Source organism: Salvelinus sp. IW2-2015, linkage group LG13 (genome assembly GCF_002910315.2).
Source record: "Salvelinus sp. IW2-2015 linkage group LG13, ASM291031v2, whole genome shotgun sequence".
Classification (NCBI taxonomy): Eukaryota; Metazoa; Chordata; class Actinopteri; order Salmoniformes; family Salmonidae; genus Salvelinus; species Salvelinus sp. IW2-2015.
This window is the reverse complement of record NC_036853.1, coordinates 380,212-452,300: the sequence shown is the minus strand read 5'-3', so window position 1 is coordinate 452,300 and position 72,089 is coordinate 380,212. Positions and strand designations below refer to the sequence as shown.

At 41.1% G+C, this 72,089-nt stretch overlaps 1 protein-coding gene and 2 long non-coding RNA genes across 3 annotated transcripts; 2 read left to right on the top strand and 1 right to left on the bottom strand.

Moving 5' to 3' along the window:
- Positions 1-26,603: 26,603 nt before the first annotated feature.
- LOC139028485 (uncharacterized) lies at positions 26,604-27,102 on the top strand. The gene is made up of 2 exons (XR_011480689.1): positions 26,604-26,831; positions 26,934-27,102. It is a non-coding gene; the product is annotated as an uncharacterized lncRNA (long non-coding RNA).
- Positions 27,103-41,409: 14,307 nt separating this feature from the next.
- On the top strand, positions 41,410-43,988 carry LOC111971900 (zona pellucida sperm-binding protein 3). The gene is made up of 8 exons (XM_023998684.2): positions 41,410-42,011; positions 42,099-42,217; positions 42,331-42,434; positions 42,659-42,836; positions 43,029-43,146; positions 43,349-43,431; positions 43,503-43,582; positions 43,847-43,988. The coding sequence occupies exons 1-8, from the start codon at positions 41,499-41,501 to the stop codon at positions 43,909-43,911; spliced, it is 1,260 nt and encodes a 419-aa protein (XP_023854452.1). The 5' UTR covers positions 41,410-41,498; the 3' UTR covers positions 43,912-43,988.
- Positions 43,989-49,533: 5,545 nt separating this feature from the next.
- LOC111971693 (uncharacterized) lies at positions 49,534-50,113 on the bottom strand. Its single transcript, XR_002878302.3, has 3 exons — positions 50,072-50,113; positions 49,725-49,789; positions 49,534-49,619 (listed from the first exon to the last, which is right to left on the bottom strand). It is a non-coding gene; the product is annotated as an uncharacterized lncRNA (long non-coding RNA).
- Positions 50,114-72,089: the final 21,976 nt, after the last annotated feature.

Below are 72,089 nucleotides of genomic sequence, written 5' to 3'. Positions count from 1 at the left end.
GGGTTAGACCCACAGAGAGAGAACTGCTCCTTAAGGTTGACTAACTTTGGCCTTCCGAATAGCCTGAGTGCACTTATTTCTCATTTGCCTGAATGAGAGCCAGTCAGCCTGAGTATGCTTGTGCCTTTCGCCAAATGCAATTCTTGAGGTGGAGTAACTCTGTAAGATCACGGTCGAACCAGAGGCTGAACATGTTTTTAATTCTCATTTACTTTATGGGGGCGTGTTTGTTAACAATACCATTGAAAATATAAAAAAAGAAGGTCCAAGCGTCTTTGACAGAGGGGATTGAGCTGATTCTATTCCATTTTACAGAGGCCAGTTCATGAAGGCTGTATCACATCCGGCCGTGATTGGGAGTCCCCTAGGGCGGCCCACAATTGGCCCCGCGTCATCCGGGTTTGGCCAGGGTAGGCCGTCATTGTAAATAAGAATCTGTTCTTAACTGACTTGTCTAGTTAAATAAAGGTTCAATTAAAAATTAAAAATTAAAATAAACAAAAAATAAATGAAGGAAGGCTTGGTCATGAAAGTTTTTTAGCAAATCAGTACAGGTCGTTTCACTGAGCAGCCATTATGAACACAGGCTGTAAAACAGTGATCACTAAGGTCATTACAGAAAACACCAGACTGATATCTGTCAGGATTATTTGTGAAGATAACATGAGTAGCCTTTTCTGGGTGTTTGGAGTAATACCTTGTGGGATTGGTAATAATCTGAGAAAGATTTAGGGAGTCCCATTGCTTTAGGACTTAGGTTTAAGCATGTCCCAGTTTAGGTCACCTAGCAGGACAAATTCAGACTTAGTGTAAGGGGCCAGGAGAGAGCTAAGGGCAGGTAGGGTACAGGCTGGTGCTGACAGAGGATGATAGCACCCAGCAACAGTCAACAAAGAGCTATTTGAAAGTTTAATGCTTAAAACCAGCAAATCAAATTGTTTGGGGACAGACTTGGTGGAGACAATCGAGCACTGAAGGTGATCCTTGGTAAAGATTGCCACTCCCCCACCTCCCCCATGAGCTAGTTACTGTTCTTAAACATGTGTACAACTGCTAAATACTCTCCATTGTTGTTTTCCTTCAAGTTGTGTATTTATGACAACTGTTCAGTGCTTAATTTGGTTATTTTGTGTTAGTTCCCGCCACTCGGAGCTCAGCTCATCCACACAATTAATTATTTTCTTTAATGATATCTGTCCTATTGAAAATGTAAACCGGTTTAATTGAGAAATGCCTGTGAATGTTATGTGACATTTGTGTTCTTCGGCTGAGTTTACACAGGCAGCCCAATTCTGATCTGATCTGATTGGTCAAAAATACCAATTAGTGAACAAATGATCAGAATTGGGCAGCCTTATTTGCACATACCACCCTGCATACCACTGCTGGCTTGCTTCTGAAGCTAAGCAGGGTTGGTCCTGGTCAGTCCCTGGATGGGAGACCAGGTGCTGCTGGAAGTGGTGTTGGAGGGCCAGTAGGAGGCACTCTTTCCTCTGGTCTAAACAAAGATCCCAATGCCCCAGGGCAGTGATTGGGGACACTGCTCTGTGTAGGGTGCCGTCTTTCGGATGGGACGTTAAACGGGTGTCCTGACTCTCTGAGGTCATTAAAGATCCCATGGCACTTATCGTAAGAGTAGGGGTGTTAACCCCGGTGTCCTGGCTAAATTCCCAATCTGGCCCTCAACCATCACGGTCACCTAATAATCCCCAGTTTACAATTGGCTCTTTCATCCCCCTCCTCTCCCCTGTAACTATTCCCCAGGTCGTTGCTGCAAATGAGAACGTGTTCTCAGTCAACTTACCTGGTAAAATAACGGTAAAAAAAATAAAAATAAAAATAAAAATATATCTGATACCTATCTGCTATTTTCCCTAATGTGCAAACAGCAGCAAAAAAACAATGGAATCTGATCTTTTGACTTTTGACTGGTTTATTCCACCTACATATGGCTCCATTTACACAGGCTGCCAAAATCTGATATTTTCTTCCACTATTCGGTATTTTCACATCAGATCTTTATCAKAGATGATCTGACTGGTCAAAATACCAATTAGTGAAAAAAAGATGAGAATTGGGCTACCGCACAGCTTTAGTTGATCTGAATCCTGATACAAACCCGATCCTCCATATTTTCTTAATTTTTTTATTTCACCTTTATTTAACCAGGTAGGCTAGTTGAGAACAAGTTCTCATTTGCAACTGCGACCTGGCCAAGATAAAGCATAGCAGTGTGAACAGACAACAACACAGAGTTACACATGGAGTAAACAATAAACAAGTCTGCGACCTCTGTCTGGACATTCAGATTAGATTTTTTTCCTCTGAAGTGGTTTTGTTGCATATGACCTGCCATTACCATTAGAACTACTCCAAAATGTAAAGAAACTGTGAAGGGAAATGAGCATTGCATCTGTGAGCTACTTCAGTGGCTACATCAGTGTGAATGTGCATTTCTGATATGGTTCACATGTAAAACTATATGTGGACAGTTAGAAAAAAAKATCAGATATAGAATTTAAATCAGATTTGAGTTCTTAGGGTGGCTGTGTTTAGACATTTAGCCTTCAGCTTGTAAAGAAGGTTTCAACCATTGTTTAGGTGCACCCCTTCTTGTTGAGGCAATGGATTTGCCCAGGACACAAGGTATTTGTATTTGACCAAAGAGTATCTATTATATTGACAAGATAGTCGAGTGACCACTCTAACATAAGAAATACATGTCCTCAAAGTTGGAAGGCAGGTGGAAGGAGGCGAGAGATACAGTATTTTTGGCACCGACCGACACGTGGTGATGGCGGCGAGTAGTGACAATGTCACGATGGAGGATACGGAGAGAAGTTTGGAGAAGCAACAGCTGCGCTGGAATGCAATCAATATGGTTGATAGTTCTGATGATATGGGTCTGGAGGATGATGGTCAAGGACCTGAATGGCCTGTAGTAGAAAGTAACACGAAAAAGAGAGACCATGCTACTGAAAGCAGTGGCGATTCTAGTGCAGAGAGAGTGTAGAGGGTGAAGGTAGGGAACAAGAACAATGATGTGTCGTTGTGGAAATTTCCACTCTAAAATGTGCCGTTTTGTCACACAAGACAATGCCACAGATTTGTCAAGTTTTGAGAGAGTGTGCAATTGGCATGCTGACTGCAGGAATGTCCACCGGAGCTGTTGCCAGAGAATATAATGTTCTCTATCATAAGCCTATGTTCTCTATCACATTGTCATTTTTGATAATTTGACAGTACGTCTAAACAGTCTCACAACCGCAGACCACGAGTAACCAYGTCACCCCAGGACCTCAAAATCCGGCTACTTCAGCTGCGGGATCGTCTGAGACCAGCCACACGGACAGCTGATGAAACTGTGGGTTTCCACAACCAAAGAATTTCTGCAAAGACTGTCAGAAACCATCTCAAGGAAGTTAATCTGCGTGCTCATCGTCCTCAACAGGGTCTTGACCTGACGGCAGTTAGGCTTCGTAAGCGGCTTCAGTGGGCAAATGCTCTCCTCCATGCTGGAGAAGTGTGCTCTTCACGGTTTTAACTTTACCCGGCAGACTGCACTGTATGGCGTTGTGTGGGCGAGCGGTTTGCTGATGTTAACATTGTGAACAGTGTGCCCCATGGTGGCGGTGGGGATATGGTATGGACAAGCATAAGCTACGGACAACGAACACAATTGCATTTTATCGATGGCAATTTGAATGCACAGAGATACTGTGATTAGATCCTGAGGCCCATTKTTGTGCCATTCATCCTCCGCCATCACCTCATGTTTCAGCATGATAATGCACGGCCCCATGTCACAAGGATCTGTACACATTTCCTGGAAGCTGAAAATGTCCCAGTTCTTCCATGGTCTGCATACTCACTAGAAATGTCACCCATTGAGCATGTTTGGGATGCTCTGGATTGACGATACTGCTCAAATTCCCGGCAATATCCAGCAACTTTGCACAGCTATTGAAGAGGAGTGGGACAACATTCCACAGGCCACAATCAACAGCCTGATCTACTCTATGCGAACGTGATGTGTCGCACTGCATGAGGCAAATGGTGGTCACACCAGATATTGACTGGTTTTCTGATCCACAACCCTACCTTTTTTAAGTATTTGTGACCAACATATGCATATAAACTCAGGGAAAAAAGAAATGTCCCTTTTTCAGGACCCTGTCGCTCAAAGATAATTTGTAACAATCTAAATAACTTCACAGATCTTCATTGTAAAGGGTTTAAACACTGTTTCCCATGCTTGTTCAATGAACCATAAACAATTAATGAACATGCACCTGTGGAACGGTCGTTAAGACACTAACAGCTTACAGATGGTAGGCAATTAAGGTCACAGTTATGAAAACTTAGGACACTAAAGAGGCCTTTCTACTGACTCTGAAAAACACCAAAAGAAAGATGCCCAGGGTCCCTGCTCGTCTGCGTAAACGTGCCTTAGGCATGCTGCAAGGAGGCATAAGGACTGCAGATGTGGCCAGGGCAATAAATGGCAATGTCCGTACTGTGAGATGCCTAAGACAGCACTACAGGGAGACAGGACGGACAGCTGATCGCCCTCCCAGTGGAAGACCACGTGTAACAACAACTGCACAGGATCGGTACATCCAAACATCACACCTGCGGGACAGGTACAGGATGGCAACAACAACTGCCCGAGTTACACCAGGAATGCACAATCCTTCCATCAGTGCTCAGACTGTCTGCATTAGGCTGAGAGAGGTTGGACTGAGGGCTTATAGGCCTGTTGTAAGGCAGGTCCTCACCAGACATCACCGGCATCAACGTCGCCTATGGGCACAAACTCACCGTCAATGGACCTGGCAAAAAGTGCTCTTCACTGACGAGTTGTGGTTTTGTCTCACCAGGGGTGATAGTCGGATTCACGTTTATCGTCAAAGGAATGAGTGTTACACCGAGGCCTGTTCTCTGGAGCGGGATCGATTTGGAGGTGGAGGTTCCGTCATGGTCTGGGGCGGTGTGTCACATCATCATCGGACTGAGCTTGTTGTCATTGAGGTAATCTCAACACTGTGCGTTACAGGGAAGACATCCTCCTCCCTTGTGTGGTACCCTTCTTGCAGGCTCATCCTGACATGACTCTCCAGCATGACAATGCCACCTGCCATACTGCTCGTTCTGAGCGTGATTTCCTGCAAGACAGGAATGTCAGTGTTCTGCCATGGCCAGCGAAGAGCCCAGATCTCAATCCCATTTAGCACGTCTGGGACCTGTTTGATCGGAGGTTGAGGGCTAGGGCCATTCCCCCAGAAATGTCTGGGAACTTGCAGGTGCCTTGGTGGAAGAGTGGGGTAACATCTCACAGCAAGAACTGGGAAATCTGGTGGAGTCAACGAGGAGGAGATGTACTGCAGTACTTAATGCAGCTGGTGRCCACACCAGATACTGTTACTTCTGATTATTTTTTTTACCCCCCTTTGTTCAGGGACACATTATTCCATTTATGTTAGTCACATGTCTGTGGAACTTGTTCAGTTTATGTCTCAGTTGTTGAATCTTGTTATGTTCATACAAATATTTACACATGTGAAGTTTGCTGAAAATCAGCGCAGTTGACAGTGAGAGGACATTTGTTTTTTTGCTGAGTTTATGTATTCCCAGTCATGTGAAATCCCTAGATTAGAGTCGAATGAATTTATTTCTCTTGACTGATTTCCTTGCATGAACTGGAACTCAGTAAAATCTTTGAAATTGTTGCATGTTGCGTTGATATTTTTGTTCAGTGTGTCAGAGTCCTTAAAGAACAGTGGGTTGGAGTCAGGCGCAGAGAGCAGAGGGTTCGAATAAATGTATATTTATTCCCGGGAAAAACGGTCACGCCATAAACACAAGGCGCATAAACTGACCGGCCCATACACAGGACCCAAAATAACCGGGAAAACAAAATACCATCGAACATCCACAAACTAACAGAATAACAATCCCACACAAACCTAGGCGGGCCTAACAGGCTTAAATAGACAAAAATCAAGAAACACAATAAGGAACAGGTGCAACTAATAAGACCAAACGAACAGAAAAGGACAAAAGGATCGGTGGCGGCTAGTAGACCGGCGACGACGACCGCCGAGCACCGCCCGAACAGGCAGGGGAGCCACCTTCGGTGGGAGTCGTGACACAGTGTACTAGGCTGATGGAGTTACCATGGCTTTAAGTGGACCTACTGTCAGAACTGGTGCTTCTACTAGTCTGATGGTTTATAGGCCTATTCAGAAATCTTACTCCCATAAATCTGCTGTGTCAAACTTTGATAGTAAATAAAATTGACTTCATTGCTTTCATTGGAAAGGATGTCAACATGACTTGAATTTTTGGAAGCAGAAATGCCAGGTTGACGATTATTGTTGATACAGCAACAGAGTTATTAGGGGTAACAGAGGTCACAATTTAACAATATTTATTTTTTTACTGCTGAATATTCCTAAAGATGTATTGTCTCTGCATGAAATAGATAACGTTTGAAGAATTTGTTAGAAGTTATTAGGGATTTGTTTGGTTTTTCTTAGTACTACAGAATTAGACACATCATAATTGATTGTGTAAAGGATGTCGCGCAGTTTGCATACCTTTTCACAGGGACTATAACCAACCTAAGAAGAAAATTGTTCACACACAGGACATAGAGATGGGATGGGTAGGCATACACATCATGTACTTTACCCTCAGATTAACTTGCTAAAACACTGGAAACCACATAATGTGTAAGTCCAAGTAGGCTGATTGGCACATGCAATGCCATAGCGGGACCACGGGAATGTTGCACAACAAGGTCCTTCCTGTCACCTGACACAGAAAGGGAAGCCATATGGCAGAAAACACAATGGTTCATTGCCATACAAATCAGATATATGTGGCTCAGTTGGTAGAGCATGGCACTTGCAACACCAGGTTTGTGGGTTTGATTCCCATGGGAGACCAGTATGAACAAATACAAAAATGTATGCACACACTACCGTAAGTCACTCTGGATAGGAGTGTATGTAAATAATACAAGTATAGTTTTCAGATCCTTATACACCTATTGACCAACTTTAGATTCTTTCCCCTGGCTCACCTCTTCAGGAGGTCGAACCATTCCACTAAGTGAAATACTGGCTAAATGCTCGATACTGATGCACAGGCCCTGGGCTCTTCCTCAGTGAAATTGCCATTGAATTTTGATTATGTGGCCCTAATAGAAAGTCATGAGAAAAGGGATTCATGCTCTACTGGCTATGCTTTGAGCAGCATGTGGACCAGTCCTTAGACACAAGCCCCAAGCGCAGAACACCTGATTGGGAGAGACACTTGGGTACAGAGCAGCCCATGCTCTTTCGTCATGGTCGTTCCCTCGCAGGCTCTCATTCTGATTGGCTGAAACCTCTGTGGCAGGAATGTGTATGCTAAATACTGCCATATTTTCTCTCCTTCTCCTTCTCTGCAGTTAGTAGATGAGGTAAAGAGGTCAATGGAACACAGGACGCTGTGAAGCCTTCATTGGCGTACATTCAACATATGTGATTTAACAAAGTGGATTTTCGTCAAATCCATAATGATTTGTGAGTTGTAACAGGCCCATAATGTTCTTACTAAAGTCTGATTTGGAGATATTGAGCTGTTTTTGCTGCATAATATTTAGAAGTTGTTCCTTTTCAGGTTTTGAAGAAGTGACTGCTAAATGCTAACTCCCATTTGTATGAGCTGGTAGCATAGCTAGCATAAAAAAAATCGGTGGTGGTAGTCTAAGCTGTTTTTAGCTGTAATGCAGTTGATTGGTGATGATGACATGAACATACAGTTGATGTCTGAAGTTTACATGCACTTATGTTGGAGTCATTAAAACTAGTTTTTCTTTTGTTTTGGCAAGTCGATTAGGACATCTACTGTGTGCATGACACAAGTCATTTTTCCAACAATTGTTTACAGACAGATTATTTCACTTATAATTCACTGTATCAGAATTCCAGTGGGTCAGAAGTTTACATACACTAAGTTGACTGTGCCTTTAAACAGCTTGGAAAATTCCAGAAAATTATGTCATGGCTTTTGAAGCTTATGATAGGCTAATTGACACCATTTGAGTAAATTAGAGGTGTACCTGTGGATGTATTTCAAGGCCTATCTTCAAACTCAGTGCCTCTTTGCTTGACATCATGGGAAAATCAAAAGAAATCAGCCAAGATCTCAGAAAAATTATTGTAGACCTTGTAGTCTGGTTCATCCTTGGGAACAATTTCCAAACGCCTGAAGGTACCACATTCTTCTGTACAAACAATTGTACATACCGCTCAGCCGTCATACCGCTCAGGAAGGAGACGCGTTCTGTCTCCTAGAGATGAACGTACTTATGTGCAAAAAGTGCAAATCAATCCCAGAACAACAGCAAAGGACCTTGTGAAGATGCTGGAGGAAACAGGTACATATATATATATTCATTACAGTAAAACAAGTCCTTTATCAACATAACCTGAAAGGCCGCACAGCAAAGAAGAAACCTGGTCTGATGAAACAAAAATAGAACTGTTTAGCCATAATGACCATCGTTATGTTTGGAGAAAAAGGGGGACGCTTGCAAGCCGAAGAACACCATCCCAACCGTGAAGCACGAGGGTGGCAGGATCATGTTGTGGGGGTGCTTTGCTGCAGGAGGGACTGGTGCACCTCACAAAATAGATGGCATCACAAGGAAGGAAAGTTATGTAGATCTATTGTAGCAACATCTCAAGACATCAGTCAGGAAGTTAAAGCTTGGTCACAAATGGGTCTTCCRAATGGACAATGACCCCAAGCATACTTCCAAAGTTGTGGCAAAATGGCTTAAGGACAACAAAGTGAAGGTATTGGAGCGGTCATCACAAAGCCCTGACCTCAATCCTATAGAAATTTGTGGGCAGAACTGAAAAAGCACTTGCGAGCAAGGAGGCCTAAAAACCTGACTCCGTTACATCAGCTCTGTCAGGAGCAACTTATTGTGGGAAGCTTGTAGAAGGCTACCCGAAACGTTTGACCCAAGTTAATCCATTTAAAGGCATTTTTACCAAATATGAATTGATTGTATGTAAACTTCTGACCCATTGGGACTGTGATGAAATAAATAAAAGCTGAAATAAATCATTCTCTCTACTATTATTCTGACATTTCACATTCTTAAAATATAGTGGTGATCCTGACCTAAGACGGGGAATTTTTCATAGGATTAAATGTCAGAAATTTTGAAAAACTGAGTTTATTAATTAAATGTATTTGTCTAAGGTGTATGTAAACTTCCAACTTCAACTGTATATTGGGGTTGACATCATATAAGCATTATACTCAGATTTTTTCCTCAACATAGTGTGAAATACACAAATAAACAATGGCCTAAATGTAGGCCATTTTTCCATTGTTTTGGTCGAGCTCCATTGACCTCTTTAGCTATACTAGTGATAGATCGGGCTAACCAGCTCCTTCCAGAGCCATTCCACTGTGCAAAAACTGGTTGAATAAACATTGTTTCCATGTAATTTCATCAAGAAAAAATCTATGTGATGTTGAATTGAACGTGGAAAACTGATTGGATTTACAAAAAGTCATCAATGTAAGTGAATTTCGTCTTGTTTTTCGTCTTGTTGGGTGTAAATGTTGTTTACACCCAACTTTGATCCTAAATCCAACGACATGGTCAATTTYTTTGTTGATTTCACATTGAATTCAAGTAAATTGACAAATATAAATCAAAAACTAGACACTGAAATGACATCTGAGCCCAGTGGGGTGGCTCACTGCAAAATATCACAGTCTTTAGAAAACTGAACAGAATGAGAGGAGAACAACTGGGAATTCAGAGCCTTGTTACAGTTCAACTTAAATGCCTTTGAGGTATGTGTTAATTCTAAACAATATGTCACTGTAACTATAGGAATTAGTATCTGTATATAATCAGCAATTAAGTCACACAGGACTTTACCTATTTAGGGAGTGGGAACTGAAAACGGGTTAAATGAATACGAAGGGTTTGGAACCGGTTCAGGGAACAGAACCAAAAAACGAAAAATAACAAAAATATTTGAGGAACAGAACCTAAACCGAAAACTACAGTAATCTATTCTGTTCTATAACAGAACTGTTATTTTAAAAGCATGGGAACTAATTAATAACATTATTTTACATTCTGGGCATTTTTTTCCAGTCCCACAAAAATCGCAACAAGCAAAGCCCTCACTCAGAAACTTATTGAAAAATACAATTTGCTCTTAACGACTTTCCTATACAGATGAAATCGCTTACCCACTCCACAGCAAGCTGCTCTATCCGCACTGATTGGTTCAGTCATTTAATGTCGTGTTAAGTAAAAAACGAAACAATCTGAGGATTTAAAAGGAACCGAAAGGAACGATATAAACCACAATTATTTTTGCTTCGGACTGGTTCAGAACTTTTTTTTGCTGGTCGTAACAGTGGAACATAATGAAAAAAATAATGGTTCTGTTTTGATTAAAAATTATTTTGGTTCCAACCCCTGATTAAGACCAGCAGCTACTCACTCCATCATAGATCGGTGGACAGGATCCAATGCAGTGACCCCCTAGCTGAAGACCAAACGGATTAAGGCGGCAGCCCTATTCGTTATATTAATCATGGGATCAACTGGGTTTTTCCATTGGCTGTGGCTATGCTGCTTTTTCTCTATCTGAATGCACTGTGATTTCCTGTGAAATCACTAAGCAGGGTCAGTCTTAAGCATACATTAAGCTAGCGTAATTACCTCTGCCTTATTAAAGGTCCCCCGGACTCAAAGCTTTTAATGAAGGCTCCAGCGGTAGATAGAGAAAGACGCTAAATCAGTGGAGGCCCTGAGGTGAGGTCTACGTTCACACACCCAAATGTCTGCAGACAGACAGAGAGATATTGATACACGCACACACGCACAAACACACACATGGACACGCACTCACACACACACACACACACAGAAATGCTCACATGAATTTGTTGGATAAAATGTGTCTGCTAAATGGCATATATTAAAGCATAAGCAGACCCACACACAGTCATAGTTTTTAGTAGAACCTCTTATCCAGAGCGACTTACAGAAGCCATTAGGGTTAAGTGCCTTGCTCAACAACAACTTTTTCACCTTGTCGGCTCTGGGATTTGAATCAGCAACCTGTCAGTTACCGACCCAAACAATCTTAGCCACTAGGCTACCTGCCACCCAGTCATACGAATGCATACACGACACAAACATTAACACGTTGACATACTTATACATAAGTCATGTGGCCATGTGCAGGCAAATATCTTGCTCTCACATATACCCCAGCTATCTATTGATGAGAAGGCATTTGCAAGGTTAAAACGTGTATGGCTCTGTTTGCAGCCCAGATGCTTATTAGCTGGGTCACTGGGGTGCATACCTCACCTTTACCCTACACTTTAAAAGTAGCATTGTAAAACTGGAGGGCTATCTGGACCCGGGGCACCAGTGAGACCACTAAAGAGACAACCAGGAAAGGCGGAGGCAAATAGAACCCCATGTCTCTGGTGAGAATCGATTCCACAACCTTCGAATCTCTTCACCAATCAAGTGTAGAAGTCCAATGTTATCCATTGCGCCACAGAGCCTATGAGCAGGAAAAGCCAAATAGATGTCCACTAGAGAGAAGATTGAGGGGGAGAGAACACTTCAATAGACAGCTGTAGTTAGGCTCAGTGCCTCTGGCTTCTCCTCATGGCTTCCCAGGGTTTCTGAGATTATACCTATCACTGGCAGGAGAGAGCGAGAGAAAGAGAGCATCTGACAAGATGAAAGAGAGCAACAGAAACACATTGTCAATATTGGCATGGTCCAAATGGTGTTCTCTAGACAGTCCCTGCCCTGCCAAGCCTTTTTACAGACGCAGGACAACACACGTGTACACGCACACACATACACACGCACGCACAGACACACACTCTCACATGGCCTGTAATAAACCCTCTCAAGCAAACAAAGCTCCACCTCCCACTGCCATGATAGCAGTAGACTGCTATCACACAGCCAGGGAATCCATTTTACCAGTCAATCATCTGTGGGATAAATACAATCCGAGACCCAGTAGTAAATTACACACTGAAAAAAAATACTGTTGTTTTTATGGTAAGCCAGTAAGTTACTGTAAAAAAAAAATACACGTTTTACAGTGCACGTACAGGTGAACTCCAATGAAGTTGGAGCCTGTGCTAGATGAGAGCAGAGAGCTAAGTAGTAGCGTTCGTGGCATAGTGAACATCTGTGTTTGCCTTTGTGGATGTACTGTGCATTCAGAAAGTATTCAGACCCCTTGAATTTTTCCACATTTTGTGACGTTACAGACGTATTCTAAAATGGATTTATTCCCTCATCAATCTACACACAATACCCCATAATGACACATTCGAAACAGGTTTTTAGACATTTTTGCAAATACCTTATTTACATAAATATTCAGGTCCTTTGCTATGAGACTCGAAATTGAGCTCAGGTGCATCCTGTTTCCATTGATCATCCTTGAGATGTTTCTACAACTTCATTGGAGTCCACCTGTGGTAAATTCAATTTATTGGACATGATTTGGAAATGCACACGTCTGTCTATATAAGGTCCCACAGTAGACCATGCATGTCAGAGCAAAAAAAAAGCAATGAGGTCGAACGAACCAACGTAGAACTCCTAACCAGGATTGTGTCGAGGCACAGATCTGGGGAAGGGTACCAAAAAATTTCTCCAGTATTGAAAGGTCCCCAAGAACACAGTGGCCTCCATCATTCTGAAATCAATGAAGTTTGGAAGCAGCATGACTCTTCCTAGAGCTGCCCCCCCGGCTAAACTGAGCAACGGGGGAAAAGGGGCTTAATCAGGGAGGTGACGAAGAACCTGATGATCACTCTGACAGCTCTAGAGTTCCTCTGTGGAGATGGGAGAACCTTCCAGAAGGACAACCATCTCTGCAGCACTCCACCAATCAGGCCTTTGTGGTAGAGTGGCCAGACGGAAGCCACTCCTCAGTAAAAGGCACATGACAGCCCACTTGGAGTTTGCCAAAAGTTCCCTAAAGACTCCCAGGCAATGAGAAACTGCACCTCAGATTGCAGCACAAATAAATGCTTCCCGGATTTCAAGTAACAGACACATCTCAACATCAACTGTTCAGAGGAGACTGTGTGAACCAGGTCTTCATGATCGAATTGCTGCAAAGAAATCACTACTAAAGGACACCAATAAGAAGAAGAGACTTGCTTGGGCCAAGAAACAAAAGCAATGGACATTAGAACGGTGGAAATCTGTCCTTTCGTCTGATGAGTCCATATCACACCTCCTCCAACCACCGTGTCTTTGTGAGACGCAGAGTAGGTGATGGATGATCTCCGCATGTGTGATTCCCACCGTGAAGCATGGAGGAGGTGTGATGGTGTGGGGGTGCTTTTCTGGTGACACTGTCTGTGATGTATTTAGAAATCAAGGCACACTTAACCAGCATGGCTACCACAGCATTCTGCAGTGATACGCCATCCCATCTGGTTTACGCTTAGTACGACAATCATTTGTTTTTCAACAGGACAATGACCGAAAACACACTTCTAGGCTGTGTAAGGGCTATTTGACCAAGAAGGAGAGTGATGGAGTGCTGCATCAGATGACCTGACCTCCACAATCACTCAACCRAGATGGTTTGAGATGAGTTGGATGCAGAGTGAAGGAAAGCAGCCAAAAAGTGCTCAGCATATGTGGGAACTGCTTCAAGACTGTTGGGAAAACATTCCAGGTAAAGCTGGTTGAGAGAATGCCAACAGTGTGCAAAGCTGTCATCAAGGAAAAGGGTGGCTACTTTGAGGAATTTAAAAATCTAAAATATACCCAACCATCACTACTGTGTTCCAATGGCACGTTGTGTTAGCTAATCCAAGTTTATCATAGAAGGCCAGCATCCCGGAGTCGTCTCTTCACTGTTGACGTTGAGACTGGTGTTTTGCGGGTACTATTTAATGAAGCTGCCAGTTGAGGACTTGTGAGGTTGTCTGTTTCTCAAACTAGACACTCTAGTGTACTTGTCCTCTTGCTCAGTTGTGCACCGGGGTCTCCCACTCCTCTTTCTTTTCTGGTTAGAGCCAGTTTGCGCTGTTTTGTGAAGGGAATAGTACACAGCGTTGTACGAGATCTTCAGTTTCTTGGCAATTTCTTGCATGGAATAGCCTTCATTTCTCAGATGAGTTTCAGAAGAAAGTTCTTTGTTTCTAGCCATTTTGAGCCTGTAATTGAACCCACAAATGCTGATGATTCAGATACTCAACTATTCTAAAGTAGGCCAGTTTTATTGCTTCTTTATCAGAACAACAGTTTTCAGCTGTGCTAACATAATTGCAAAAGGGTTTTCTAATGATCAATTAGCCTTTTAAAATGATAAACTTGGATCAGCTAATACAACATGTCATTGGAACACAGGATTGATGGTTGTGATAATGGGCATCTGTACACCTATAGTATGTAGATATTCTATTAAAAATCATCCGTTTACAGCTACAATAGTCATTTACAATATTAACAATGTCTACACTGTATTTCTGATCAATTTGATGCTATTTTAATGGACAAAAAAATTGCTTTTCTTTCAAAAATTAAAACATTTGTAAGTGACCCCAAACGTTTGAATGGTAGTGTATGTTGATTTGTTTACTATATGAATCCATATGTGTTATTTCATAGCTTTGAKGTCTTCACTATCATTCTACAATGTATAAAATAGTACAAATAAAGAAAAACCCCTGAATGAGTAGGTGTGTCCAGACTTGACTGATACAGTATTTCTGGCTGTGTTTGCCTGTACAGTATGCTTGTTAAAGTTAAAGTTTTTATTGTCACAATAAAATGTGTTATTGTTTAATTCTCAAGTACAGTGAAATGCTTAACTTGCATGCTGTACCTGCAAGCTACTACTTGCAAGCTCTATCATATCCACATGCCCATACTCTGACACAGACCTGTGGGTGGCAGCAACAATACCATATGGAGGTCGAAGCCTCCACCTCCATCCCCGTACTGTATACCCCAAGAGGTCAGGATGAGATGCCAATCAATACTATCCATGAAACAGATGCACCAACAGGTTTCCAGAAAAGTGTTAGAGCAGATCTCCATAAGTCATTAACACGTTGGCCCTGCTGCCTATGTCAATAAACCTCTTGGGCCTGACCCACAGAATCGTTTGGCAAATCAAACGGGTGGGGAATGGGATCATCATCTGTGGCCGCTTTATCAGTTTAATTTCATCTCTCAATGAACACATGTTAATCTTCTATTGAGTGATTGTAGAAAGGGCAACTTAATTGAGATACAAATGGTTGTCTCGTCAAATCAGGATGATGTTCCCACTTCACAAAGCCAACTTAAGCAGATGCTTTTAAATCTACAGGTTTGGGATCAGTTCTTCCTGACCAGGAACAAACAACACGCTGACATCACCAAAGAGCATTGACCAATCACAACGCACCATCAGCAAGAAGGCAGTAATGCCCCTGGTGCACTTAACATAAATAAGGTCTGCTAAAATGTACTGTTATCATCACCAAATTGGCTGTTTCGAGAAAAAACTCAATGACATCCGTGCAAAAACCTCTTGCGACATTGAGCTAAATGGTTGCCCTCTTTTTTCCCCTTTCAGTTAGCGAATAATAAATAGGCTGAATAAGCTGCGAAACCTCATTAATATCACTGAAGGTGCATTTCAGCGCCTAAGAGCCCCACGAGGCTGCTACTATTTATTGATGAAATTAATACAGAAGGCAGATCAGCCCTGTTTCTCGGACCGTTGCAAATGCTGCAATCTGTCCGCAGCAGCAGTTTATTAATTTTTTGGGGGCGCCCTGACTGGCGCCCCACCACCAGTAGGGTGTGTGTGTGTGTGTGTGATGTCGTGTGTGTCGTGTGTGTGTGTTCGTGGCCTTGGCTCTGGCTAATTATACAGAGGACACTGGGGGAAAACCACGTTTCCCAACCCCTAATGATTCATAAACAATTTTAACAGGCTTGAACTCCATTATGACCTTAATTAGTTTGTGATCTTTCAGTCCAACGAGTCCAATCCCCCCCTTTCCTCGTCTCTCCACCCCTGATCCCACAGCTGGAGGGAGTGGGGGCTTCTGTGGTAGGATTGGTAATCTTACTCAGCATGCAGGAGGGCTGCCTCTATGCACACCTGCAACACAACTTCAGGCTTCTGACGCTATAAGCAGCAGCCACTCTGCCCTCGCTACAACCCTCAGCTTGCTTTTCTGTAGGGGGCTAAGCAGTGTCAGGCCTGGTCAGGAGCTGGATGGGGGTTGGAGGGCCAGTAAGGGGCCCTCTGGCCTAAAGCTGAGATCTGCGATCCACGGTAGGTGAAACAGCGCACTGGCCGCCCCGGGCACATTTGTTATTGTTTTGAGGACATGAGCATCCAGCATTGTGGTAAAAAAAATACAATCGTAGTACATACTCTGCTGTTCAATCGAGCGTGCAATGATGTTCAATGGTGTCAGACGGGGAAAAAACTGTGTTCGTTGTTTGAAGTAACGTCTTTGTTGTTGTAATATTGCAAACGGAAGTGGCAGTTTTCCTGCTCTGGATTGCAGCTTTAATAAGTGATCACAAAGCCCTGAGGGCAGTGGCAGGGATCCGTTCTGTACATGTACAGTATGTTAGCCAGTGTGTTGTTGCCTTTGTTGATCTGTTGGGTGGATGACGGTTGGGTAGTTTTGACCTTGTTATGTACGAGAGAATGTAGTCATGTGTGTCCGTTGAGTAAATGTGTATGTTAGTTTGGGTGATCCCAGGATGGGAGACTCTGTATTTGATGTTTTAGGGCATGTGTGCATATGTGTGTGTATTCTCACAACAACTATGTTTGCCTGAATACAAAGCTAATAATCCCCCAGTAACGCTCCCCCTCGCAACACACACACTTCTTGCTGGGAGTCTTCTCCTGTATCGACATGAAAAGCAAAGCACTAGCTCTACAGACGACCCAGCATACACCCCCTGGGAATTCTGCCTCCACCTAGCTCTGTGCACTTTAAATATAATGGCATATCGCTTTAGTCCCAGCCAACCACCTACCTGGCAGCACTGTCTACCCAGGAAGTCTCATGGGCCCGTTACATCAAGGCAGGACACAACAGTACGGATGCCTTTATAGGCTTCAATCAATTAGAGACAGAGCAGGGAAGAGAGAGCGAGACGGAGTATGGAGCAAACGGGCGTCTCACTCCCCCGGGCAAGTGTTTGTGCCCGGTCCTCCTGGGTAAAGGAAACAGCTCCTGACTCAAGAGCAGGAGAGGAATATTCATCAGAGGGAGCGAGAGAGAGAAAAAGAAACAGGATGGCACACCTCAACACAGCGGACCTTAATAAACACAGGGGACCTTATAAACACAGGGGACTTTAATAAACATAGGGTACTTTATTAAACACTACTCATTTCTTCTTCTCCTCAATTTCTGGTCAAACACTCACACACAGAGATGGGCAGTATTTAAATTACATATTTAATTACTTCTGAGTATTTTGTCATTTGTGTTTTTATTTAACCTTTATTTAACTAGACAATTCAGTTAAGAACAAATTCTTATTTACAATGACAGTCTACCAGGGAACAGTGGGTTAACTGCCTTGTTCAGGGGCAAACAAAATATTTTTGGGTTACCGTTATAGAGAATGTTGTTGTAGTGAACACGAGTACTTCAAAATGTATTTTGTGTTTTTGTACATTTGAAAAATACAAAATAACTGTATTTTATCTAGATACAATACTTTGCAAAAGTAATTTGTATTTTAGTCTGATACACTGGTTTAATAGAGTTTCTTGTATTTGTAACAAGATACTTTTTCACCTCTACAGGATTCGTGTCCCCCCCCCCTCGGGACGGTTGAGATAACGTAGGCTAATGTCATTAGCATGAGGTTGTAAGTAACAAGAACATTTCCCAAGACATGGACATATCTGATATGGGCAGAAAGCTTAAATTATTGTTCATCTTAATGTACTGTCCAATTTACAGTAGCTATTACAGTGAAAGAATACCATGCTACTGTTTGAGGAGGGTGCACAGGTATGAACTWGAAAATKTATTAATAAACCTATTAGGCACATTTGGGCAGTCTTGATAGAACATTTTGAACAGAAATGCAATGGTTCATTGAATCAGTCTTAAACTGTGCACGTATACTGCTGCCATCGAGTGGCCAAAATCTAAATCACACCTAACCTGGAATAGTACATTGTGACCTTTCTCTTGCATTTCAAAGATGATGAAAAAAATGTAAATAAATAAAACGCATAATTTTTTCTTTATTATCTTTTACCAGATCTAATGTGTTATATTCTCCTACATTAAATTCATATTTCCAAACTTTTAAGTGTTCCCTTTCAAATGGTATAAAGAATATGCATATCCTTGCTTCAGGTCCTGAGCTACAGACAGTTAGATTTGGGTATGTCATTTTAGGCGAAAATTGAAAAAAAGGGTTCGATCCTTTAACGTATAATTTGCCCATTTCTTCTCACACACTAGGTAACACAAACACACAAACACACTCACATATTCTCACTCAAGCACACAATGTTAAATACACAGGCGCAAGGGCACACACACACATCTCTCCAGGGGCCCTCCACACAGTCGTGGCATTAATCAGCCTGTGTGCTGGTGGCGGACAGAGGGGGAATCAATTTCCCTTCCTGCCGCCGCTCTCGTCCACTCACTCTCTCACTCGATTCCGCAGCCTCAGTGTTCCGCAGCGCCTCACCCTGCAACACTTGCAACATCCAAATGTTCCAGCTATTTCCTCAGGGAGGACACAAAAGACACAGGGCAGAGAAAAGGGAGGGAGAGGGGATAGGCCAGGAAGAGTATAAGATTTTATCTTGGTCATGTTGTGATGACCAACCAGTTGTAAGTATTTTGAGCCCTACTGAATGTGTTGAAGGTGTGCTAATGTGGATTTAACTGCTTTTCTTGTCATGCTTAAGCCAATGCGGAGCTTCTGATGTTGTTATGCCATTATCATCCTGCCGTTCTGATAATGGTAACCTTTCATTAGTGAGTTTCTTTGTCTCTTTGGTCTACTTGGGTCCAAGGTCAGTTGAGATTTTGAAGGTCAGTTGAGATTTTGAAGATCAGTTGAGATTTTGAAATGCTCTGAACACTGGCAAAACAAAGACAAATAAGTTCCACCCTGTCATCTTGATACTTACAGGAAGTGTGGAGCATGCCCAGATGGATGCCATGGATGTCTCTGCAGAGAAGTTACCTAATTAATAGTAAGAAAGCAATAACAGTACAACAGAAGTTATACTATTCAGTTTACAATAGGTATTCCAAGGACAATAGCCCAAATCACACGTTTCTCTTCCCGGTGCAATCTGATTCGACATCATTTTGGACATAATAAAGTAAATGCACATTATTACATGGAGAAAAAAAACCTTGTCCCTGAAACCCAGTTACTGGTTGATTCAGTAAGGCTCTTAAAAGGTTGTTGAGTCACTGGTGGTTTACTCATGCAAGAGTCAAACGCACTGTCTTCAGAGTTCCTCCTTAGGGCTCATGCTTACTCTCCATCACTTCAGCTCTCATTACAGAGAGATGTCAGTAGGGCTCTCACTATATCCAACTTGACATGACTTACCGGGGGCCTTGGGTTACTCTCATTCAGGAAGTAGGTCAGCCTTCATATGACGATGAGCAAGACACTTATTAATACATCACGCCTCATGATCTCAGGAAGAGGATGAAACGAGGGAGGCCCTTGTCATGGAGAAGAATCTCGTTGTGCCCTGATCATCATTGTTCAGTGTGAACTTCCACTCCCAGGATTCACTGCTGCTAATGTGGAGGTCCCATGACACCTGAAGCAGAGTGAGAGGAGATTGAGGAAAAGTGGATTAAGTGAATGTTCGACACACAACGTCATTAGGACTTCACTGGGGACTGCAACTCTGGACTTCACGTTTTACGTGTCCCCAACCTATTGTGTTTTTTTTGTTTGTTTATTTGCGTTGTTTGTAACTTATTTGTTTACTTATTTTGTACATAATGTTGCCGCTAACATCTCTTATGACCAAAAATAACTTCTAGACATCATGACTGCGATTACTCACGGACTAGCAGAATCTTTTTTTTTCATTTCATGACTCTGACGAGCACAACGCAAAGGATATACTGCTTTCTCGGGAACAGGCCCAGATCCCCGCAATTTGCGTGAAGAGGYGGCGGAGAAAAAGTGGTCAAAGGGCGGGCTGCCTTCTGAGAATTCGTAGGCAATCGATTAAACCCCCACTTCCCTCCATTCTGCTAGCAAACGTGCAATATTTGAAGAATAAAATCAACAAGCTACACGGAAGATGAAACTACCAACGGGACATTAAAAACTGTAACATCTTATGCTTCACGGAGTCGTGGTTGAACGACGACACTATCAACATACAGCTGGCTGGTAACACGCTATACCATCAAGATAGAACAGAGGCGTCTGATAAGACAAGGGGCGGCGGACTACGTATTTTTGTAAATTACAGCTGGTGCACAAAATCTAAGGAAGTCTCGAGCTATTGCTCGCTTTAGGTAGAATATCTCATGATAAATTGTAGACCACACTATCTACCAAGAGARTTTTCATCTGTATTTTTCGTAGCTGTTTACATACCACCACCGTCAGAGGCTGGCCCTAAAAATTGTCAAAGACTCCAGCCACCCTAGTCATAGACTCTCCTCTCTGCTACTGCACAGCAAGCGGTACCGGAGCGCCAAGTCTAGGTCTAAGAGGCTTCTAAACAGCTTCTAACCCCAAGCCATAAGACTCTTGAACATCTAATCAAATGTCTACCCAGACTATTTGCATTGCCCCCCTCCCTTTACCCTCTTTACACTACTGCTACTCTCTGTTGTTGTCATTTATGCATAGTCACTTCAATATCTCTACCTACATATACATACTACCTCAACTAACCAGTGCCCCCGCACATTGACTCTGTACCTGTACCCCTCTGTATATAGTCTCGCTATTGTTGTTTTACTGCTGCTCTTTAATTACTTGTTACTTTTATCTCTTATTCTTGTCTATATTTTCTGAAACTAGATTGTTGGTTGGGGGCTCGTAAGTAAGCATTTCACTGTAAGGTCTACACCTGTTGTATTCGGCGCAAGTGACTAATACGATTTGATTTGATTTGATTGAATTAGCCAATTGGAAGCTGGGGATGATTAGGTGGCCATGGTAGTATGAGCGGCCAGGTAGAGTGTCCTGGGGTCAGTCTAGCATCTTATCAAAAAGGAAGCTAATTACTATATACGTTACGTTACGAGAGAGAGACGTCATCAGAGCGCGCAACAGGACACTGTACTGTCTACACTCGGTTTGTTGTTTACATTAAAACCTTTTCATTAAATCGATTTTAATCCGAACTGAAGTTATGTTACTAAGGATTCCACAACGCGGTTAGCCTTTACGGCTGGGACTGCAAGTTTGTGTTCCTTTTTTTGTTGTTGCGTGGATTCCGCGAGTGCTAGCTGGCTGTACTACAGACACCTGTCGTCGTGGGAAAGACTCATTGTTATCTTTTCGTAAAACAACTGGTTGCAGTATAGAGCCAATCTGGATACCAAGCAGATCCTGAGGGAAATCGACAAGTACCAACAGCTTTACGCTATGGAGGAACAACATACCCCTTCGTGGAAAGATCCGACCACCTCACAAAATAACTTTAACCCAACAAAAAAAAGAAAAACAGATTAATCTACAGACACGGACGAGTTACTTACCATTGAGGTAGAGGCTATTGCTCTGGCTGGAATCCATGCAACAATGGAAAAGTTGTGTAAGGAGGTAGCAGGGCTGAGGGGGAGTTTGAAGTTCAGCCAGAGTGAAATTCTCAAGCTCCAAAGAGAAAACAAGACACTCACAGCCAAGGTAAAAATACACGATTCCAACATGGATTGTCTACTCAGGGAAAACAGGGTGATGAAGGAGACGCTACTAGACATACAAAGTCATAGCATGCGTGAAAATCATTTTTTTCTGGTATTCCTGAGGACGCATCCAATAATCCAGAGGGCGCGATCAGAGAATTCATGAAATCCGCATTAAAACTTCCTATAGAGACTGTAAACAAGGTGGCTTTCCACCGAGTACACAGACTTGGAGCTCGGAGCGACAAGACCAAGGGTCCCCGACCGATCATCGCAAAATTTGAACACTACCAACAAAAGGAGTTGATCAAAAGCAGAGGAAGGGAGCTTAAAGGGACCAAATTCGGGTCTCAATGACCAATTTCCAAAGGAGATAAACGAACATCATAAGAGACTGTATCCGGTACAAAGACAACAAAGGATGGATGGTAGGCGTGCCTTTATCATTGTGGACAGACTCTTTATAGATGGACAGCTATTACGAGACAGCTCCATAACACCGTGGCTGTACTAAATTCTATAGGGACTTCAGGTTACAAAAAAAAGGTATGGGAACTGTTTAAAATATCTGAACATTATGAAGTGGATATGAACACACACATACTCAACTACATGCTTGCTTACACATACGGACTTATACATACACACACACACCTGATCTCGCTCTCTTCTCTCACTCTCTCTTTCTCTCTTTCTCTCTTTCTCTTCTCTCCCTCTCTCTCTATTGTCGAGAAATGTTTTATAATTGAATGTGTTTATTGTTTGTCTATCTTTTTTATGTATTTGTCTACAAGTTTATATATGTTTACAACAAGCAAGGGGAAGATATCAGAATAGGGGCATTGGGGAATAATAACATATTGTACGGAATACATTTGTACTGTAGTGAAGCCGTCTCTAGAGTAATGCAAGGTCTCTTTCATGATCATGTGAAACGTCAATTGCTATGGAAATGCTGGGATGTTTTTCAATTATGTTAAAGGTAATTATGAGGCAACTGTGATGGTGATACGATATGGATTACAATTATTAATATTAAGGCTATACGCACTACATGTTACACACATAGACACTCAAACATGCAAATTGGCAGAGTTATTATTTATTTGGACATCACACATTATAGTCTTACTCTTATACAGACATCATATACATTCTCATTATATCATATCCAATATCATGCACATCAACCTACTCACATCAACCTACAGGCAAACAGGCAAGGGAATAACAAAAATATTGCTAGAATCTATTTCTTGAATTCTAATTATCAGACACTTGAAAGCTCTAGTTTTGACCTTCATAATACCTCTGATGGCAGTAACTTTACAAGCACTAATTATGGTCAATTTAGCCTGAGAATAGTATCTAGTTATGGTAAGGGGTGAAATAAGTATAGCTAGTAATAATTGTAACGGTTTGGCAGATTATAAAAAAAGAAGATCAGTCTTTACATGGCTAAAAGAAAAGGAATATAACATATAATGTTTCCAGGAAACTCACTCTATATCCTTAGATGAAGTTACGTGGAAAAAGGAATGGGGTGGTGAAATAATTTTTTGTCATGGACAAAGAAACTCAAACGGTGTGATGATATTAATTAACAAAAATGTTGATCTGAATGGGCAAATAATCAGGAATGATTCGCAAGGAAGGTGGATCCTTTTGAATATGAAAGTGGACGAAAAAGAGATTTGGCTCATTAATCTATATGGTCCAAATCAAGATGATCCACACTTCTTCGAAAACATTTATACCAATTTATTGAACTTACAGGCAACAGATGATCTAATCATTATGGTAGGAGACTATAACACAGTGTTAAGTATCTCAATGGACCGTAAAGGTAATCACTCTACAAACTATCATCACCGTACCCCTAGGGATATCACAAATATGGACACATTAGAAATAGTGGATATTTGGAGACTAAAAAACCCCGACCTAGTGAGATATACATGGAGGAGACTTAATCAAGCTAGTCGTCTTGACTACTTTCTTATCTCTTTCTCTCTTGCATCAAATGCAAAAAAAAATGTAATAGGAGACAGAATGCAATTGGATCATTATCTAATTGGCATTCACATAACTCTTATAGATTTTCCACGTGGACGGGGATATTGGAAATTTTATCAAAGTTTACTGGAGGACAACTTATTTTTAACTAAGACAAAATACTTTATAACAATTTTTCCAGTATAGGTTCAGCAAATCCCCTTATTGTTTGGGATACCTTTAAATGCACCTTCAGGGGTCATTCATTTCAATATTCATCAATAATAAAAAAGCAGTTTCTGGCTAAAGAAACAAGACTAACAAGGGAAATCCATGAACTAATAGTACAGGTAGATAGCAATAAAAACAATACTACAGAGATACAAAATAAGTTAGAGGAAAAACAAAAAGAACTTGAGGAACTTATTCAAGAACGATCTAATGTAATCTATTACAAAAATAAAGCAAATTGGAAGGAATATGGAGAAAAATGCACAAAATTCTTCCTGAATCTCCAATACAGGAACGCTAACAAAAAGTATTTGCAGAAACTGGTTACTGAAGACGGAGTCATCTATGATTCTCCGAATGATATTTTAAAAGAGGAAGCTAATTATTTTCTGTCTCATCCTCTCCCACTGAATGAAGATTACGGTAAGGAATTATTTCCAAATAATAAAAAWAAAAAAATTAACAAATGTACAGAAAGATCAGTGCAAAGGCCAAATTACAGAGGAATAACTTTTTGACGCTATTAAATCCTTTCAGTCTGGAAAAAATCCCAGGGCTTGATGGCATACCGGTAGAGGGATATCAAGTATTTTTTTATATACTAAAAGCTCCATTGTTAGATTGTTTTAACTACTCCTATAGAAATGGTAGTCTGTCAGGTACTCAGCAGGAAGTTCTGATGTCTCTATTATTAAAACTAGACCCAGATGGCAAATATAAAGACCCGGTCTATCTAAAAAACTGGAGGCCCCTTCCACTTCAATGTTGTGATGCAGAAATACTAGCAAAATGCATAGCACTGATAATTAAAAGGGTTTTACCAGGTATTGTTCATCCTGATCAGACAGGTTTTTTACATGGACGATACATTGGAGATATTATACGACAACTACTAGAAATAATAGAACATCATGAAACATATAAGAAGCCAGGAATGGTATTTATAGCGGATGTTGAAAAGGCATTTGATAAAGTAAGACTGGATTTTATTTATACATGCCTGGATTTTTTCAATTTCGGTAATTCTCTTATAAAATGGGTAAAAATAATGTATAGCAACCCCAGGTGTAAAATAGTAAATAACGGCTACATCTCAGAGAGTTTTGAATTGTCAAGAGGAGTTAAACAAGGGTGTTCGCTGTCACCATATCTATTCGTTATGGCCATCGAAATGATAGCTATTAAAATCAGATCCAATAACAACATTTGAGGATTAGAAATCCAAGACTTAAAAACAAAGGTGTCCATTTAAGTTTTATGTTAAGTCTGCACGCTAGATCCCTGCAATGTCTCATTAAAGATCTAGATAACTTTTCTGTACTCTCTGGACTAAAACCTAATTATGATAAGTGTACAATATTACGTATTGGATCCTTAAAAAATACAACTTTTACATTACCTTGCAGCTTACCTATTAAATGGGCTGATGGTGAAGTAGACATACTCGGTATTCATATCACAAAAGATATAAATTAGCTCTCCACAATTAATTTCAATAGAAAACTTGTAAAAATAGACAAGATTCTGCAACCATGGAGAGGTAAATACCTGTCTATTTATTGAAAAATTGCCCTGATTAACTCCTTAGTCATATCTCAGTTTACTCACTTACTTATGGCGCTGCCTACTCCTGATGATTCGTTTTTCAAATCATATGAGCAAAAAATATTTCGCTTTATCTGGGACGCTAAACTAGACAAAATAAAACGAGCCTATCTATATAATGAATAGGGTGGGTTGAGATTATTAAATATAAAAACACTTAAACCTCTCTCTAAAAGCTTCACTCATTCAAAAGTTTTATTTGAACCCTAAATGGTTCGCAAGTAGATTAATAAGAAAAGCTCATTCATTGTTTAAAAATGGCCTTTTTGCCTTTGTGCAGATTGCCATGTCTCATTTTTTATGAATTGAAAATGGTACTTTTTTCAAAGTATCTGTCTTTTTCAAACAAGCATTGCAGAGCTGGCTAGAATTTCAATTTCATCCCCCTGAAAAGATAGAACAAATATTATGGCTGAACTCAAATGTGCTGGTTGATAAAATACCTGTATTTATGGGAAAGTTGTTTGAAAAGGGTATTTTGTTCTTAAATGATATTGTAAATTGTAATGGTAGAGTTATGTCCTTCATGGAGTTCATGGAGGTCTGCTCAATCCAAGAGTACAACCAATTGATTACAGCATTGCCCCAAAAATGGAGGAGGCGAGTGGCAGTGGGAGAAGGTAGGGAACTGGTCTGTCTGCCCAATATAAAGGATCAAAACTGGCGGAGGAATAAAAATAGCATAAATAGGAAAGTATACCAGTTTCATTTGAGGACCAGGATGTTGACAACTGTGTCATACAGATTGCAAAATAGTTGGCAAGAGGTTTTTGATGTACCGATTCCATGGTACAGGGTGTATGAGTTGACATTGTCACGAATCCCGCTTCCTGAGTCTGTTTTTGCCTGTGTTCTGTCCTGGAGTGTTTTTTCCGGTGTCCTGGAACGCACCCTGTCTGGTTGCCGGGCGACGTAGCTAGTTGGAGGATCTCTGAGTACCCGCACCTGTATCCCATCAGCTATCTGCACACCTGGTCCTGATCATCACCCCTCCACTTCATAAGCGCTGACCTGACATCCATTCCCTGCCGGATCGTTAGCCATGAACAGTATGTTGTGCCAGCGTATCAGCCTCCAGTTTGATAGAGTTTGTTTTGTTGTTTTGTACGTCTTGCTTGCCTTGAACTTACCTTCGTTTTTTCTGTCTACAGTCATTCACCCGGAACACTCATCCCATCCCTACCTGGTCGTCGGTGACTTCAGTTACTTCCTTGGATCTGCTTACTCAATTCCATCAACTCACCTCCGCTGCCCGCTCCGCTACTTGGATTTTTCTATCACTACATTTAAACTTGTAAATAAATACTTACCTTCGTCTTACTCTCCTTGTCCTGGTCTGCTTCTGGGTTCTACTTTAGAGAACCGTGACAGACATATAAAACAACACAAGATTCAAGACTTCGTGCTTTTCAGCTAAAATTATTATATAGAATTCTTGCCACCAACAACATGTTGAATAATTGGGACATAAGATCATCGAAGCCCTGCAGATTTTGTTGTGAGGATACATAATCAATAGACCATTTATTTTGGTATTGCCAAAACACGAAGTGGGTGGCCAGCAGAGATAGATGGGATGGGCTGAGGGAAGCTGAGGGTTGGTATGTGGAATTGGAGACAAGTGGGAGTGGAGTTGCTGTGTGAGTTAGAGAATGATGGTCAAAAGATAAAGGAAAAAAATACTAAATAAAACATAAAGTACATTTGAATGACACTAAGTGGCAGTGTTTTTACAACTAATGCCGGTTTGCCTGAGGCTAATGGCGTGCAGGTGTTTGTACACATGCATATACACACACATTAAAATAAACACATATAAGAACACACACATACATGTAATAGTGCAAGACATGCACACAAACATATAAAGTAGGGATTGCTGTTATGATTTCAGTTGTCCTTGATGTCCTTTGTTTAACTTCTTTTTTTTTGCATTGTTGTTTGCTGTTTTCTTCTGTCTTTTCCTTTTTTCTCTTTAGTTCATTCTCGTGGTTGTTGGTGCATTGGGGGGTTCTTGGGGGTGGGGAATGGAATCAACTTCTTTGGGGTAGGGGGCAGTATTTTCACGTCCGGATGAAAAGCGTGCCCAGAGTAAACTGCCTGCTACTCAGGCCCAGATGCTAGGATATGCATATTATTAGTAGATTTGGATAGAATACACTGCACTTTCTAAAACTGTTTGAATGATGTCTGTGAGTATAACAGAACTTATATGGCAGGCAAAAACCTGAGAAAAAATCCAACCAGGAAGTGGTATATCTGAGGTTTTTAGTTTTTCAACTCTTTTCTTACCCAAGATAGAGTGGAAATTGGGTCATGTTGCACTCCCTAAGGCTTCCACTAGATGTCAACAGTCTTTAGAACCTTGTATAATGCTTCTACTGTCAAGTGGGGGAAAATGAGAGGGGATTGAGTAAGGTCTGCCATGAGCTGACCATGCGCTGACCATGCGCGTTCATGTGAGAGTTTGCTTGAGTGCCATCGCATTTTTGAAGACAAAGGAATTCTCCTGTTGGAACATTATTGAATATTTATGTTAAAAACATCCTAAAGATTGATTCTATACTTCGTTTGAAATGTTTCTACGGACTGTAATATGACTTTTCGTCTGAACTTTTGCCTGGACCTGCCCGCGCGTCGTGAGTTTAGATTGTGTACTGAATGCGCGAACAACAAGGAGGATTTTGGACATAAATGATGGACATTATCGAACAAAACAAACATTTATTGTGGAACTGGGATTCCTGGGAGTGCATTCTGATGAAGATCATCAAAGGTAAGTGCATATTTATAATGCAATTTCTGACTTCTGTTGACTCCAACATGGCGGATATCTCTTTGGGTTGATTTGTCGTCTGAGCGCCGTACTCAGATTATTGCATGGTTTGCTTTTTCCCATTCCAGCTGCTGATAGGATACTACAATGTTCTCCACAAGACCATGACATGGTACAAGACATTTTTCTATCATTTCATTGACTTGAATTCACCATTAATGTGGTGAATTCCTTAATCCTCCAGAAGGAAATGGCCAAGATCTGTGGACAGCGCCCCATCTCACAGCTAGCCTTCAGGGAGCTGCTCATCCAGGAGCTTGCTAGCTACAGCAAGTCCACTGCAGCACCTTCTGTCCCTTCTGCTCCAACCAGTGGTGTTCACCTGCCCAGATTCATCTCTRCAGGCATGAATGTGCCTCAGGGCAAAAAGGGCACAGTAGGGAGATGTCGTTGTGCCCTTTGTCACAGGAAATTCCCCATCACCTCCACCACCTGTTCAGTAAGCCTCTGCTCTACAGCAGAAAGAGACTGCTATGGGCCATGGCACCAGCAGCACAATATTGTGTAGAGGACTGAGGGTCTTCACAATATTGTAAATAGAAAATGTGAAAATAGTTACCCTTGTTATTTGTTTGTTTATTATTATTATTTTTTATATTTTTTTTATATTTTTTKKGGGGGGGAAGGGGGGTATATTAGAATAGCATTTATGTATTTTGTATATAGTTATTTCCTTCAAAATGTATCACTCTACCAATTCGGCCACTTGGGTACATTTGCGTACATTTGTGTGGGACACCTGGGTGACTTCATGCTCAATGTCATGTAGCTCGCTCACCTTTGAAGTTATCTGTCTAACACTTTGCTCAGCTATTGTTGCCATCTTATGTTCTTCATTCAAATCATCCACAGCATCCTATCTGTATGTTTGGCTGTTCTTGGTCATTTGAAAGATGATGCAGCAACAATAAAAAACAGAAAACGTATGTTTATTTCCTTGTATTGTCTTCTACCAGATCTATTGTGTTATATTCTCCTACATTCAATTCACATTCCCACATAATTCAGAGTGTTTCCTTTCGAATGATACCAAGAATATGCATATCCTTGATAGGGACAGCTATTGGGGAACTGTGGGGGGATCTTGGAGGGTTCAGGTTTCACAAGATTGTGATCACGAAAAAGGAAACTATGACATTTTATATCACTATCATGCACACGCACCCTCACACATAAGAATGGCTCTGTTGAGGAAAGACTGATACATGTTTGATAGTGTCTTGATGCTGTAGTGTTTGTCCTTCATGTTCTAATACTTTAATGTTACCCCTTCCTTGTGTTTTTTGTAATAAATAATTATTTAAAAAAAGAAAAAGGAAGCTAATTAGCACATTCAACAAACAGTAGCACCGTCTCTGTGACACTCACACATCAAGCCTATGACACTTACGAGTCTGGAGCTTAATTACCAAGAAGGAAATAACAACAGCACGCTTCATGCGGTACAAACAACTTCATAACTTCTTTCACACTCCCTGACAGCGAAAGAACACAAACACCATTTATTTTTCTCTTTTTTTTCATCCCTATTTTCCCCACAGATGTAAATGTTCTGTGTTGTGTTGCACTCGAGTGTGCTGTGACCAAAACTGTGGAAGGAAGGAGGAGGCTGAGAAGGATTACAATGCCAGCTGAGGAGAAGAGCAGATAATTAAAACACCAAATCCAAGCTTCCACGGCAATGAATGTTGTCATGAGTGCCTGGATGCCTCAGAGGCTGTAAAGTAAGGGGACTAGGCTAGGCTAAGTCAGGCTGCACCATCAAAGCCTTACAGATGTAGGATCTTAATTTGAGCCAGTTTGATACAGCAGGAAAATAATCCTGCTGCAACAGGAAATGTGAATTGTTATGTGGATTATAATTAATGGAGATATCTGTAAGGGTTGATACATTTTTCATGAGGGTAAATCAAATAAGACATTTAAAATAGGAAATTACACATTTCTGAAGCCTTTTAAACCTCAAATACACTACAAGTTTTAAATGTCCTGCATTGCAGGAAAGTTCTCCTGCAACAGGGTGATCAAATTAAGATCCTACGTCTATCTGTACACGAGCCTTCCATCTGCCCAGGGCCTGTTTCCTCTCCACCCAGGGAGCATTTCCTGTTGGCCAGGGCAAGGGGCTAACGATGGGGTGGATGGTCWGCCTCAGACTTAAAGCCTGGCCATCTGTCCCTAAGCCAAACAAGGGATACTGGCTGCCCTTTCCAAACACCTGTGTCAAAGAATCAAAGCCCCCGACCCCCACAACCGCCATAGCCAAGGGAGGCCAGCAAAAGCATGCAGCATTAAAAGGCCATTAACAGGCACTATAATGAGAGTCAGTAGTCTGTTCAATCTACAGCGGGGTTCAATTCCACAAAGCAGAAATAATATGTTAGAGATATTTGAAAAAGAATCACCAGCACACTGTTATGCTATTAAAAGTACACCCTTAGTCTCAACCAAAATTCAATAAACCAGTGAAGGGATGGGTCTGTGTGTGTACTTGGATGCGTGGGCATGCATGCTTTCACCTATAGCCATGTGTCAGCCTGAGTCATAAATTCCAACCCAGAAAAATATTAAAATAGGCACATGAAAGTATATTCTCAACAGCACCACACCCCTACCAATCACCAAGTTGAATGAAGCTGACACTTGTAATTACTGGTGCTAAATATTAACTGGTTTCATTTAATGGAATGTGAGTGGTGAATAAAAAAAGGACAAATAAAAGTGGTAAAGAATATAAATGAAATAAATAACAATCTAATCAGATCTTTATAATCAAAACATTATTATGTTCCACTTTTATTGTTATTAGACCAATCGGTTCACTGAATAAGAAAATGCTGCAGCTGCAGGATGGCAATCCCTTTAGGAATCAAAGAAATCCACTGTGCTGAATCAGCCAGAAAACAATGACTCAGTAAGTCTTAGCAGTACCCTTCGGCATGTCTGGACCAGATAATGACTGTGAAATCCCATTATTACAGTAGCTTTATTTGATGATGGATAAAGTAAATGGACCAAAGGTCTGTGAGAATGAATTATACCTTACCATAAGCCTTTATCCAATGCTTTGTGATAAGGTTGGAGATGTCTGCCTGATTTTGGCCCTTTTAAAAGACAATAGTCATACAAGGATGGCTTCATAACATGGCTGCAGTCTACTCTCATGTCCTTATCTTCTCCTTAAATATGTGCCATATAACTGGAATAGCCTTAATGCAATGTTATTACCTTGGTAGCTTTTTAAACTGGCCCTGTGGAGCCCCTATGCATGCAGATTCTTGTTCCAACCTCCACTAAGGTAAGAATCTTGATTTGTGAGAACCCTGTACATTTAAGCTCTCCATGCACATCTGAAGTAAGGATTCACCTATTAATCATCATAAATTGAAGGTAGTGGAAGTTGGAATGAAGACCTAGCCTACACACAGAAATTCCCAAGCACTGACTTTTAAGAACCTCGGCTTGTTAATGTGGAAAATATTAAATCAAGTGAGTGACCTGTGAGGCCGCAGAAGTTAATTTTGCTGCTGAAAGTTAGACAATTACTTTGGAAACCACGGGGGAGGGAAAACAAAGTTTAAAATGAATTCCGTTCAAAGGATAGAAGTGAAAAGTTCTAGCAAGAGAGATTTGAGGAAAGATAAGTCTATTATAAAAACATATGATTAAAAATCTGCCTCCGTTGAAATATCATCACTTATTAGGGTGCCATATAATCAGATATACAGTGAGCTCCACTAGTATTTGGACAGTTACACATGTTGTTGTTGTTTTGGCTCTGTAATCCCGCATTTTTAAATAATACAATGCCTATGAGGTTAAAGTGGAGACTGTCAGCTTTAATTTTGGGATATTTTCATCCATATCGGGTGAACAAATTAGAAATTACATCACTTTTTGTACATAGTCTCCCCATTTTAGGTGACCAAAAGAATTGGGATAAATTCACTTATGTGTATTAAAGTAGTCAAAAGTTTAGTATTTTGTCCCATATTCCTAGCACGCAATGATTACATCAAGCTTCTGACTCTACAAACTTGTTGGTTGTGTTTCAGATTATTTTGTGCCCAATAGTAATTAATGGTCAATCTTGTATTTTGTCATTTGAGTCATTGCTATTGTACACTGAACAAAAATAAACACAACATGCAACAATTTCAAAGATTTTAATGAGTTACAGTTCATATAAGGAAATCAGTCAATTTAAATTAATGAATTAGGTCCTAATCTAGGGATTTCACATGACTGGGAATACAGATATGCATCAGTTGGTCACAGATACATAAAAATACAAATAAAGTAGGGGAGTGGATCAGAAAACCAGTCAGTATCTGATGTGAACACCATTTGCCTCATAACACATCCCATTCGCATTAAGTTGATCAGGCTGTTGATTGTAGCCTGTGGAATATTGTCCTACTCCTTTTCAATGGCTGTGCAAAGTTGACGGATATTGGCGGGAACTGGAACGCGGTGTCGTACTCGCCGATCCAGAACATCCCAAACATGCTCAATGGGTAACATGTCTGGTGGGTATGCAGACCATGGAAGAACTGGGACATTTTCAGCTTCCAGCAATTGTGTATACAGTAGATCCTTGCAACATGGGGCTGTGCATTATCATGCTGAAACACGAGGTGATGGCGTCAGAATGGCAGTACAATGGGCCTCAGGATCTCGTTCTGTAATTTTCTCACTTAGCATTATTCACGATTTATTCAGGACTATCCATAATCATGGTAGCATCAGCATTAATGTAGAAGTGTTTAGAAACATATTCTATTCTTATTTACAATAAAAGTGACTCCAAAATACATTATTTATGGACACAAAATAATCTGAAACACAACCAAAACAAACAGCAAATACAACCAACAAGTTTGTARAGTAACAAACTTTATTGCATGCTAAGAATATGGGACCAAATACTAAACTTTTGACTACTTTAATACACATAAGTGAATTTGTCCCAATTCTTTTGGTCTCCTAAAATGGGGGGACGATGTGCAGAAAGTGCTGTTATTTCTAAACGGATCATCCGATGTGGATGAAAATACCCTCAAATTAAAGCTGACAGTCTGCACTCAAACCTCRGCCGTTGTACCATTTCAAATACAAATTGCTGGAGTACAGAATCAAAACAAACCAAATATGTGTCATTGTCKCAATACTTTCGGAGGTCACTGTAATTTGCGGTGGCTGAAATGATTAGCACATACTGAATCTCTTATTTACAATGACGGCCTACCAAAAGGCAAAAAGCCTCCTGCGGGGACGGGGGCTGGGATAAAAAATGATAAAATAAAACGATAAGACAAAAAACACATCACAACAAGAGAGACAACACTACACAAAGAGAGACATAAGACAATATAGGATGGCACTTAGATTCAAATGAAGAATGTCATAAATTAGACATTAACTAAGCACTGATCTGACAGTACTAGATGGACATGGATGGTGAAAAATGGGGGAAGCCTACTCTAAAAGGCTGGGGTTTGTTCACTAGGAACCAAACGGAAGCAAATGGAATGAAACATGGAGGAACCTACTGTACCTGAATTTGTCCAATAGAAACTTTCCATTTGCAGTAATGATTAAACCCCTGGACAGAGTTGCTGCTATGTTACTTTTTCCTATCTAGTCATTTAACGTTAGTGAGGAGTATGAGATGTGTCTCTCGGTGGTATTCGTTAGTTGTATGCCGTAGCAAAATGTTTTGCACTATAGCAAAACCTTTTGCAACACAAATGTTTTGCACTATAGCCAAACGTTTTGCAACAAACTGTTTACTTCAAATGGAAAACAAGAGTTTCTATAGGACAAATTCAGGGGTGTATTCATTAGTCAGACACCGTAGCAAACAGTTGCAAAACGTTTCGCAACGGAAAACTTTTTGCAACGAAAATATGTGTTTCTATTAAGCAAATTCAGGTATGTCCCTCCCTGTTTTGTTATTTTTGCTTCCGTCTGGGTTCTAGTGAATATACCCCAGGTAGGTCCCATTTTGTTCTGTTTGGTTCCTAGTGAGTACACCTAGTGATGTTACGTTTGATACCGGAGCGCTGAGGCATGCATAAAAATCACTAAGCAGTTTACTTTCGAAGCAGTGTTCCGATACCTGTTTCATTCTATCAGAATTACGCAATCAATGACGTCTGAAGATTATTTCCGTCGAACAACCACCTGATTGGTTTGGTATAAGACAAAAAGGCTACTCTGGGACATCTATAATAATTTGGCTACTCTAAATTATTTTGACCAGCAGGTGCCACTAGTGTACACTGTGTTAATCAAAACCTTGAGTAATGAACCTATTTGACATAATTGGCTGGAMAGCATCAATGCTCAAGAAGCTTTGTTTCGCCATCACTAAATACACCCAGGGACCCGTTTTTAATTGTCTAAAATCTGTGGTCCTCGCCTTGCCTCTCCTCTCCTTGTGGGAGGATTTTCCAGTCATCTGGTGATTCTCAGTAACTATACTGTTCTCTTTGAAGTAGAAAGAATAATCGATATAAGTTTAAGGACAACAAAGTGAAGGTATTGGAGCGGTCATCACAAAGCCCTGACCTCAATCCTATAGAAATTTGTGGGCAGAACTGAAAAAGCACTTGCGAGCAAGGAGGCCTAAAAACCTGACTCAGTTACACCAGCTCTGTCAGGAGCAACTTATTGTGGAAGGCTACCCGAAACGTTTGACCCAAGTTAATCCATTTAAAGGCATTTCTACCAAATACTAATTGATTGTATGTAAACTTCTGACCCATTGGGACTGTGATGAAATAAATAAAAGCTGAAATAAATCATTCTCTCTACTATTATTATGACATTTCACATTCTTAAAATAAAGTGGTGATTCTGACCTAAGACGGGGAATTTTTCATAGGATTAAATAATTAAATGTCTCACGTACCCAAGAGAGGTTAAATATTAGACATGTGTAAGCAAAATGAAGGCTGAAGCCCATGTGAGTGTACCAAGCTGGATCAACATCGAATTGACCATTGGACATGTAAAAAACAGAACGTAAGTAGAATCTGTGTGGATTGGTCAAGGTAAACCAAAAAGACATGACTGGTCTGGACCATATCTGATCTTGTGAAGGCTACTGGACACGCACATGGGTTAATCATACATAGACAACATCGGCCTGAACTTGTGAAGACCTTTGGACAGGAACATTAGCTAATCAGTGAGGGGCAACAGTAGGAGGGGGCATGTCACGCCACCAATAGAATCTATGCCCCAATGTCTGAGCCAATAAGAGAATGGAAACTAAGTAAGACAACAAGATTCATGAAGTGGAGTGATGACGTTATGCAAGGATAAGACTGTATAAAAGCCAACTACTAAGAATGAAGAGTTGGTTCTTCCATGGAATTTGCCTCGGCTTTGTTACTCTCTGTAATAAAGTCTATTTGAATTCACAAGCTCCGGTATCTGAGAAGTATTTGATTCAATATTTTCCACAACATCCTTCATCTGCAATAGTCTGGAAAAACTGACCAGAAGTAAGCTATCCTAATAATAAGCATCCACCATATTATTTTCACCTGTCAAGTTGTTTTAGCGCAGTTGACGGGAGACAAGGAGAGGACAGTTTTTAGATGATTGAGAGAGTCAGGCCCGGTTTCCCAAAAGCATCTGAAGGTGAAGTTCATCGTTAGAACCTTCATAGGTGCATCATTAAAACTCTGAGCTGTTTCACAAAAACATAGTTCTTAAACTTCTTATGGCTGCAATCCCGTTAACGGGATGATATGACAACAGCCAGTGAAAGTGCAGGGCGGCATATTCAAACAACAGAAATCTCATAATTAAAAATCCTCAAACATACATGTATCTTATACCATTTTAAGGGTAATCTTGTTGTTAATCCCACCAAAGTGTCCGATTTCAAATAGGTTTTTCAGTGAAAGCAYCACAAACGATTATGTTAGGTCACCGCAAAATCACAGAAAAACACAGCTTTTTTTCGAGCCAAAGCCAGGAGTCACAAAAAGCAGAAATAGAGATAAAATGAATCACTAACCTTTGATGATCTTCATCAGATGACACTCATAGGACTTCATGTTACACAATACATATATGTTTTGTTCGATTAAGTTCATATTTATATCCAAAAACCTCAGTTTACATTGGCGCTATGTTCAGAAATGCCTCCAAAATATCCAGAGAAATTGCAGAGAGCCACGCCAAATAACATAAATACTCATCATAAACTTTGATGAAAGATACATGTTTTACATAGATTTAAAGATACACTTGTTCTTACATTGCACTTGACAATGCTTGTGGTCTAATGCCTTCCTCATACCAGCTAAGTGCTTCGCTAATGCTTTTCCCCCCCTCCTGCGTCACTTTATACACAGAAGATCTCCACTAAACATAGAATCAATCACAGGGTTCATCCATATCTGTGACCTCCAATAACTTTAGAACAAAGTTGACTGCAGATACCTTGCCAATGTCTTTGCAACTGATACGAACAAGCAACGCATATAAAGATGAGTCAAATGAAAACCGAAATGACTGCATTCGAATATAAATGTTTGGCTATAGGCCTATTTCAATCATATTGAAATACATATGTTCAATCAATAGAGTTCTATTTTGCTACTTGTAGGTTACGGTACAGTGTTTCTTCCTGTAAAAGTTGCGTCGTACTGCAGCACAGCTTGCGGGCTGCCGCAGAATTCTATGGCATGTTATTTAAGTGTCAGCCATTGTTGCCATTAACGCTAGTTAGTACTAGTTTGTCCACCAGAGGGCATCTATGAGAATCATTTGACTGTTTTTAATATTGGCTGGACGAGAGAATTTAAAAGCTTTTCTGTAAGAACATAGTATATGGGATTGATTTTAAGAAATGTAGCTTAATTAATATTATGGTGTTTCTATAATATTATAGAATATCATGTCTACCCGCAAAACACCAGTCTCAACATCAACAGTGAAGAGGCGACTCCGGGAGGCTGGCCTTCTAGACAGAGTCCCACTGTCTAGTGTCTGTGTTTTTTTGCCCATCTTAATCTTTTCTTTTTATTGGCCAGTCGGAGATATGGCTTTTTCTTTGCAACTCTGCCTAGAAGGCCAGCATCCCGGAGTCGCCTCTTCACTGTTTATGTTCAGACTGGTGTTTTGCAGGTACTATTTAATGAAGCTGCCAGATGAGGGCTTGTCTGTTTCTCAAACAAGACACTAATGTACTTGTTCTCTTCCTCAGTTGTGCACCGGGGCCTCCTACTCCTYTTTCAGAAGGAATGGTAAATTGCGTATCAATAAATAAACAATGTGCCATGGAATCGGTACATCGAAAATATCTTCCCAACTATTTTGAAATCTATTTGGCACAGCTGTCAATTTTGGCGTATTTAAATGACACTGGTGTATATTTTTATTTATCACAATTTTCTTTCACCAATTTTGATCTTTAATGCAGTTCCTTAATTTTTCCCCCTTCCACTTGATTATGGTTCCAATTGATAAAGTAATTTCTAATTTCTGTTCTCYGAATTCATATTCATTATATAAATTGTCCCTTTTAATTTTGTTGAATATTTATTGAATATTTTTTGCTCATAGAGTATAATTTAAACAGGTCGCTAGGTGTAGGCAAAACCACAAGCAAATAGGTAAACTATTTGAGATTTTTCCACAAATAGACAGGTATTTTCATCAAGGACACGTTGTTTGCAGAGTCCACAAACAGGAGCTGGAGTCCCAGAGCTCACAGGTGTGCCTGGCACAGACTCCATCTAGTTCCCAGGTCTAAAATGAAGTACCTCAACTCTCTGATCCAATGTGAAAAGGAGAGCAGGGTTCTTACGGGAATTCACAGTAGGTGAAAAGGGGAACTATTTGGCTCAACCAATGGTATGACTGGGTGAAATCACAAGCTGTGCACCCAAGTAGGGAATGACTGGCTATCGGTGTTGCCGCTTCAGCCCAGCATGATCTGGCTTAGCCTTACTGCTGAAGTTGACTGGTGAAGGTAAAATTTCAGGTCTTGGAATGGTCCGGTTTGATTCCTTATTACCCTCGCACACAATTTTGGTTAAGCTTAGACTACCACTCAAAGATGACACACGGGTCATCGGGTAGAATGTTCAATACAAAAACGTGATTTACATAATTTCCCATGAGCCTCAAGGGGGAGGGCGTAGAAGTGGTCCTTTCCAATGTACTACATCTAGCCCTTAGATGTGTTCTGTGGTAATCTCTGCACTGCAAATTACATAGAGCATCACACATTCTACAGTAAAAATAGTAGCCTATACCACACCATTACAGGCTGCATGTTTACGTGACTGAACTACTGGTGTTCAATATGGTTTTCTGGACATAACGACAGGTGTCCCGCAGGTGTCAGTTCTGGGTCCTGTACTGTTTACATTGACTTGTCTGTAAAACTATTGTAATCTGCACTTGCATGATACTGTTATGTATGCTATTTCTCCCACGGTTGACTAAATCAAATCAAAGTGTATTTGTCACGTGCGCCGAATACAACCTTACCTGTGAAATGCTTACTGACAGGCCCTAACCAACAGTGCAATTTTTAAGTAAAAAAATAGGTATTAGGTGAACAATAGATAAATAAATAAATAAAAACAACAGTAAAAAGACAGTGAAAATAACAGCAGTGAGGCTATATACAGTAGCGAGGTTATATACAGGCACCGGTGAGTCGGGCTAATTAAGGTAATATGTACATGTAGGTACAGTTTATGTGACTATGCATATAAGATAAACAGAGACTAGCAGCAGCGTAAAAGAGGGTTTGGCAGTAGGGGGTGGCCGGGACACAGTGCAGATAGTCCAGGTAGCCAATGTGCGGGGGCACCGGTTATTCGGGCTAATTGAGGTAATATGTACATGAATGTATAGTTAAAGTGACTATGCATAGATGATTAACTGAGAGTAGCAGCAGCATAAAAGAGGGGTGGGGGGGGTGGCGGGACACAATGCAAATAGTCTGGGTAGCCATTTAATTACCTGTTCAGGAGTCTTATGGCTTGGAGGTAAAAGTGGTTGAGAAGCCTTTTTGTCCTAGACTAGGTGCTCCGGTACCCCTTGCCATGCGGTAGTAGAGAGAACATTCTATGACTGGGGTGGCTGGGGTCTTTGACCATTTTTGGGCCTTCCTCTCACACCGCCTGTTGTAGAGGTCCTGGATGGCAGGCAGCTTAGCCCCAGTGATGTACTGGGCCGTACGCACTACCCTCTGTAGTGCCTTGCGGTCGGAGGCCGAGCAGTTGCCGTACCAGGCAGTGATGCAACCAGTCAGGATGCTTTTGATGTTGCAGCTGTAGAACCTTTTGAGGATCTGAGGACCAATGCCAAATCTTTTTAGTTTCCTGAGGGGGAAATAGGCTTTGTCGTGCCCTCTTGATGACCAAGCTCTGAACTACAGTCTGCCTTTCTCTTACGGAAAAACTTTATTAACCTGAAATAATTATTGAATTTAGGTCAAAATAAGTTTGAGAATGCATTCAAAATAACTGATTTATTAAGCATATGTTCTTTGGATGGTGTCCATACTGATCATGTCCCTGCTTACAAATATCTGGATAGATGAAAAGCCGTCTTAAAGCATATTGTGATGTTGGCGCGTACAAATTGATTCCACAACAAGGATATTTGTTCAGGTGGTTTACTGATGATCAGCTTCTAAAGTAAATAATACATAGCACTAAAACTGTCTCATACAGAGTGTGCGCTAGTCATCACTGGCACAAAAAGGGGAGATCCATCATCCATGCAGTGAGATACCAGCCAATTTACAATAGGCAACCGTGGGAACATAACATTAGTGAACAGACCTGCACTCCATCCCACAACAAGCTTTTATAGCTGCCTTATGCAAATGCCTCAACACTTCAACATACTTGACTGGGTGGCCAGCACTACACTCCCCTCTTAACAATGCTGAGTCCTTTCAGCAAACATTTTAATAGACTACAGACAATACTTCACTACAGTCAATATCCTAACGCCTAAACTTGTCATTTTACAGTAAACATGAACTACAGTGCAATAATTTGTCATTTAAGTACATCAACAGTATGTTTCTTTGTGTCACAACAGTCTTTCCAGAGTTAGCCCTGTAGCGAGCAGATCTTTTTTTACACCTTCCTCTCAAAGTCGTTGTCTACATCTCTTCAGTCTCTCAGACGTAGTGTTTGGTGGGGCTGTGAGGTGCACGTTTGGTTTTGCTCTTCGGCGCCGGCATTGTGCAGCAGGTCTAATGGTGTGGTGCGGCCCTTTGTGTCAGGAGTGGCAGGCCCTTCCAAAACATCAGTGTGGGAATAGGAGGGGGTAACATTGGGAGACCTTACATGTGCATCTTTGCTTGTGGAGGCAGCTGGTGCTTCAGAGTCCCTCTCCAGGTTGATTATTGGAATCAGGTGTGTTAGCTGGGGCTGGGGCAAAAGTGTGACACCACTCAGGCCCCGAGGACTGGAGTTGCCCATCCCTGTAATAAAAGATACCTTGAAGCAGGGCTCTCCAACCCTGTTCCTGGAGAGTGACTTCCTGTAGGTTTTCGCTCCAACCCCAGCTGTAACTTACCTGATTAATCTTATCAACCAGTTAATTATTATAATCAGGTGTGCTAGATTAGTGTTGGATTGAAAACCTACTGGATGGCAGGAATAGATTTGGAGAGCCCTGCTTTAAAGTATTGACAGCTGTGCAGCTGTGTAACATGTCTGGAAGATCATTGTGTCAATCAAACAAGGGGTGGTCAAACTAAGACAAAGGGATACAAAATGGCAGTTCAGTGACACAGTGGTTGTTGTTAACATGTAAGAATTGTCAAGAAATATATAACGTAGAGGGGGTAAAAAAGAAATCGCAATCAAAATAGAGAACAATGGAGTTTTGTATTAAAATCCTTCTGCTTCTTACTATAAGCTGTTCAGCTAAAGTTGAGAAGATTTTTCGGGGCGAAGAATCACACAGTCAAGCTGCACATGCCCCTGGGAGATTTGTTCCACAGTACAGGCCTGAACCAGCCAGCTTTCAACCAAGGCCTGTGCAATGGCCCGCCAGGGTCCAGACACCGATGCAAGTTCAAAAACCTTTCCTCCAGTCAAAGCAGACCTTCAATGAGCCTTTGACCTGGAGATATCCTGAAGATCCAGTCAAAGAGGTGCAGTTGGCTATTGATGAGCAGAGACCGCTGCCTGTGCCTGCCAGTAGCGTTGCAGTTCAATGTGGGGAGACTGCTGCTCGTGTGGAAGTSAAGAGAGATCTGCTCGGTATCGGCCAACTCATTCACCCAGCGGATCTTACTTTGGGAGGCTGTGCTGTCACTGGGGAGGATACTTCCGCTCAAGTTCTGATCTTTGTCACTGAGCTGCACGAATGTGGCAGCACTCTGACGGTAACGTTGAGCATTAGCGTCGTTATGACTTTTCTAGGTTGACTACCATTGATTTTCTTACAATGCCGTTTGCTGCTCTGATTCCAGATGACTGAAGATTCACTTGTCTATGTCTTCACACTCCGTTATACACCAGCCACCCTGGGCAGCAGCCCCATTGTTCGAACTAGAGAAGTGGTGGTCTGGGTTGAGTGCCACTATCAAAGGTGAGTTGACTACACCTGCGTTGTGGAGTTTTTTAATTGTATTTTGTCAGTTCAATCAACTTTGGATACACTTCCTTGGACTATTGGTTTCACCTTTAGACACTCCTTTACAGAAAGCATGATGTGAGCAGCGGTTCAGTGAAGCCCACCTGGAATCCCTATGCCTCCACTAAGGTTGCAGAKGAGCTCCTCTACTTCTCCCTGAGGCTAATGACTGGTGAGTAACGGCTTGTCCTTGCCTTATTGGCTTCCTCTTGACTTAAGTGCTGTCTCTGCACTTGTTTGTAAACTATGGCGGTGCCAACTGAGGTAGGGGTGAGGTGGCTACCCCAGAGTACAAAAGGATGGCAGTTATATTTGCCATGATAAAACCACACTGCTAATAAACTAAAGCAGGGTTTGACTTGGAATGAGTATTAGACTGTTGCCTTGTCTTCGCAGACAACTGGCAGTTGGAGAGACCCAGCAAAGAGTACGTCCTTGGAGATAATATTAACTTTGAAGCTTCTGTCGTCCAGTTCTACCATGTGCCCCTCCGAGTCTTTGTGGACAACTGTGTAGCCACAGTCATCCCAAACACCAACACTGTCCCAAGATATGCCTTCATCGAGAACCGTGGGTGAGTATCCTTTGTAAGGTACTTGATCTAGTTCTAAGACTATTTGCTTTAATATTTTGCTGAAGATGGGCATTTCACATTTCCCCACCTGCCCGCCCACTCAGGCTTCAGCTACACGGCCATCTTGAATGGCATCCCTCCAGAGTTTCAGCAGTGTAGGTAGTCTAATTTTGATATATTTGTGCCCTTCAGTTGTCTGGTCGACACCAAGCTGACAGGCTCCAGGTCCCAGTTCATACCTCGCACCATGGATGACACACTCCAGTTCCAGATAGAAGCCTTTAGGTTTCATGTTGTGAACACTGGCTCAGTGAGTAGTTAATCCTGAGATCTTCTGCAAATTATCTTTGGAATGTCCCAATTATAGAATTGTCTGTTTTGATGAACTTCAATCAAAAATGCTATGCCCAATATGGCTGGTGTTGTACCCAACATGACGTTGCTTTGAATTAGTGTCTAATCTACTAATTCTTATGTGGTACCAATGCTGTGACTTCAACAAATTCCAACAGCTATACATTACCTGCCTCCTGAAAGCCACAACTGCTTCAGCCCCTATTGATCATGAGAACAAGGCTTGTTCCTTCTCGAATGGGTAAGTCTGGGTATATATGGCAGGGTGTGCACTTTGCTTGTACATACTATATGCAAGACTGTTTTCCATAGATGGAGCGAGGCCAGTAGGAAAGACCAGGCGTGTGGCTGCTGTGACACAGACTGTGGCTTGAGAAGGGAACCGGATCCAGGTACATGTGCACTGCAGTCCAGTGTTTGTCATTCCTGTTGATTGTCTTGGGTACACATTTTTGTCCTAATCAAGTACCTACAGACTTGATTCACCTAAGCCCTTGGGCTGTATTCTGTTAGTGCTGGGCTGGAATAAAGTGCACCCTCTGCGTAAAGTATTTTTTCTGTCTTTTTTGCTATATCGGACCCCAGTAAGACTAGCTGTTGGTGTCGGCTAATGGATCCTAATAAATCAAATCAGGATGGTTTTCTGCTCTTCCTAGGTTTCCGGTGGGAGCAAGAAGCGTCGCTTGGTCCTCTCAACGTCAAAGAAAAGCTTCTTGACTGATGGCCTATTTAATCATTTGGATTGACTTTCCTGCTGAAAAAAATACATTATGGATGATTAAAAAATATGGATTTGAAGGGTTTTGTCTTGAGTGTTTTGTTCATGAGCTTTTGTAACATAACTAGGTCTAAAATKAAGTACTTATCTTTTTGCTTGCTAGCTACTCTGACAGTTTAACAAGAGGTGGTAGCTAAGCTTGTTTCCAAACAAATTGGTGAATGTGCTAAATGGCTACCTAGCTAGGTTACTGTGGCTAGCCAAAAAGAGCTTGTTTTGGACGTTATCTTGATAAGTATTTTCACCATAGGATTTTTAACATTCAAAGCTACTGGGAAAAGTCCGTGGCAGGCAATGTCACCTTAGCTTGCCACAGAACTTCTGCGTTATTGGGGGTACTTGTGTCTTATCAGCCTACACCACTGCACAAACCTGTTACTATGACAACTAGTGTAGCATTGTCAACAAATGACTGCCTTCTGAACACGTCCAATTTGGTTATTCGCAACTTGTTTGGACAGTCTGTAGTCTGATTTGAGCATAAAAGCCTGCAGTGTGAATAARGCTTTAGACTATTACAATCACAAGAAGTATCTTAACCTTTTAATACCAAAATATGACTTGCACAATTTCCCATCAACCTCTGGGGGAGGGCATAGAAGCAGTCCTTCCCAAAGTATTGTAGCTAGCCCCTAGAAAATGTCCTGTGAATCGCTGGACTGGAACTTTGGAAGTTACGTTAGAGCGTCACACATTCTATAGTAAGAATAGTAGCCTGTACCACACCATTGCAGGCTGCACTGAACTACTGGTGTTAAATACGGTGTTCTGGTTATAAAGGTGCGGCTGGCTGCTGAGTTAAGTGTGCATTGTGTCAAGCAGTGCGGCTTGGTTGGGTTGTGTTTCGGATGGACAAATGGCTCTCAACCTTCGCCTCTCCCGAGTCCATATGGGAGTTGCAGTGATGATACAAGACTGTAACTACCAATTGGATACTATGAAAAAGGGAGTAAAAAAGATATTAAAAAGGATTCAGACCCTTTGCTCAAACTTGAAATTGAGCTCAGGTGCCTCCTGTTTCCATTGTTCATCCTTGAGAGGTTTTTTCAAATTCATTGGAGTCCACCTGTGGTAAATTCAATTGATTGGATATGATTTGGAAAGGCACATACCTGTCTATATAAGGTCTCACAATTGACAGTACATGTCAGAACAAAAAACAAGCCATGAGATCGAAGGAATTGTCCGTAGTGCTCAGAGACAGGATTGTGTTGAGGCACAGATCTGGGGAAGGGTACCAAAAAATGTCTGCAGAATTGAAAGGTCCCCAAGAACACAGTGGCCTCCATCATTCTTAAATGGAAGAAGTTTGGAACCACCAAGACTCTTCCTAAAGTTGGGCCCCCGGCCGAACTGAGCAATCGGGGGTGAAGGGCCTTGGTAAGGGAGGTGACCAAGAACCTGATGGTCACTCTGACAGAGCTCTAGAGTTCCTCTGTGGAGATGGGAGAACCTTTCAGAGGGACAACCATCTCTGCAGCTTTACACCAATTAGGCCTTTCTGGTAGAGTGGCCAGACGGAAGCCACTACTCAGTGAAAGGCACATGACAGCCCATTATGAGTTTGCCAAAAGGTACCTAAAGACTCTCAGACTGTGAAAAACAAGATTCTCTGGTCTGATGAAAGCATGATTGAACTCTTTGGCCTGAATGCCAAGAGTCGTGTCTGGAGGAAACATGCCACCATCCCTACGGTGAAGCATGCTGGTGGCAGCATCACAGAGTTTTTTCAGCGGCAAGGACTGGGAGACTAGTCAGGATCGAGGCAAAGATGAACGGAGCAAAGTACAGAGAGATCCTTGATGARAACCTGCTCCTGAGTGCTCAGAACCTCAGACTGGGGTGAAGGTTCACCTTCCAACAGGACAACGACCCTAAGCACACAGCCAAAACAATGTAGGCGTGGCTTCGGGACCAGTCTCTGATTGTCCTTGAGTGGCCCAGCCTGAGCCTGGACTTGAACCCGATCAAATATTTCTAGAGAGACCTGCAAATAGCTGTGCAGCAGCACTCCCAATCCAACTTGACAGAGCTTGAGAGGATCTGCAAAGAAGAATGGGAGAAACTCCCCAAATACAGGTGTGCCAAGCTTGACGCATCATACCCAAGAAGACTTGAGGCTGTAATCGCTGCCAAAGGTGCTTCAACAAAGTACTGAGTAAAGGGTCTGAATACTTATGTAAATGTCATATGAGGGGTTTTTGTATATAAAATTGCAAACAAAAAAAAATAAAATTGCTTTGCCATTATGGGATATTGTGTGTAGCTTGATGAGGGGGTAAAAATTATTTAATCTATTTTATAATATTGGTCTAACTTAATAAAATGTGTAAAAGTCAAGGGGTCTGAATACTTTCCGAAAGTATTCTTTCGGATGTGCATGTACTTGGATGGTTTCACTGCTTACAAATATCTGGGCATCTGGATAGCTGTCTTTTAAAAAGCATATTGCAGAGAGGCTGACGTGTACTCAGAGCATGCGCAGACCAACTGGCAAGTGTCTTTACTGACATTTTCAACCGTGAACGAGTCTGTAATATCTACATGTTTCAAGCAGACTGCCATAGTCCCTGTGCCCAAGAAAGCGAAGGTAACCTGCCTAAAACACTACCGCCCCATAGCACTTACGTCAGTAGCCACGAGGTCCTTTCAAAGGCTGGTCATGGTCTAGGGTTTCTGGGATAATGGTGTTGATGTGAGCCATGACCAGCCTTTCAAATATTTTCATGGCTACAGACGTGAGTGCTACGGGTTGGTAGTAATTTAGGCAGGTTCCCTTAGTGTTCTTGGGCACAGGGACTATGGTGGTCTGCTTGACAGACTCAGACAGGGAGAGGTTGAAAATGTCAGTGAAGACACTTGCCAGTTGGTCAGTGCATGCTCCGAGTACACGCCCTGGTAATCCGTTAGGCCCAGCGGCCTTGTGAATGTTGACCTGTTTAAATGTCTTACTCACATCGGCCGCGGGGAGAGCGTGATCACAAAGTCGTCCGGAACAGCTGATGCTCTCATGCATCTTTCAGTATTACTTGCCTCGAAGCGAGCATAGAAGTTATTTATAGTGGCTTGCGAAAGTATTCACCCCTTAGCATTTTTCCAATTTTGTTGCCTTACAACCTGGAATTAAAATAGATTTTTGGGGGGTTTGTATAATTTGATTTAGACAACATGCCTACCACTTTGAAGATGCTAAATATTTTGGGGTGTGAAACAAACAAGAAATAAGACAAAAAAATGGAGAACCTGAGCGTGCATAACTATTCACCCCCCAAAGTCAATACTTTGTAGAGCCACCTTTTACAGTAATTACAGCTGCAACTCTCTTGGGGTATGTCTCTATAAGCTTGGCACATCTAGTCACTGGGATTTTTGCCCATTCTTCAAGACAAAACTGCTCCAGCTTCTTCAAGTTGGATGGGTTCCACTTGTGTACAGCAATCTTTAAGTCATACCACAGATGCTCAATTGGATTGAGGTCTGACCTTTGACTAGGCCATTCCAAGTCATTTAAATGTTTCCCTCTAAACCACTTGTGTTGCTTTAGCAGTGTGCTTAGGGTCATTGTCCTGCTGGAAGGTGAACCTCCGTCCCAGTATCAAATCTCTGTAAGGCTGAAACAGGTTTCCCTCAAGAATTTCCCTGTATTTAGCGCCATCCATCATTCCTTCAATTCTGACCAGTTTCCCAGTCCCTGTTAATGAAAAACATCCCACAGCATGAAGCTGCCTCCACCATGCTTCACCTGTGAGGATGGTGTTCTCGGGTGATTGGATGATGTTCTCGGGGTGATGAGAGGTGTTGGGTTTGCGCCAGACATAGCTTTTTTCTTGATGGCCAAAAAGCTGCATTTTTGTCTCATCTGACCTGAGTCCCTTCTTCTATATGTTTGGGGAGTCTCCCACATGCCTTTTGGCGAACACCGAACATGTTTGCTTATTTCTTTATTTAACCTCTCTAGGGGGTGTGGGACGGTAACATCCCACCTGGCCAACATCTAGTGAAATTGCAGAGCGCCAAATTCAAAAACAGAAATACTCATTATAAAAATTCATAAAACATACAAGTGTTATACATTGTTTTAAAGATKAACTTCTTGTTAATCCAACCACGGTGTCAGATTTCAAAAAGGCTGTACGACGAAAGCATACCATGTGATTATCTGAGAACATMGCCCAGCAGACAAATCATTACAAACAGTTACCAGCCAAGTAGAGGAGTTACACAAGTCAGAAATAGCGATAAAATGTATCACTTACCTTTGATGATCTTCATATGGTTGCACTCACAAGACTCCCAWTTACTCAATAAATGTTCATTTTGTTCGATAAAGTCCCTCTTTATATCCAAAAAYCTCAGTTTTGTTCGCGCGTTTTGTTCAGTAATCCACAGGCTCAAAGGCAGTCAAAACAGGCAGACGAAAAATCCAAAAAGTATCAGTAAAGTTTGTAGAAACATGTCAAACGATKTTTAAAATCAATCCTCAGGTTGTTTTTAGTTATAATAATCAATCATATTTAAACCGGACAAAAGCTTCGTCGAYATAAAAGGAAAACAAGAATGGCGTGCTCTCGGTCGTGCGCGTGAAAAACCTCTGGGACACTGCAGTGTCCACTCATTCAGAGTGGTCTTACTCCCTCATTTTTCAGAATACAAGCCTGAAACAATTTCTAAAGACTGTTGACATCTAGTGGAAGCCATAGGAAGTGCAATTTCAGTCCTAAGTCAATGGAATCTTTATAGGCAGTCAATGGAAAACTACAAACATAAAAAAATCCCACTTCCTGGATGGATTTTTCTCAGGTTTTCACCTGCCATATCAGTTCTGTAATACTCACATACATTATTTTAACAGTTTTGGAAACTTTAGAGTGTTTCCTATCCAGATCTACCAATTATATGCATATCCTAGCTTCTGGGCCTGGGTAACAGGCAGTTTACTTTGGGCACGCTTTTCATCCAAAATTCCGAATGCTGCCCCCTACCCTAGTGAAGTTAAAGGAGTTTTGGATACGAGTGATGGATATATGACTTACATTTTCCAACCTGAGGATTCAACTGTGAAGATTTTCACAGACAGCGGTCCCAAACCCCTTTATCATGCAAATCCCGGGAGTTTTTCTCCTGCGCTGCGTATGAGAGAATGGCTTAAGATAAGGCTTGTGCTCTGTCAAATTGAACAGGTCCTGAGTGGTACAACCCTGCCAGGCTATGCATTGGAAGAGCTTGTGTGCGGGTGCAGTGATTTGAAAACCATAATGATCTCTTCAATGGCATATAGCCCCGACTCCAAAGTGACAATTTTAGCATGTGAACAATATTATAGTACAAATGCAACGAAATCTGTCCGTTCATATGTATTTTCCAAAGCCTGCAAGGATGTAAACTTTTTTATGCCAGTGTTTAGCTTTAAATGGATTGATTACCCTATAATCATAACCCTGATGAATAAGCTGGACAGTCTTTTCCAAAATCGTGAACAATTACGTCGCTGGCCGCTTCTATCCTTAAGACATACCCAGGGTCTACATGCAAGACGTTTGATCTATCCATGGAGTGAAAACTTACGGAGCCTTGTGCAAGAAAGTCTGTCTTGACGACGGTGAATTGGAGACGGATGGATGTCAGGGCTAACCTATAGCCGGGCCCTTTATCTGTAAGAAAGGAATAGTAAAAATGTTTAAATAATTATAGCATGTTTTAAAAGGTCTGTACTAAAGATTTAGAATTAAATATAGGGTATTAATGCTATATCTCACCCCTTAACGAACGGGAATCTCTCGTTTTCTCTCTCGCCCCGGTATGTCGCGGAGAAAAGGCATTTCTGGGAAAATGGGCATGTGCATTTCAAAACAATGTCATAATTTAAACGAATGCAGTCTTGCCTACAACAGCATGTTATAAACATTTAAAGATTATTAAAAGTGTAGTACTGTGTCTGGTAATGATGTATAACTGTTGTACAACAATGTCTATACATAAAAAACATTATTGCATGTTTCAATATTGCTCAGTAAAATTGTTTTGGATTAATTATAACATGTTTTAAAAAGGTCTGTACTAAATATTATGAATTTAAATAAATGGTTTTAAAGCGGTATCTCACCTTTAACGAAGGGGCTCTGGCTTTTCGCTCTATCAACATGCATGTCCCGGAGAAAAAGGCTTTCGGAAAAGACGTGTGCGTGCGCGGGGGTGTGTGCGTGTGCGGGACATGTATGTGTGTGTGTTTCAAAACAAAGGGGAGTGGGGGTGTGTGTCTCTGCATGGGGCATTTGAAACCAAAAAGGTGTGTGAGGCTGTTTAGGATTGTGTGTGCGTCTCTTCAATTGGGCTTGGCACTTTCGATTAATTACCACACATGCCTTTCAAATACGTATTTATCTCACCCCAGAGGATGTGGGGGGGGTAAAAAGTCAAACAACCCCGGCAGAATATATCATGTCGAGACAACCTCCTACGGTTCCATAATCAGCGCATATACTAACAGCCACCCCACCCCGGTCTATAAATTTACATCGGACACCCCCCAAGCTGCTACCCCTGAGGTTGTAGGAAATCAAAAGGAAATACCAGCAGACAGAATATGTCGAGACATCCCTCCTGTTGTTTTTGGGTCTCTAAACATTCTGGGGTACTATATGACCATTTTTGCATACAGGATGTCGCCCGAAAAACATCACCCCCGCTCTGTAAACTCATTACAGACTATCTCTCATTAGAGACACGACCGCGGAGCGAGGCTAGTGTGTCACGTTCGTTGAATGGAGGAGACCAAGGCGCAGCGTGATATGAATACATTCTTCTATTTATTTACGAAGACACACTAAACAAACTTTACAAAACAACAAAACGAACGTGACGCTATATATAAACAAGTGCAGACAGAGGCAACTAACCATAGACAATAACCCACAAACTAAACTGGAAAATGGCAACCTAAATAGGATCCCCAATCAGAGACAACGATCAACAGCTGCCTCTGATTGGGAACCAATCTAGGCCACCATAGACCTACATATGCCTAGACTAACTACACACACCTAGACATACATAAACCCTATACAATACAAAAACCCCATAGATATATAAAACCCCTAGGCAAGACAAAAAACACACATGCCACCCTCGTCACACCCTGACCTAACCAAAATAATAAAGAAAACAAAGATAACTAAGGTCAGGGCGTGACATAGTGAAACAGATACTATCCATTCTGTACGAACGGCAAAAGCGCAACTCCAGACACAAGGCCAACAGCCCCGAAGAGTTATCAGCCCAGAACAGCTAAAAGATAATCTGTGAATCCGTCCTAATGGAGCTTTCTGAAGGTGAGTTAGTAAAAATAATATATTAGATTTGGATGCGTTAGGTATTTTCTGGGAATTGTTTGGATATTACAATTTGATATTATTGTAATATTAAACCGGCGTGATGGTATCTATTTCGTATAAATATATTTGAATATTATCTAACGTTTGTAGGATATCCATCCTTTACCCAGTTGCTCCAGGGAATAAATGATTTGAGACAGCCTTCGTTAGAAGGGGATTCAGCGAAGCAAAACGTGTGCAGCCAGTCACCATCACACTATTTTCGACGTAAGTCCAACAATAAAATACATAAGAATATTTATACATTAAAAACAAGAAGTGTGCACCCTATATTAAAAGCTATTTTTGTGTTTACAGCTGACAGACCGCAAAGAAGTATCCCGGCTGCATTATGTACTCTGAACGACTACGACGGAGACAATAAAATAGATGCTATTCTCCCGTTCTGTATGAACGTTTTTTCAAACAAACCGAGAACCGAGGCTATAACCATCCGTCCCATCAACTCCCGCGGGAACCTCCACCCACTCGCTCCATATTCCAGACCCAAACAAGCAACGCAAAACTCAGGCACAAGTGCATTGCGCAGAATCACCCCAGCCCCAGAAGTGTTACTGGGCCGGAAACTTACTGCTTCAAGAAACGGCGCTACATGGACACGGTATGAAGCCCTTATATATATATATGTTATTAGTTATACATATTTTATTATTATTTATACATTTTTATGATTGAATATGTTAAAACAATGACAAATTATGTTTTTTCAGGCTTCACCGAGACATGCCCGGCAGAACCTGGAATGCCTGGTGAAAAAAGTCTAGAGACCACTGTTTCCGCGATTCGTCAGAACAGCCCGTGTCAAAAAAGCTGAGGTAATTTAATTATGTATTGTTAATATATTGTATTATATCTGAAATGTATTTGACATTTTTATCTAATATATTTTATGTTTAATATACTATTTTGTATATATTATTTTCTTTCAGACTCCGCCCCGGCGTATAACGGCACAGAAGACCATACACAACGTGAGCACGCRGAGGATTTCGGCGCACAGGACATCCCCAATAAAACACCGAAACCGGATGATTTCAAAGTTTTAAATGACATTTCAGAGGTAGACGACTTGATGTTATATGAAGCGGCCAACCTTCTTGATTCATTGTAGAAACACCCAAACCTGAAATAGAACAAGCTAGGTTTCTCAGCCTTTTCCAGGGCTCTAAAATTCAGAAAGGTTTTGCTACACAAACGAATGGGGGCTTTACTCGAGCGGCAATACAGTCAGGATCTATCCTTCTGGCATAGAACAATGCCCCATTTGTTAAACAGCAATCCGATTAAAAAACGCAAATACAGGCTCTAAAAACCTATATGTAACATGTATCCTTCCAGAATACCATAAGCACACACATCATTAATTACCCAAATGGATGAGCCAACAGACATAACAGTTGAAACCCTGTTATCCCAAATTCCCGCCGAACTCCAAGCTTTAATTAACCAGATGAATGAGGCTGGGGTAACAGACAAATTTCCGATAGATGAAACCATGCTATCCCAGAATCCCGCCGAACTCATAGAATTAATTAATCATATGAATGAGTCCGGGACGACCGATGAAAACCTGTTATCCCAGATCCCTGACGCACTCATATCGTTAATTAACTTATTTGATATAGGGGGCAGCATTTTCACTTTTAGATGAATTGCGTGCCCATAGTGAACTGCCTCCTACTCTGTCCCAGAAGCTAATATATGCATATTATTATTACTACTATTATTACTAGACTGTTTGAATGATGTCTGTGAGTCTGTGAGTATAACAGAACTCATATGGCAGGCAAAAACCTGAGAAAAAATCCAAACAGGAAGTGAGAATTCTGAGAAGGGTCGATGTTAAAGTCATCGCCTATTCAATTCCCTGTAATATATGGATCTGTTTGCACTTCCTACGCCTTCCACTAGATGTCAACAGTCTGTAGAACGCTGAATGAAGCATCCAGTGTGATGTGGGGTCGGATGGGAGGTGTTTCAGTCACTGGTCTGGCAGATTGCCAGTTCTTGCTCACGCGCTTTCCTCATGATATCGCCTTGCGTTCCATTACTTATACAGACATGAAGAAATGCTCCGGTTGGAACATTATTGGATATATATGATAACAACATCCTGAAGATTGATTCTCTACTAAGTTTGACCAGTTTATTCGACTTGTAATATAACTTTTTGAAGTTTTCGTCCAACGTTTGCCTGCATCTGCGCGAGCGTTTGGACACGTGTACTACACATGCTAGCAAAAGTAGCTAATTGGACATAAGTTATGGACATTATCGAACAAAACAACGATTTATTGTGGAACTAGGATTCCTGGCAGTGCATTCTGATGAACATAATCAAAGGTAAGGGAATATTTATGATGTAATTTCGTATATCTGTTGACTCCAACATGGTGGAGAAATGTTGTTAAATCTGAGCCCTGTCTCAGATTCTTGCATGGTGTGCTTTTTACGTAAAGTTATTTTTAAATCTGACACAGCGGTTGCATTAAGAACAAGTGTATCTTTAATTATTTGTAAAACATGTATCTTTCATCAAAGTTTATGATGAGTATTTCTGTTATTTGACGTGGCTCTCTGCAATTACTCTGGATATCTTAGAGGCATTTCTGAACATGGCGCCAATGTAAACCGAGATTTGTGGATATAAATATGCACATTATCGAACAAAACATAAATGTATTGTGTAACATGATGTCCTATGAGTGTCATCTGATGAAGATCATCAAAGGTTAGTGATTCATTTTATCTCTATTTCTGGTTTTTGATACTACTATCTTTTGCTGGGAAAATGGCTGTGTTTTTCTATGGCTATGTACTGAGCTAACATAATTGTTTGGTGTGCTTTCCCCGTAAATCCTTTTTGAAGTCAGACATGTTGGCTGGATTCACATAATGTGTAGCTTTAATTTGGTGTCATTCATGTGTGATTTCATGAAAGATTGATTTTTATAGTAATATATTTGAATTTGGCGCGCTACATTTTTTCTGGATTTTGGCCAAGTGGGACGCTACCGTCCCACCTATCCCAGAGAAGTTAACCAGATGAATGAGAGCATAAGATCTTCTACACAGGACCCCACACAGACCCCGCCATTAACTCCCATGTCCGAAGAGTCTGAAACGCAATATGTTGTTTTTGAGAAATTTGAAAATTGTCTAATATATCAGGAGGGAGATGGTCTCGATAGAAGTGTCCGGGTTGTGTGCCGAAATAAATTCAGCAATACAGAGATTCAACAGTTTTTCAATTTCACATGGCTGAATCAGAATCTTGACTATGCTGTGTTTTATGTGATGATATTGGGATACTCTGAACAAACTGTTAGACAGGGCAAGAGATTATGGCGAACCTTGTGATGTCTTACAGTTGGAAATTTGTGGAGATAGCATGCAAAACACTGTATCTCTTATTTTACCCAATAGCGAAGTAGATCTTGAACAATTTATAGCCCTGCTGGAACGACTTATTCAGTCAAATTTATCCGTCATAGCCGATAGGACCCTCGAGCTTGTAGTGCAAATAATACGTCAACCCCAGGGTGGCGGGGGGCAGAGAAGGAAACTAGATGGCCTAATGCAATCAGAAATCATAAGCAATAAAAGGGCATACCTCATAAACGTTCACAATCCTGGTAATAAGCTATGCTTTGCAATAGGCCTAGCACATTTACTCAACCCAGGATGTACGGATCTAGCGGCGTTACAAAAGGCTAGAGAGCTCCAAATTGCCGTTGGTCTAGGTACACAGGATGCGGTGGCATTCTCGGACAGTCAAATTTGAAAACTTGCTGAACATCACGATTGTGGTTTTGTACCACAGTAGAGCTAATGCAGCTCTCTTGAAATTCCAAAACAACCCACAACCTCATCCTCAGATTCTGTTATTTTATGTGCAAAACAACCATTATTATGCTATTACCAACATCACAGCGTTTTTAGGCGCACTCGTGCCGTTATAACTGTTCAGTATGTCTGGATGAAAAATGTCCGATGCAACCCTTAAACCTGACACCCTGTGCGGATTGTCACTGCACATGTCGTTCAACCTCCTGTTACGAAAAACACAAAATTGAAACATGGCACCCCAAGGCCTGTAAATCTGTAAGCAGTTAACAAGAAATGTCCAAAATGCCATTGCAATTACAACCTTAAAATAGACAACCCTAAACCTCTTGTGTGTGGAATCATACATTGCCCAATCTGTAAAGGGCCTTTGAAAAGCAGAGATGCTGAAGTGGTTCAAGAAGTGCCACACGAGTGTTATATTCAGCCCTTGGCTGAAGATGAACATTCAGAGAAATATGTGTTTTATGATTTTGAGACTAATCAGCAATCAGGAGTTCATTTGCCTATTTTTGTATCTACCATGACTTTCAAGGGTGATAAGTGGTCGGCAGAGGGGCACCAATTGTGCACTCCTCTTTCTAAAACACTTTAGAAAACCCCAGTACAGAAACTTCACATTTATAGAGCACAATTCTAGAGCCTATGACTCCTACCTTCTTTTGAACCCCTTGATACAGCAAGGCGTTGCACCCAGTGTCAAACCTCAAGGTAGTAAAATCTTGTGTTTTGTAGACCCCGCCTTCAACCAGAGATACATTGACAGTTTAAGCTTCTTACCCATGAGATTGGCTCAAATGCCAGAGGCCTTGGGTTTTGAGAACTCTGTGAAAGGCTGGTTTCCCCATTTCTTCACATCTGAGGAGAATCTACATTATATTGGAGCTTATCCCAGCCCCGAAATGTACKGGTGTGAYCAGATGTCTCCCAAAGAGCGAGAGAGATTCATGACATGGTACGAGACAGTATGTCACAGCACTTTTGATTTCCACAAAGAGATGGAGTCATACTGTGACAACGATGTAGTTATACTTCGTGAAGGATGCCTCAGATTCAGAGAATAGGTAATCAAAGATGCAAGCATTGACCCCTGGAGTTGTACAACTATTGCATCGGCATGCATGAAAACCTATCGTACACAATTTCTACCTACAGCATCTATAGCTATCCCCTCGCCTGACAACTACCGACGCCAATTCAAGTCATACTCTAGTGGGTCCATTCAATGGTTGGAGTACTTGGCCCAGGATAAAGACATTTTTATTCAACATGCTTTGAATAGGGRTGAGAAGGCRTTTGGGHCTTATCATGTAGATGGATACACACAGATTGACGGTGTTGAGACCGTGTTTGAGTACAGCGGTTGTTTCTTCCACGGTTGTAAATCTTGCTTTGTGCCCCAGGCCATGTGTGTCCTAACCCAAAATACTTTTGGGGAAATGTACCAAGAGTTTCAAGACAAATTGGAATCTTTACAGGCTACTTACGGGTTAAAAGTGAATGTGATGTGGAAGCATGAGTGGACCGCACTCAAAAAGTCTGATCCTCATGTTTGAGCCTTCCTATCCAGCTTTGACACACCAGAACCCTTGGAACCAYGACAGGCCTTGGAGGCCGTACCAATGCTTTGACATTGAGGTATGTAGCGCAACCCGACGAGACAATAGGATATGTAGATTTTACATATCTTTATCCTCATGTAATGAGTTCCTCATGCTATCTTATGGGGCATCCTGAAATTATTCACCGCGACTTTGACTAACCCCAAAACTATTTTGGTCTGATCAAAGCAACTGTCTACCCTCCTAGGGGTTTGTTTATACCAGTGTTGCCTTACAAGGGACCTCAAGTAAAACTTTTCTTTCCCCTTTGTCACACCTGCAGTGAAAACTACAACCAGGAAAAGCCTTGTGATCACTCAGATCAAGAAAGAGCCCTGACAGGTGTATGGGTCACAGTTGAATTCTCTAAGGCTCTAGAGATGGGGTATCGTGTGGCCAAAATCTTTGAAGTGTGGAACTTTTCCAGGAATTCAGACACACTTTTTAAAGAGTACATCAAGACCTTCTTGAGATGCAAGCAAATGGCTTCAGGCTATCCTGCATCGGTCACTGATCAAGAGAGCAAAGACAAGTACATTCAAGACTATCACGACTATCACGACAGAGAAGGCATACTTCTTGACCCTGACAGAATAGAGGTCAACAAAACCAAAATAAATGTGTCAAAATTGTACTTAAACTCTCTTTGGTGGAAGCTTTCGCAGAGATGCAATATGCTAACAATGTCGATCATTAAAGACCCCGAAGAATTTTGGGAATTTGTATTGTCGGACCAATACGAAACTCATTCTTGAGTCAAGTCACAGTTTAGTGTGAACTACTTTACTCCACCAGGCAAGAAACATATCCACAATTTCAATTTCATGTCACAGTTTAGTGTGAACCCCTTTACTCCACCCGGCAAGAAACATATCCCCACAAATAAAATGTTTATTTCTGTATGGTGATATCCAGATCCGCACAGCTCCCTGTCCTGGAACCCACCCAGTCAGACTCTGCTAGGCAACATCAGCGATGGCCCTACCTCCAGTGCTAAACAATAGTGTCTTTCAGTGGCGTGGCAAAATGGTACAGAGAGAAAGAGTAGTGTAAGGGGAACAGAGGAAGATTGGTGCGTTGTACCAATGCCTCTCGATCCTCTGCTCTCAGGTCACCACTCAGCTCTACAGCCCCAGTTCATCATCAACGCAGCCACGCACATCCTAACTCAAATTTGCCAGTAAGACTTCTCGTCCCGCAGACACCGGTCCAGTGCGATCACAGCAACTGCCCCAGACATGGACACTTGCATAGGGGCCCGATCCCCACAGAGAGACATTCTCTGCTCAACTCCCAGCCCCGAACATCACAAAACACAGGGCTTTTAAAGGAAATTATATCCAATCCCCAGCTACCTGACTGATTAGCTAACGCTCTGCAGGTGCGTCTGATCACACCAGCCCCGACATCCACTTATCTACCAATCCTTCTCATGACATAGCTATAGCGTAAAAAAAAAGCTGTAATGGTATTGATTTACAAACCTCTGAAAGGGTGGCCTTGCAGGCTTTGGCGCTGTGAATGCATTGTTTTACAAACTCAAATAATTGCTGGTATTTTCAGTATGCGGATGTTTTAAAGCATATGGTCTGTTTGGACCATGGCACTGCTGCTTTGTCCTGTCAGTAATGTACTCTAATAATTCCATATTAAACTGATTATGGCAGTAGGCCGAGTATGGCATTAGTCAAGTAAATACCTTACTCTGGTTATCTTGATTGGCGTAAGGTCATAATCCAATTAAGCATATGCCAATTAAAAGACTTGGTTTTCTGAGCAGTCTTTCAAATGATTAGGACATGTAAAAGCATTAATCAGAGTTCCAGCTGTGTATTTGATATGTGCATGTACTAGCACAAGCAGAAAAACAAAGTATGCATCTTAGAAATAGTTTTCACATACACACTTTATGTGTCTGAACTCAGAGTAAAATTGTTTTTCACAAAGATAACATGGCCACTGTTGTAGAAATGTTATTTTGGATGCATGTATTAATCCCATCAGGTAGCCTGATTTCAGATGTGTCTATGTTAACAGGATTATTAGGGAATTCATTCTTCTTAAAAAGCATGTAAATGTTGAAATTGAACTATTATACAGTATTAATCTGACTATTAACAATAATCTTATTATTTTGTGAATGTAACCGTACTGTTACCACAGTGTTACATCTGAAACAAACCTTTAGTTGGCCTTTAGGTCCGGAGTGACTGCAATTTGTACATTTTCGTAAAAAGGTTTATGTTGATCCTTATGTAGTGTGTGTTGAAGTATTGCTGAAGGTATTGGATATTGAGGATTTACAATCTGGCTGGCTTTTATTTTGTGTCAGTTATGTTGCCAATATGCCATTTCCGTTTCAAATCGTGTTTGACGCTCTATTTGATGCATTTCACACAACTCCATGAAACACCTTTTATTCCTCCACACATTCATAAAAATACATAACAGATCCACCATAATAGAAGTGGAAAGGGTCCAACGGATTTGCAGACTTCCATTCTTCTGGAGTTCTCCAGCTGTAAAAAAACTGAAACAAACAAGTTGCAATATTCAATATTCAATTCAACATATGCAATATTCAACTTCAAGGCATGGTGAAAACTTGTAGACAAAAAATAAAACAATTAAATATTTAATAACTTTTGATTCACAGTAAATACTGTGAAGGACTTCGAAGAGGTTATAAAATAATTACATTCAGCATTTGTTTGGTATGTTCTGAGTAATTGTTATTACAATGAAAGATCTTTATAATTAATGATATCCGTTTAAACTTTCATAACTGAGCAGTGGGTGTAGCAAGAAACTCATCAATCTCTAAGCAACCCTGAACCCATTTTTACCTTCATTAACTCTTATATGGCTTTGCCTTTTGTAGTGATAGAAAACTATTACAACGTTACAGTAGAAGCTTCATCAAAATTATTCAATTGAACATTTATTGAGGTAGACCCAGAACTTGTACAGTGTTAAGTGTATGCTAACAAAGTTTTCAGATTTTTTTTACGCTATTGAGTAATTTTTTGCAAACTTTTCGATGGCTCTAATTTGCACCTCTGGGGTGTTGCGTCTGTCATTGTGTTTATCGCTCTCTGTTAAAGACACTCGCTCTGATAAAGCCACTCTAGCAGCCGAGGTAAGAAAATAAGATATTTTTTTTAAACAAATTAGATGGTGTTGATCCAACAGGCACCTCAGACAATAGACTTCATCAGTTCATCACAGAGATAATTCCAACCCATTTCCTGGCCTCCCCCTCTGGTTGTCAGTCAAAGTCTCATTTACACCTCTGTAATTGGGCTGTGTGAGTGGCTTACTGCATGGCTGACATTCGCCTAATGAGAAACCCCTGGCACTGCTGCCCCTCTTTCTGCCTCCCCTGGGGAAGTTCTGCAGGAGATTCTGTGTGTGTGTGTGTGTGTGTGTGTGTGTGTGTGTGTGTGTGTGTGTGTGCGTGCGTGCGTGCGTGCGTGCTTGTGTGCGTGCGTGTGCCTGCATGCATGCAGGGCTGGCTCTAGCCTTTTGGGGGCCCTAAGCAAGGTTTGATTAGGGGGCCCAACATCTCATGTCCAAACATTTTAGTGGCCCCCCTCTTCACCTGTGGAGAGAATGTTTTTTGTTTTAAAGTTAATTTCTTGCAATTCTGCACATTTTGCCATGGTGCGGAGAGAACTTTGCACTTTTATAAAAAAAATACATGCAATTGTACGCTTTTTGTCATGGGGTCGAGACAACATTTTAGCAGTTTTACAGCTAATTTCCTGCAATTCTGCACATGTAATGACTTATGCCATGGTAATATAATATCTGTGTGAGAATGACTAACAAAATCAATTGTGGGCCCCCTGGAGGTAAGGGCCTCTGGGCACGTACCCTGTGTGCCCGGTCAGTATTTGGGCATTATTACTAGAAGTTTAGATAGCTGGCTAGACTAACTATACCAATCTAAAAAATATTAGCTGACATGGCTAATTGAGTCTGTCAGTGACTAACATAGAAAGAGAAAAACTGCTGATGCACAACCACATTTTGAAATTGCAGCTTGTGTATTCTACTATTCTAACACTCAACAGTAAGTTGAGAACCAGACTGAGTTCCTAGCAGCCGGGGGCCCTAAGCTACCGCTTATGTTGCTTATGCCTGAAACCGGCAGTGCGTGCATGTGTGCATGTGGTGGGTGTGTAGCACATGGGGATATGTGATTAGCTAGCATTTGAGGTGGTGGGATCGGCTAGGACGCTTGAGGAGGGCGGTCACATGTGGTTGTGAGGCACAGTTCCCGAGTTCGAGCCAGGTATGAGCCAAATTGGGAGGAAGTGGTACTTGCTAAGTAAGCAGCGTAACATCCTTTACAGGTACATGTGTGTGAAGAGGGGATATGGTAAGGGATTCATCACTTGTCAACCCCATAGCTAATTGCCCCGTAAAAGAGCACACACTTCACATGCCAATGGCTACTCCAATCCCAGGTTTATGGTGATCCAGTGTAAAGACCACCTGCCCAGCATAAATTAGGGCCTAAAATATATCCTTGCTTGGATCTCCAACAGACAGAAATGTAAGGTTAATTGTTAACCATTTCTGCTTATGTAAGAAAATACAGGGAAAAACATTGAGTTAGTCTTATAATGAAAGAGACAAAATCAAAATAGCTGATACAAATTGTATTAGAGCAACAACCTGTAACRTCTGTATATTTCCAGTGAAAAGTGCTGCCCCCACTTGCTTGTAAAGAGATACTGTAATAAGATAAAAATCACAGATATATTTTTATACAAAGGGTTGATATAATAAACTGTTACTGCCTTTTTTTCTCTCAATCACTCCCGGCCCAAACCCAATGGCTGGGAACAGGTACTAGCCAACCTGCAAACGGTAAACTTAAAGTGCTGAGGCCATAGAGAATTATAGGGGGACAGCAACCCCCTGGTGGCAGAGGTAATCCCGTGAGCTAGTATTGTCACTGGGCATTGAGCTGTGGATGCTACCAGTGCATCTGCCTGCCTCTCAACTCAACTCAGTTGAGTTTGTTTGTTTGTGTGGTCGCTGGCTCAGAGAAGAGGCAATTAAAATTGGGACCACAGCCATTCAAAAATAAATAAATAAACAGTCATTAAGGCAGCCATTCAAAGTCATCAGATGTAACAAAAGCATTGGGCTGTCAAATATCCAAACGTTTCAATGAAGCTGGGGACATGGCAGTGAACAAAGTTGCATACCGTAACTATATGATAACATGCTATACTGACTTAGGAAGGCATCTTTAATGTATGTCCACTAGTCTGGCATTGATTTATGCATCTAATGGCTCTTACAAACAAACACAAGTGACCAGAAACTAACAACAAAAAATGATTTCCTCTTCTTTTTGGTATTTCCTGGCAGGTATACTTGCCAAAAACTTTCCCATCAGACGCCTCCATAAAAGTGCCTGTCAGATCATCAGAATAAAATCATTGGAACAAAAGTTTTCACTGGAAATAAGGAGTTTGCCTAACCCATCTAAATGCATCTGAAATAGAATTAGAAGGTAATACAATTTATGGAAGTCCTTCATCAGAAAACACGCTTCCCAAACTACAGAACCCCACACTACAACATTGTCAATATCAAATTCTACTGTCACAGTCAGTCTTTGTTCAGTTAGCTAGGTGGCCCAATTACTGTTCCGTCTGAGCTTTAAGAACAACCTTGGCAAAAAAGTTTATTAGGTAAACCAACAGTATATCAGAGAATAATTATATATTTTTTCATGCAGGCTTGTGACTAAGAAGAAAAAAAAGAAGAATTAAATGCACAATTGTGAGGCAACCAGCTGCAATAGAATTGTCAGTTTGCTCAACATTTGGGCATATAGCTGATCCAACATACTGTGTTGCCTTCCAAAGGCAAATATGAACTGTGTGCAAAGTTTGTTGAGTGAGCAAACGTTCACACATCAGCTCAATTTGTTGTCCTTAAGTCCACCCAACTCACCCCGAATAACGGTGATTAAGCAATTGGTTAAAATGGCTTTTTTATAGTGCATGAACGTATGCATGAATTTCTGTATTTACATTCTTAGGTCAAGGTAAATGAAGGTTTATTAATGGGTCCAGGATTTTGCAATTTAGGAGGAAATAAATCATCCATTTCACTATCAATTTTCATCAGTATTTTGAGCCTGCTTTTGCTGTCGCCTAGCAAGGACATTCATTTGACTTCAGCTTCCTTCCTCCTTTTCATCTTTCCAAGCAAGGCAAACACTTCCATCTTCATTAAAGCCAACGTCTACTATAGTTTTTTTCATGTTTCACCCTAGCTCTTGTCAACTCATGTGAATTAGTAGGAAAAACTCATCTGAATTAAAAGTGGCCTCAGATTTCCCCTACCTTTTGCTCGACTCGTACAATGACATGTAATGCATGTTACATGCTTTAAGTTCTTACATTTACATGTAACTTCCATGAATAAAATCATTACCCCAAAGAGTGAGTGAAAAATATCAAATTTGTCACTTAGATGGGAGCTTTCAGCACCTGTACTCAATGCCTGTAACGTAAACATTACTCTAGTCTCAAATGTTCCTTTCCTCATCATCAATGTCCCACTTAGCCTGTATTGGAAAAGCGCTAGGAGGGCTTTCTGATGTGAACTGCCTTTCAATTAACCCCCTTCCCCTTCTCCATCTCCTCCTAGGAATTCACCAGCAGAATGTTCCACTCCACTAATCTGTCAAAGGCGAGAAATGAGACACTGAACCAGGTAATGGAAATCAATGACCAGTTGGAGTATACTGAGGGTGAAGGAGCAAGAAAGTGGCCACTGCAGCGAATTATCATCAGTCATTATCACAAGTCATTATCATCAGTCATTTGCCTAACTGATGCCTCATATCCAGTGCACACAACGATTATTCCAGTATAAATTGTAGTTGTGCTGTGAAAGGGTTATGTGGCTATTGCTGTGTTTCATCAGGAGCATTTGAAATGAAGGACTTTTCTGAAGGACACACTTACTGATTAAAGCCACTCATTCTGTTGGTAGTCTAATCAGGACTGTGCATCTGAGGGAATGTTACAAAAACAACCTAGCTAGCTAAATGTTTTCAGGTACGAGTGACATGTTAATCAAAACCACAAAATACATTATCCTCCCAGGTACTGTCTGTGAAGTTATTATCAGATGCAGCCGAAAATCTGTTGTTTAAAAAATAAAAAATAAGATATTGTAATTACCTGAAGGTTGCATTGGCACACAATGGTCACAATCCCATGTTTATCACCAGGGACGTTATACAGTCATTCTCTAATATATTGGCACCCATGCACAATTCACAATTTTTTCTCAAAAAAGTTGAGATTGAAAAGACTTTTAGTGTTTACACGTGTATTTGTTTGATTTACAACTGCACAGGATCAAAAATAAAGAACTAACAAAAACTGAATTTGAGATTTTTAATTTCAAAGTAAAACAGAAATGGCCTGGATTAAATTAATCATAGTTCAAATTAATTTGGTTGGAGGCGTGTGATTCTAGTTTACTGTGTAGTTTACCCTGACCTGTCCACCGGACGTGCTACCTGTCCCAGACCTGCTGTTTTCAACTCTTAATGATCGGCTATGAAAAGCCAACTGACATTTATTCCTGATTATTATTTGACCATGCTGGTCATTTATGAAAATTTTGAACATCTTGGCCATGTTCTGTTATAATCTCCACCCGGCACAGCCAGAAGAGGACTGGCCACCCCTCATAGCCTGGTTCCTCTCTAGGTTTCTTCCTAGGTTTTGGCCTTTCTAGGGAGTTTTTCCCAGCCACCGTGCTTCTACACCTGCATTGCTTGCTGTTTGGGGTTTTAGGCTGGGTTTCTGTACAGCACTTCGAGATATTAGCTGATGTACGAAGGGCTATATAAAATAAACTTGATTTGATTTGATTTAGTTTATCTCACCTGTGGCGAGTCATTCAACCAGTTTTGAAAGAAAATTCTGCTCCATTGCAGGCTCTGCTCAAAACAAATCCTTTAAATATTCAACAACATACAAAACCAACAACATTAAGGATCTCTTACTTTCACAACGTACAATTTCAAAGTAACATTTTAAATCTTTTCATCAAACTAGTCAACCGAAAATAACATTTTTGCGTAATTCCACTCATAATGTTTTGGCATATTGAGCATAAGCATAATTAGTATTTTTCCTAACCTGAGCCCAATCCACTACACCTCAGATGAAAGAAAGAAAGGCGGTGCCACTTGCGCAGGTTTAAGTAATGTTTAAAATCCTGAACAAGGCGCAGCTTTTCATCAATTTTCTTTCCCTGCTGTTCACAGGGAGTAAGGCCATTTGTCAAATAGTCTCACCATCAATATTAACTCCACAGGAAACATTGTTTAATCGCCTGCACCCGTTTGTCCTTCAGAATAATGAAATGTGGCCCACAATGCAGTCTCAGTGGCCTTCATTAAAGAGAACACAGAACAGTCTCAAGGGTTTAGCTAGACTCTGCAAGTAAATACACTGTTCCAGAAACGTTTTAACCACAGTCAACAAAAACTGCCAGGTCTCTAAGCATATTTAGGCTAAGATAAAGATTTGATCTAAGCAGTGTCAGTGTTTCAAAAGTCCTATGATGACACTTCTTCGAGTTAAACAGCCAGTACGGTGAACAAACATTGTCCAAAACAAATGCCTAGATGACAAGTGACAAAGTTTTATAAATAGATGGCAAGAGATTGGAATACTGCAGCCAACTAAATCAGTCAACTAAATCCAGTTACTTTTTCAAAGCATTACATACGGTATAGCGTCACTTTAGATAATGAAAACGAATAAAACTTCCTTCACTCAAGGTTAATTGAGAACTTACGTTAGAGGAATTGTGGAGGCCAATTCTGTACTTTGTCAGGTTTTTATTGACCTGTAACTGTCTGTGTTGATAGAGCAGTAACCACAATTCCAGAGAATTACCTCCAATGTCTTAAAAAGAAAATAAGTAACCCAGACGGCTAAGGAATAAAGAGTAGACACAGTGCCAGCCGAGTCTTCCCCAGACCCATCCTTCCAAACACTGAGTTATCCCCTTGACACTAGCTAATCTTTCACAGACTCCTCAAGCTAATGGACTGAACTACTGTAAACAGATGATCATTTCTTCTCCTTATCTGGAGACCAAAAAAGAGGCTTGGAGAAATCAATTTTTGGGGTAGTAAATGAAATCTGTGTTTTCAACAGGGGAACTGACAAACAAAAATGATTAGTGCTTAGGGCAGCGTTTGATTGGGCCTGCCTGGGGCGATGTTCTGCAGTTTGTGTTAAGTCAGCAGGACGGCCTGCGATTGATCAGGTATTAAAAACAAGCAGTCTCTGATGAAGACACGGAAACCAGTGCTCCTTACCCCAAAACAACAGAGTTTTGTAGTTTAAGAACCGTTGCTGCGTGTGCCATGTTTCATCTACACGGAACAAAAATATAAACACAACATGCAACAATTACAAAGATTTTACTGAGTTACAGTTCATATAAAGAAATCAGTCAATTGAAATAAATCCATTTGGCCCGAATCTATGGATTTCACATGACTGGGAAAACAGATATGCATCTGTTGGTCACAAAATAAGAAAACCAGTCAGATTCTGGTGTGGCCAGAATGAGTACACGTGAGGCCGGTTGGACATACTGCCAAAAAAATACATTGGAGGTGGCTTATGGTAGAGAAATGAACATTAAATTATCTGGCAACAGCTCTGGTGGGTATTTCTGCAGTCAGCATGCCAATTGCATGCTACCTAAAAACTTGGGACATCTGTGGCATTGTGTTGTGTGACAAAACTGCCACATTTTAGAGTGGCCTATTATTGTCCCCAGCACAAGGTGCAACTGTGTAATGATCATGCTGTTTCATCTGCTTCTTAAAATGCCACACCTGTTAGGTGGATGGATTATCTTGGTAAAGGAGAAATGCTCCCTAACAGTGATGTAAACAAATTTGTGCACAAAATTTGAGAGAATAATATATTTGTGCCTATAGAACATTTCTGGGATCTTTTATTTCAGCTCATGAATCATGGGACCAACACTTGTTATGTTCATATTTTCATATTCATATGTTCATATTTTTATTCAGTATAGTTTCAACAAGTATTTCAAGCAAAATAGTACATGTGGCAGAAACTCAAAAATAATACTGCCACAAACAATACATATTTTGGCAACAGTATGAATATGTTGCACTGATTACTGCTCACAGGAGAATAGATCTTGCTGCAAAACCATCCAAAAGCTGTCTAATAGTGCTTTTTTAAGGTGTTTGGTGACAATAGGCAATTGGGGCTCTCTCCCCTTGACATCTTTCGTTTTCAAAACAGATGAAGATGAAGGGAGATGTAGTGAGCAGAGATGAGGAGCGGAAGCTACCTTGGACAGCTGAGACACAGCAGTATCGATCGCCATTAGTGAGGAGAGCTTGCCAAAGCAACAATAGTTCAAGGAGGAACACCATTTTTATTTACGATAATAATCCATCAACAAGGTTTTTACATTTGGGCACACAATAGTGTCTTACTGTATTGCCACCAMGGCTGTGTAAAGAAGTTGTTTAATTTTACAAGCTCAACCCCCCCATCAATGTACATGAAACCACCTAGGATAGAGAACGTGTGAAACCCTATCTCTTCAAAGAGTATCTTAATCCTTAGCCTACAGTTTCTGCGGAACATAATAAAAAAATCCCCATCAAAATCTGTCTGTTTAAGCTAAAGATATCTGTTTTTTTGCATGGGCTGCGTCCCAAGAATTGGTCTTCTCACAAAAACGTCTGTAGCGTCTAAACGGTTTGGTGACCACTCTAAACGGTTTGGTGACCACTCTAAAAGGTTTTGTGACCAACTCTAAACGGTTGATGGTGACCACTCTAAACGGTTTGGTGACCACTCTAAACGGTTTGAGGTGACCACTCTAAACGGTTTGGTACCACTCTAAAACGGTCAGCACTCTTTTGAAAAGTGTGATTGGCACGAACACAATGGCGTTTACCGTTTTGCTCTAGGCCGTACACAAGCTTCACAACCAGTACAGTTTAAAAAATGAATGTAAGTATTTATGGAGATAGTTTAGTGCCTGAAATAAAGGGATAAATACATGTAAAAGAATATATCAAATTGTTTCCTGATCTTTCATATCTCTCAGATATTCAATGCATTTCTATTGGCTAATAGCAGTAATGCCAAATTCAATGTATCATCCAAATATATATACTGATATATAATTTTTTTAAACCTTTAAGGAGTCTTAAAATTCGTAATCAAATAGCTAAATAACACTTGTATTTTCCTACCAGCATTGACTTTGCTGATAACTCTTTATTGAGTAAAAATGTACTATGACTGTGATATGCGGTTTCTCACCTAGCTATCTTAAGAGGAATACACTAACTGTAAGTCGCTCTGGATAAGAGCGTCTTCTAAATGATTACATGTAAATGTAAAATGGGTATGTATCAATCACTACTGATAGCAGCAGTACCCATCATTAGACTGAGGTTTTTCTCTCTTTCCCAACAAAAGCCTATTTTTGAGCTGATAAGACTGGAGGAGATGTGGGATAACTACACCATGTTGTTTTTCTATCACTGTGTTGTGCCTGTTTTGATGATCACTGTGTTGTCTAACTGGCTGTAAAGCTATGAGTGGTACAAGATGGAAAGATAAGGACGAATGTCTGATTACAGGATGGGAGTTTTTGCAGGGACAAGAGGAATCTAGATAGGGAAAGACCACTGACAGAGGCCTGAAAAGAATGATTATATAAGTAGAATGTGTGTGAGGAGGAGGAAAGAGACAGGAGAGAGACAGGACAGAGAGAGCGAGAGAGACAGGGACGAGAGAGAGGGAGGAGAGGGATGAGAGAGGAGGAAGGAGCGAGCAGAAGAGAGTGAGAGAAGACGAGAGAGAAGAGAAGAGAGAGTACAGAGAGAGGGAGAAGAGCGTCGAGAGAGATGAGAGAGAGAGAGAGGAGAGAGAGAGAGAGAGAGAGATAGAGAGAGAGCGAGAGAGCAGAGAGAGAGAGAGAGAGGAGAGAGAGAGAGACAGAGAGAAGAGAGAGAGAGAGAGAGAGAGAAGAGAGAGAGAGAGAGAAGGTTTTAAGAGCAAGGTGTGCAAATAGTTCATAAGGCCAGTGACAGGGACTCTGAAGAGAGCGTCCTGATATGCATTCAGACACTGGCAAAGTGAAAGGAAACCCACTTTATGGGTAAACAAAAGTCTCTGTTGAGTAAATAATCCAGTGTTTTATCCATGAATATTTCATTACGAGAGAATGCGATCGGCAAGAAAGTTTATGCCTTCTCGCCAAATCCCTTGGAAGGAGTAAGGGACAATGGTTACAAATGCAGGGTTCATAAAAAAGACAGATGGGCAAGGTCCAAGCAAAGGCGGGGGTCACTTACTGAGAGGGACGCGCATATGATTGGTGGAGCCTGTCAAATGAATTCGGGACTAGTTTGGTCTGGCTGAACTCCCTCTGCAGGAAGAGGACGGAGAGAAGCACAGATCACCTCCACAAAGGGAGGGGGTAGCTTGGGTCCCGAGGTAGAGAGTCTCTGGATTACAGACGATGACTTTCAGTGCCGAAGAACTTCATTAGTGATGGTAAAGGAGGAGCGGCAGTCTGCTTTTATTTCCCAGAGCTAGATCTCTCTCTCCCTCCCTTACTCTCTTCTTCTCTCCCTCCCTCTCTCTCTCGCCTCTCTCTCTCTCTCTCTCTCTCTCTCTCTCTCTCTCTCTCTCTCTCTCTCTCTCTCTCTCTCTCGCTCTCTCTCTCTCTTACTCTCTCTATCACTCTCGTTCTCTTCCACCAGACCTGTCTCCAGCTCCTCTCACGTAGAACCCCCCGCTGGCCCTGTCGCCGAGTTCCGAAGCAGAAATAGCAACCCTAACAGAAAAGCTTGCCCCCGGACCGTCTGGGATTTGGTATTTTAGAAATCTCAATTATAACCTGCCTTATCCATATTTCTCCCTGAACAGAACATGGCTAATCCTCCTGTGAAAAGGCCCAGTGCCTTGAGCCTCCTCTGCCCTTGCTAAAAATACACTTGGAATTCAGTCTCCAGCACCATCCTATTTTTACCCTTGCTATCGAGATGGGGTGTAGAGTTGTCAAGATTTTGTTGTCTGGAAACACCAAGTTTTCAGTTGTTTTTTTACATTTCTGTGTTGGAGAATCTTGAGGATGTACTACTCCTTCATGAGACAGGTGTGTTTGTGAGTGTCTAGCTATTTGTGAATTTCCATATTGTTAAAAAAAGTTAACATGTTGCCTATCGTGCTTATTATGATTTCCAGTACTCATACTTCAACTCAAATTTCCTCCCATAATCAGCTCTGCCTTCTCAATTGTCTGGCTTGTGCGGTGAGAGCAGGGGAAACTGATCTGAGTGTAAATGAAGCAACCTTGGAGTGAGCACAGATACTCAGTGGAAATCAGGAATCCCACTGCAGACACCATCTTCCACCTGCGCTCAATTAAGACAGACCTGCCTGTATTGCAACACAACTGATTTGAGTGGCATCTTCATAACTGATATATTAAGACCCGGAAACGGTCCACACCTGAGGCAAACACATTTTGTTACATTTGTAAGTGATTAAGTCATGATTTGTCGCAGCATTAGAGTTGTTTCTCACTTTTCTGGCCCTCTAAAATGTGAGCTTTCAAACTAAATGTTATACTGTACCCAGTAAGGTAAACTTGTCAATGATGAGGTGTACTAAACTTCACTATGACTGACAAATGTTTTATTGAAGAAGGTTCCATGCCCTTGAGCATGTGTTTTTGTAGAAGACTTAAAAGATGTTGAGTCCAATGGCTGCTTTGAGGAACTCTCCTCATCATTAATGYCATAACTCATCATTTTTATCCTCTCCAGTCATCTTAATGAAAATGTGCCTGCAGATCAAAACTATTACCATCAATACCATACATAACATACTGCAGTAACACTCACTAAGTCCCAAAGAGACACTAATGTCTTGCAGCCAAATACCAAGAGATAATTAATAAACCAGTCATCATTATAGTCTTGAAGAGTTCATTTTTCATCTTACTATGCGGATGGTGCCATATCAGCGCTTCATACTTTATATCTATTTTCAACTTTTACCTGAAGGCCGATTGACGGCCAATGAAATTAAGTGAACTGGGTCGTTCCAAGAAATTAGTCACTTATGCGTCCTTTCTATATTTTAACCCTTTACACTCATGTGAATTGGCCTATATGGATAGGGCTAAATTTAAATGTTTCTTACAAAAGAAATATGAAAAGCAATTGCATAACCATGGTAGCAATTGAAAGGGTTTGGAGCTTATGGGAAAAGTATGAGACTAAAGTGTGAGGTCACAACAGTTCACATGACACAAGACTGAATCCAAACATTACACTGTTGATGTCATGTGCATTTTACATTTAGTGTTCATTTTTTTGTTGATGACGAAATCAGAAAAAACTCTGGATACATTCAGTAACATGATAAGAATATTCCTGGAAAATGTATTGTAGGTTCAAGAGTTTGAGTGAGAGGACTTAGGTGTCTCTAAGTGGTCACACTCCTCTCCAAATTGTGCACATTTCCTAAGTAATTTTAATGCACTTTTATCACTCAAAGAAGAATCTTCAACTATAAGTTTTTTTGTTGAGCTCTCCTAGCTGTGCCGCTGAGGAACTAGAGTAAGCACACTTACTGTTGTTGTTTACGCAATCCAAAAACAGTCCATTATAACTTGCAATCTGGGTCAGGTGGGCATCATTTGAAAACGTGTTATATTGCCAGCATGATTAGCTAAGTTATAAAAATGGATATTACAGTGTAGGCTTTCACAGTCAAATTCAGGGAAACAGATCGTAATGGTGCGCATAGGAGTCATGAGTGTGTTCAGGTGCATGTGCAGCGGCACATTTTCTTCACAGTAGACAAACAGGCTCATTCTGTTCAGAATAATAATAATAAGTATGACACCATGTCATCTTGTAACTGTACATCAAACATAGTGATCATAAACGTTGACACTATATGACATGACTTTTATGATATGGAAATGTAAAGTGCAAATTTGGACTCATGGGTGTTTAGCTTGCTTTTATGACATCAAAGTAGTATTTATTATAGTCCTTAACGTCTCATCTTTCAAAATGCATCGAGTCCTCTGAAGTGCAGAGCTTGAGGTCTGACGTCATGTATAGCATACTACTATACAGCCACTAGGCATTTATCAGTGCCATTTTCAACCAGTATACTGTACC